Source organism: Mus caroli, chromosome 1 (assembly GCF_900094665.2).
Source record: "Mus caroli chromosome 1, CAROLI_EIJ_v1.1, whole genome shotgun sequence".
Lineage (NCBI taxonomy): Eukaryota > Metazoa > Chordata > Mammalia > Rodentia > Muridae > Mus > Mus caroli.
The window spans coordinates 170,708,010-170,778,718 of record NC_034570.1 but is presented as its reverse complement, the minus strand read 5'-3'; the positions used below and the strand labels follow the sequence as shown (position 1 = coordinate 170,778,718).

At 47.3% G+C, this 70,709-nt stretch overlaps 3 protein-coding genes across 3 annotated transcripts; all 3 read right to left on the bottom strand.

Moving 5' to 3' along the window:
• Positions 1-3,641: 3,641 nt before the first annotated feature.
• On the bottom strand, positions 3,642-7,392 carry Pycr2 (pyrroline-5-carboxylate reductase 2). Its single transcript, XM_021159470.2, has 7 exons — positions 7,135-7,392; positions 6,851-6,921; positions 5,683-5,862; positions 5,352-5,573; positions 5,045-5,137; positions 4,772-4,935; positions 3,642-4,259 (listed from the first exon to the last, which is right to left on the bottom strand). The coding sequence occupies exons 1-7, from the start codon at positions 7,199-7,201 to the stop codon at positions 4,094-4,096; spliced, it is 963 nt and encodes a 320-aa protein (XP_021015129.1). The 5' UTR covers positions 7,202-7,392; the 3' UTR covers positions 3,642-4,093.
• A 5,417-nt stretch (positions 7,393-12,809) lies between these two features.
• Positions 12,810-19,017, bottom strand: LOC110292254 (left-right determination factor 2). Its single transcript, XM_021159457.1, has 4 exons — positions 18,691-19,017; positions 17,745-17,991; positions 17,277-17,522; positions 12,810-14,465 (listed from the first exon to the last, which is right to left on the bottom strand). The coding sequence occupies exons 1-4, from the start codon at positions 18,938-18,940 to the stop codon at positions 14,102-14,104; spliced, it is 1,107 nt and encodes a 368-aa protein (XP_021015116.1). The 5' UTR covers positions 18,941-19,017; the 3' UTR covers positions 12,810-14,101.
• Positions 19,018-44,921: 25,904 nt separating this feature from the next.
• Positions 44,922-60,730, bottom strand: Sde2 (SDE2 telomere maintenance homolog). The gene is made up of 7 exons (XM_021162589.2): positions 60,528-60,730; positions 56,372-56,489; positions 54,070-54,181; positions 51,998-52,167; positions 50,516-50,630; positions 49,097-49,565; positions 44,922-46,358 (listed from the first exon to the last, which is right to left on the bottom strand). Exons 1-7 carry the CDS (start codon positions 60,699-60,701, stop codon positions 46,137-46,139), a joined length of 1,380 nt encoding a protein of 459 aa, XP_021018248.1. The 5' UTR covers positions 60,702-60,730; the 3' UTR covers positions 44,922-46,136.
• Positions 60,731-70,709: the final 9,979 nt, after the last annotated feature.

Genomic DNA, 70,709 nt, shown 5'->3' with positions numbered 1-70,709 from the left:
CATGGCGTCTCTTCACAGCGAGAGACCAATAACTAAGACTAAGTTCTAGGCCAGCATGAGCTACAGGACATCTCATCTCAAAAATCTTTAACGAAGAATGAAGTTGGGGCGTGGCTCTTCCCGCTTACGATGCAGGGAGCCCTGGGTTCCCAGCACCACACACAAGTCAGTAATTGCCCGGTCTTATGTGGGGCCTCTGCATACCTGAGTCACTGTGCAGCCTGTGGGGACCTGCGCAGGCAACCCTGTGGCTTGGAGCCACCCTCCCCTCTATACAAGTTCTCCTCTCCCCTATGAAGAAGCTCAGCCTGGCTCTGGAGAAGGAACAGCAGTACTGTTGCGTTACTCCAGACGTAGGGACTTCCTTAGTAAATGCCTGGGTCTGGAGCAATACCACCGATACCACCAGCCACCTCCTTTCATCTTATTGTTTTGGTGCTGGAGGCAGAAATGGGTTGAAGTTTCCCCCCTGCTAGCTAACCACTCACTCTGCCAATTCTCATCCTGTTTTAGTGACTATGGCACAGTTCCCATGGAGGGGAGAAGCTTACATACAAACCTAAGTATGTATAAAAGATCCAACCAAAGCAGCCCTCCAGTGGACACTCTGGGAGGTAGGATGAGCGCTCTCCCACTATTGAAGTATCTCTACTGCCCGCTGTCCAAAAACCCTCGGGATGCTCTAGCCCGGTGTACAGGCCAATCACTCCTATCTTCGAGGATGGAACGTTTATCCACGTGACCTTCCTGAAGCTGAAAGCCATCATGAAATTGGTTTTCCTCTCAAGGTAAATGTCCCTCAGACATTCTCTCCTACCAGGAGACTCTCAAGGCTGTAAGAATAAGCAGGGTAGGATGTCATTCATCGAAAGGGCCTGGGTAGCTTCTTGAGGCAAGATCATCACCCTGAAGACATTTGATAGCATTCACTGTACTGCCTCGGTGGTGTACGATGGTAATCCCAGCATCCTGTAATCCCTGCTGCCTGTAATCCCAGCACTTGGGAGACAAACAAAGGAAGATTCCAAGTTTGAGGGCAGCCTTGGCTTATGAGAGTTCAAAGCTATCTTGGGTCCGTATAGCAAGAAACAAAACCCTCAACAAACAAAACTCTCATAGATTAAAAGATGTCAAAACTCAATTAGCAGGTTCAAGGTCAGACTAAAGGCTGTGTATTACTCTACCATAAAGAACATACTGAGCATGCTCAAGGTGCTCTCAGGTCATGGGAGAGTCTGTCAGTGGAGAAGTGGATGGTAACCGTTCCATTGTCAACAGGCGCCCACAGGAGGGACTCCAGGCTAGCCTGGCTTCACAGGTGGGCTTCTAAGAGGTGGGATCCAGAGTGCCAGTCTACCCACCCGTTCCAAGGCATTTCCTGTTTTCTTTCTTTCTTTCTTTCTTTCTTTCTTTCTTTCTTTCTTTCTTTCTTTCTTTCTTTCTTTCTTTTAAAGAATTATTTATAGCCAGGCATAGTAGTGCATGCTTTTAATCCCGCACTTGGGAGGCAGAGGCAGGCGGATTTCTGAGTTCGAGGCCAGCCTGGTCTACAAAGTGAGTTCCAGGACCGCCAGGGCTATACAGAAACCCTGTTTTTAAAAAAAAAAAAAAAAAAAAAAAAAAAAAGAAAGAAAGAAAAGAAAGAATTATTTATGTGTATTAAGTGTACACTGCAGCTGTCTTCAGACACCAGAAGAGGGCATCGGATCCCATGACAGATGGTTGTGAGCCACCATGTGGTTGCTGGGAATTGAACTCTGGACCTCTAGAAGAGCAGTGAGTGTTCTTAACCACTGAGCCATCTCTCCAGAGCAAAGGATAGTACTTTCATGCCAAGAATGTTCCTGGACATAGCTCAGACCAAAGCAGGGCAGACAGCTGGCATATGCTTCAGCCCTGACCACCAGGGATTCAGACCTGCAGTCACGGCCCCTGCAGCGCCGCAGGGACTCCAAATGGACTTGGTGACTAGGACATACTTTCACAGGATTGCTTTTCAAATCTGCACAGTGACACCTAAAGTACGTGATGAGACTATAACCCCAGCCAGCATTAAAGATGCTGAAGCCAGATTGCTGTGAGTTCAAGACCAGCCTGCTCTATAGAGCAATCCTGTCTTAAATCAAGAGCTGCATCTTGACAGGTCTTGCTCCTGCCCTGCCCCCACCTAGGTTCCCCTCTTACTAGCTTGTATACTCTTCTCATTTACTTTTCTTTTAAATTCCATTTTTATATGCTGTGTGTGTCGGGGGAGGGAGATGGACCTCCATGTCACAAATGCATGTGGTGCGTCTGTTCTTCCACCCCCATCCCACGGCTGCCTTATTTGAGCTCCAGGGGCCAACACTCAAGACATCAAGCTTGCTGGTGCTGCTGACTCAGGGCCCAGGGCCTTAAGCACACTAGACACACTCTCCCACCCAGTCACTTTCCCAGCCCCCACCATACACACTTCGATATTCCACCTGCCTTCCTAGTGATAGCAGAGCACAGGAAAGGACACAGAGCCAGGCCCTTGGGTACCCATAACTCTCCAGTCTCTCTGGGGTGTTACTTAGCAAGAGTCACATACGGGATGGAAGGAGTGTGCTTATATTTCTGCACACCATAAAAGGAACAGTGGGGGGGGCGGGGGGGGCTGTCATATCTGTTTTCTCCCTTGATACTGGGGACAGAAGCCAGGAAGGGCTTCAGCATGCTAGGTAAATGTTCTATCACCGAGCTACGCCTCCAGCCCCAAAGTGTTCATTCAGTCTTTGAACTATCAAAACCATGCCCGCCAAAGGAGACGAAACCATGTGAGAAGACAAGTCGGCCTCGCCCGCCCCGGGGATCTACTGTTAGCAGTCACGTAGAACTGCTTGCTGTTTCAGAAAAGCAAAACAGAGGCACAAATAGGTAAACGTTTTCCTGGGGACCTCAGAAAAGCTCACAGTGTTTAGTGGGAACTGAAGGCTGCCCCAGGTTGGGGAGTCCTGTAGGACCGAGGAGCCTGGAACAGGCCACGGGCAGACTGTGCAGGGGTTGGTCTTGGCTTCTGACAAGATGTCTCCCCTAAGTCTTGGGAATTGGAATACTTGGTCCCCAGTTGGTGTGTGAGAAAGATTAGGAGGCATGGCCTTGCTGGCACCAGGGTGGGCTTTGAGGCTCAGGGTTAGCCCTGCTTCCTGTGACCTCTCCGCTGGTCCTGCTGCTGTGCCTCTGCTCTGCCAGCACAGACTCCAATGCTCAGAAACCGCAAGCCCAAGACAAACTGTTTCTTCTCCAAGTTGCCTTGGCCATGGTGTCTTATCACAGCAATAGAAGCTATGACAGAAGTAGAGAAAAAGCCAGTGATTGGGGGCAGAGGGGAGCAGACCTCTGATCCTAGCATTTGGGAGGCAGAGGCAGTCAGATCTCTTTGAGTTCAAGGTTCAAGGCCAGCCTGGTCTACAGAGTGAGTTCCACGACAGTCGGGGGTACACAGAGAAACCCCGTCAGAGAGACAGAGAGAGAGGAGGGAGGGAGGGAGGGACAGAGACAGAGACAGACCAAGACAGAGAGAAGGAGAAGGAGGAGGAGGAGGAGGAGAAGAAGAAAAGAAGAGGCAGAGGCAAGAGCATTGCCACAAGTTGAGGTCAGCCTGGGCTACACAGTGAGACTAGAACGCAAAAATAAATAAGATCTTTATTAAAGCAGCCCTGAACATCACCTTCTAACAGGTCACCTGTCCAGAAGAGTTAAGCAAGAGGTCACCTGATGACTCCCCACACTTCCACCCGCAACACCAAGCCACAGGCTCTTTTGTGTGTTTTTAATTCAGAGGATTTCCGTTTCCTCTCACCTCACCAGGAGGTCAATCTGAAGCAGCCTCGGATCTAACTAAAGTTCTCCACAGACTTCCGCTGAGGGGGATGCTAACTCTAAGGCCTCCACCTGTCTCAGAGAGGTATGCTGACTTCTGGCATCAGCCGCCTCTTCAGAGCACCTTCTGCCACGGGACAGGAGAAGGACTCGGTGGCACCAGGTGAACAGATGTAAGCACCTTCACCCCCAGACCTGAGCCTGCCCCTCCCTGTACTACAGGGGACAAGGACACCCTACAAAGTCCTCCTCACTCCTTCTTGCTTCCCTGGGCGGGGTTTCTTGTAAGGAGTTTCCCTGAGCTGGGTGGGGCCAGCGTGGACACCGTGGGTGACTCCAGCTTCACTCTGTCCAGAAGGGTCTTCTTAAGGGCAGCAGGAGACACCTTTTCTTGGTCAGCCATGGACTGCAGTTCTCTGTAAACAAAGCCCCACCAGGAAGATGGTAAACCTTGGAGCCAGAGTTTTGAGCCTTCCTTAGCTATACAGACCCAGACTCTCGACCCAATGCCACCAAGACTCAGAATCCCAAACCAGAGAAGCTCCAAGCTTCTTAAGAGTCAAATCACTAACAGGGGGTATCACAGTCATCCGGTGCGATCCAAGCTAGGTACAGTGTTCCAGCGATATCGGTGACCACACAAGGAAAGAAACTAGGGGAAGTTATAGAGTTTGAAGCCAGTCAGCAGTTGAATCCCATCTCTATCATTTAACTGTTTGATCTTGAGTGTACCCATCTCCATAATCAAAGCTCATCATAGCCATCAGAAGTGCGCTAAGAACTAAGTAGAGAAAGGTTAGCAAACCCTTGGTTAAAGGAAGCTTAAAACTGTGGCTATCAACAGAGCACAGACTCTGACCGCGCTCATGAAATCTTCAAGAGTAACACCAACGGAAGAACTCAGACAGGGGAGAGCGAGAACGCGCACCTTGTTCGGATACAGGAGGCCTCAACCGCATTGATGAGCAGAGAGCGGAAGCCCCCACTCTCCAGGAAGTGCAGGGCATGGATAGTGGCCCCCCCAGGAGAGCAGACGTTGTCCTTGAGCTGGCCTGGATGGTCCTCTGAGTCCAGCAGCATCTTAGCTGCTCCCTGAGATACAAAGCAGCATTAGACTCAACCTAGGCCCAGCTCGGTACCCCTCCCCCAAAGCACAACCCTAAAGCCAACCGCCAACCGCCAACCGCGCAAAGACACTAACCAGCAAAGCCTGAGCTCCCAGTCTGACCGCCAGGCGCCGCGGCACGCCCATCTTCACCCCACCATCTGCCAGGGCGTCCAGGGCCATGAATGCCTGTGGAGATACTCTCTGAACACAGGAACTAAGCATCCGCGAACCCACACACCACAGGCGGCTTTCTCAGGTGGCTGGAACCAATCCTTAAAGGTCAGCTCCTTCCACCAGCCAGCCATGTCCAAGAGATGTGCCGGCTGCCCTCTCTTCCGCTAGCCCCTCCTGCTGCTGCCCAGGATGCATGCAAGCCAGTGGGCAAGTGAGGACCACTCACATAGGCAGGCCCGCTGCCGCTGAGCCCGGTGATAGCATCAATGAGGTCTTCCTCCACCTCTGTGCAGAAGCCCACACTGCTCATCAGCTGCTCCAGAAGCTTGCCGTCTTCCACCAGAGCATGGGTGCCCGTGGCATACACGGTGGCCCCCTCTCGGACCACCACAGGCGTGTTGGTCATGCAGCGGATCACTTTGGGGGCCGGCTGGAAAGCCATCAGCTTCTAGAGGAGGAGAGCAAGCCAACTGAGTGTCCAGGACATAGCTCCCTCGGATCTGAGCCACTCCCAGGCCACCCCTCCTCTCACACAACGGGCACCGGGGCATCAGCACCTTCTCCACAGAACTGATGGTGACGCCGGCTGCACAGGAGACCACGATGTGCCTCTCCTGCACGTCGGCTCCGATCTCATCCAGGATGAAGGGGATGATGTGGGGCTTCACAGCCAGGAACAGGACGTCGCTGTGCCGCACAGTGTCCTTATTGCTTCGGGTCAGATTCACACCCATCTTCTGCAGTAAGGAGAAGGGGACCCTGTCAGTAATGCTAGGTAATATGGCTGAGCCCGTGTCACCCATGGAATAGCAGACCCTCTCTGTCAGCTGTAGCCAACACTCTGTTCTGTGCCTTCAGGGCTCCGTGACTATCCCCAAATGACAGCTTTCCTTTCCTGCCACCGGACAAATAGGTACAGATGTTCCATGGTAAGCTTCTCCACAGTGGCCAGGAAAGTGGCTGTCCCCTCAACCCCAGCAATCTCGTACCTCTCTGCCAGGTGAGAGAGAACTGATGGAAAGAGCTGAGCACCCAGAGTCTGTAAGCAGAGCTGCAAAGCCCACTCCCAACCTCACAGCTGTTTACCGGAGTAACAAGTCTCTACAGGGCCCCCTCTAGGGCTCTGAGGTGCATATCGGGGACCTACAGCGTTGGGGACATAAGCCTATACTAGACACAAACAGTATCCATAGCTGCTTCATCTGCTCACCTGTCCCACATTGGCCAGATGTTAGAGGACTTGGGACATTAAGCTTTATTGAGAGAAACTACGTAACTCACCAAGTCCCCTCAAAACGCTGTCATTTACAACATCGGAAAGCAGAATTTTCCAGACTTAGAAGCCAACACGGGCTATGCAGTGAAATTCAAAGCAGACTAACAAAAAGAACCTTTTTTTAAAAAAAGATTTATTTATTTATTTATTATATGTAAGTACATTGTAGCTGTCTTCAGACACACCAGAAAAGGGCATCAGATTTTGTTATGGATGGTTGTGATCCAAAAAGAACCTTTCTTATAATGCCTACTTTCACCCCAGTAGGATCCGACACTAACTTTGCCTGGGATCTCCCACCACACAAGGCTGCCTCAGAGAAGGTGCAGGGCTTACAATGCTGACTTCCCTAGAGGAGGGTCGGTGCCTGCCAGACTCAGGGCATCTCCGGACACGCTTTTCCTGGGCCTCTACCTCTTGCCCACTTCCCTCCATCCCTCCTAGCCTACCCTGAGCGCAGACACCGTGGGCAGGTCCATATCCGGGGAGCTGGCTATTATCTTGTGAGCCGACAGGACGCCTACAGAAAACAAAGTTTTTCAACTGTGGATTATGGCCCAATCATGCAGTCCATCAATGGAAGCCAACAACAGCTCTAGCAGTGCGGGCCTCCGACACTATGCTCCCAGCAAATGGATGCAAATCTACCATCCATTCACATTCACTCCTCGCCCGCCCACCCACTCACTCACTCGTTCACTCTGGTGAGAGGGAAGGCTGACCATGCGCTCACCCGCGGCCGTGAAGCCCCGCGCCAGAGCACAGGCCAGCTGGCCCGCGCCGATGAAACCCACGCTCATGGCCGCTGGATCCCGGCGAGCGCCGATCCGGGGACTCTGGGGATCCCGAGCTCAGTGTCCGCGCGTGGAAAAAGATGGACCCGAATTGCTCCGAACAGCTTTCAAACCGGGATGCACCAGATGAACTTGCTAGAGAGGCCCCAAGTATCCCTGAGCATCCACCGCCAAATACGCAGCCTCCGGTTGGCCACGTGTCCCAGGCAACCAATCCGAGGCTCGGATCTCCGGGCGGACCAATCGGCATCGCCGTCAGGCGCGGCGGGTGGAACCTGTTAGCTCTGCTGGTGCCTGCCTGCGTGGACCTGCCTGGGACGCTGGTTAATTCCTGGTTAGAAGAGTTGGTTTCTAACTCTGGTCCAGGAGTGAGATCTCCAAAACGCCTATTAGAGATGTACCCCTCGTGGACACCAGGCTACAGCTAGCCAGCTTCGGCATGCTCCATCCGAAGTAGAACTAGGTAGGAAAGACGAATTACTAGATCATGATTTGTTGATTTATTTAGTGATTTCCTTAAAGCACTGCTTGCACTGCCTGTTGGCCAAGCATGACTTCTCTTGCTACCCGGAACAGAACGACCTGGAGAAACAGCTGAGACAGTGAGAAATGACTGCTTGTTTGCCCACCCCACCTTGTGGTTTTAGAGTATATAAAGAGACCCAGCATCGAAGCTTTTCAGGAGCTGTCCCGAATCCAGTGGCATCTCCTCTCTTCCATTAGAATTGTATTGTTTATTCCCAGAAAGATTCTCGAAACATGTCCAGACGCACCAGAGAGCGCAGGAACAGCCACAAGTTGGGTTTGACTTTTGGAGAGTGTTTCACTATGTAGCTCAGGCTGTTCTTGAACTAGTGACCTTCCTGTCTCATCCTCTTGAGTGATGGGATTATAGGCGTGTAGTACATACATTTCTATAGTATACAAATCATAAGCAGTTTCCCAACGCCACCGAAACGTTATTTTACACAAGATTCTAACGTGTATTTATTCCATTAATGGATGAACCTATAGAGCCAAGTTCTGGGCATACTGTGGTGAACAAACAGTTAAGGTGGAACTTTTTTTTTTTTCCTGGCCAAAGTCTCTTGCTTTGTTGCCCAGGCTGGACTTAAGTTCCTGAACTCAATGGACCTTCCTACCAGTCTTCCTAGAATCGGAAACTACGTACATACTATCTGCTTTCTTGTATTCTGCTACAGTGAGGTAGATGAATAGCTACCATCCCACCCAGCCATTTGGGACACACCCTCCAGGAGGGCCCCACCCTGACCCTACTGTGCAGCCCTTCCCTTCAGACCTCCCAACCAATAGGAAAACCAGTTCAGCCTCCTCCCTCCCCTCTCCCCGTGTTCTCCGCCTCCAGCATCATTTTTATCAGTGCCTCAGGGCCTTCACCCCTGTCTTATCCTTAAATAACACGCCTGCCCTTTCCGAGAATTAGGGAGAACCAGACAATGGGACAGAGTACTGAGGTGTCCCAGGCTAGGCAGATGGCCAATCTCCAGCAGCCAGCCCTCCCCTAACTCCCTTTATTACACAGGAATCTATGTCTATTACCCAAAAATTAGGTTCAGTAGAAAGCTGTGTTTTTCTTCTCTTTCTTTCTTTCTTTCCTTCTTTTTCAGTATTTCAGATGGAACCCCGGCCTTTTACATATCAGGCATGGGCTCACCATCTTCAGTCTCACCACCTAAGGAGAACCAATATGACAGTTTTTGGAGAATAGCTCTCTATTTCCTTTGAAGACATCTTAGAATAGATTTAAATCTTGATGTCTTTGTTAGAACACTTCAGCGAGATAAGCCAGGACAGGTTATGCAGACCTTGCAATGGCTGGAGTCTAGAGGCAGAGGCAGGATGTTTGAGAGTTCCAAGCCAGTCTGGGATATATGACAGAAGAAACCCTGCCTCGATAAAATGAATTATGGGCTGGTGAGATGGCTCAGCGGGTAAGAGGACTGACTGCTCTTCCAAAGGTCCTGAGTTCAAATCTCAGCAACCACATGGTGGCTTCTAACCATCCGTAATGAGATCTGACACCCTCTTCTGGTGTGTCTAAAGACAGCTACAGTGTACTTATTTATAATAATAAATAAATCTGTGGGCCAGAGCAAGCAGGGACTGAGGGAGCAGGTTTGACCAGAGCAAGCGGGGTTGACCAGAGGAAGCAGAGGTCCTAAAGTCAATTCCCAGCAACTACAACCAGTTAAAGTGTACTCATATACATAAAAAGTACAGCTAAAGTGTACTCATATACATAAAATAAATAAATCTTTTAAAAAAAAAAAGAAAAAATGAATTAAAGTTCCAGTTTATTGTTGGAAGGCTGGGAATATAGCTCATTCAGTAGCGTGCATGAAGGACAGGGCTCCTTCCCCTCCCATGCATAACCCAGTGAGATGGTGCAATCCCAGCATTTGAAAGGCTGGTTATTAGGGGTACAAGTTCAAGGTCACCCTTGTCTATACAGCCTGCCTGGGGACCGAGTCTCAAACAAATAAACAAAAGATTAGGCAACACTATTTCCTATGTAGAACAGACTAAGATAACCAATTTTAAAGACAAAACTGATGAAATTTTTTCATCTTTGGATTTTTGTAACCATCTCATGCAAACCAATGATACGTAGTGTGGCTAAGTGTAGACTGGAGTAAGCTTGGCCACAGTGGTGGCACAAGCCTTTAGATCCAGTCCTCTGAAGGCAGAGGCAGACAGATCTCTAAGTTCAAGGTCAGCCTGGTCTACAAAGTGAGTTCCATGACAGCCAGGGCTACAAAAGAAATAGGACCCTATTTCAAACAAAACAAAACAAACAAACAAAAAAACTATACAAACAAATACAAAATTGAAAAATTTAAAGTTCCACTTCTAATGGGGTTTGGCTTACTGCCTATAATTATTTCCTTCTCTTAAGAAGGAAATAGAGTTTTGTGGGTTTTCCTGTAGAGGTGTAAAAGAAATATTTGTTCATACCAACTAAGGAAATTCAGACAGACCAAAGAAAGATTGACAAGTTTGGCTTTTCCACCAAAAAGGTCCTTGCCTCTGCACCAGCTCCTAGAGCAAGAGCAGAATTCATTTGCAAACAGGTTCAGAGCGCCACCTAGTGTTAAGGAACTAGAAATGGCTGTAGACTCCAGCAAAAAAAAAAAAAAAAGGCACCAACAAAACCAGACCAGAAAAGGGTATTTAATCTCTACTCTTAACAAGAAATCTGCTGTTCTCTCTGTCCAACCGTGGGAAGAATTCCTTTTTAAAAAGTGTTTTGGGCTGGTGAGATGGCTCAGTGGGTAAGAGCACCCGACTGCTCTTCCGAAGGTCCAGAGTTCAAATCCCAGCAACCACATGGTGGCTCACAAATCATCCGTAACGAGATCTGGCGCCCTCTTCTGGAGTGTCTGAAGACAGCTACAGTGTACTTACATATAATAAATAAATAAACCTTAAAAAAAAGTGTTTTTATTGATGTGCGTGGGTAATTTGTGTGCATGTATATCTGTGTATTGCATGCATGCCTAGTACCCACAGAGGCCAGAAGACAATGTTGGATCCTGTAGAAATTGAGTTACACGCAATTGTGAGTTACCATCTGTGTTAGGAATTGAACCTGGGTCCTCTGGAAGGGTAGCCAGTGCTTTGCCATCTCCCCATCCCCACGGATGGCTTTCTTAAAAAACAGCCTAGCAAGCCGGGCATGGTGGCACACGCCTTTAATCCCAGCACTCTGGAGGCAGAGGCAGGTGGATTTCTGAATTCGAGGCTAGCCTAGTCTACAGAGTGAGTTCCAGGACAGCCAGGGCTATACAGAGAAATCCTGTCTCAAAAAAAAAAAAAACAAAAAAAACAGCCTAGCACATAAATAAGTTACTCTACTAAAGATTCAAAGGACTAGTCTCTGTGCATTAGTTACAAAATTTTATTTTTTGTTGTTTATTTTTAAGACTTTCAATACAGAGTTTCTCTTTATAACAGCCCTAGCTGACCTGTAATTTGCTTCGTAGACCAGGCTGGTCTCGAACCTGCCTCTACTTCCTGGGTGTGGAGGTTAAAGGTGTGTACCACTGTGCCTGGCTTTAGTTACAAAGATTTAAGTGGTGATACTCATGATAGACACACACTATTGCCTAGCCTAGCTCCACAAATGCTCGCCCACCACGCAACCGTAGCCTCCTCTCCTTGGCAAGGGTCAAGATCCTTTCTAAAGATGGAGTGTATGCAATGCTCAAAATACTAGTTTCCAATGAGAGCTTGCATAGGGAATTTAAACTTAGTTACTGTGGTCCTCAAGCTTCCAAACTGGAGAGACTTTGATCATCCCTGTATCATCCGATCATGCTGTCATCATTACCCATATCCCCTTCGGTTGAGAGTCCTAGAAATGACGTAAGACACAGTGAAAAGCTTTCCTTTAACTTTGTTTCTTCAGATTATCTATGTTTCATTGTTGTTGTTTTTTGCTAAATATGAAAAAGGCACCGTGTTGAAGTATATTCTTGCTGAAGAATGGTTCTCTAGGGGGATGTTAAACGCACCCGGGTCGTGCTGACTCTGGAGTAGAACGCAATGCTCAAGGCTGCCTGTTCCCTGGGCCGTGGTGCTTCTGAGCTGAAGCCCATTGCTTCTATTTTTGGGGGTTTTTTTTGGGGGGGTTGGTTTTTTGAGACAGGGTTTCTCTATATAGCCCTGGCTGTCCTGGAACTCACTTTGTAGACCAGGCTGGCCTTGAACTCAGAAATCTGCCTGCCTCTGCCTCCCGAGTGCTGGGATTAAAGGCGTGCGGCACCACCGCCAGGTACAACCACTGCTCCTTTTTAAAGCCACCTGAGTAACTTATAGGTTTCTGCGTTGCCTTGAGACGCCTGTTTGTGGTCAGCTCTGGAAGCTAAATATTTGACTTCCTGACCAGCATCCCAGCCTATAGCTCTTCCTCTTCCCCACCTCTTAGTGCTTTTAGAACCAGGGCCTCAGGGTATTTGTGAAAGTCTATGGTGGGCTGATCATGATAGTGAATGCCTCTAATTCAGCACTTGGAAAGCAGAGGCAGGAGTGGTTCTGAGTTAGAGACCATCCTGGGCTACATACTGAGACCTTGTTTCGAGAGAGGAAGACAAGTCTGGAATGGGTCAGTACCTGGTGGGCTCTTTCCAGATATTCTCCTATCTAGGGCGTGTTGGAGTTCCGTTTGCTTTGTTCTGTTTTGTGTAAATTAATTTAAGTATCGCTTGTCGGGGTCCAGCCTTGACACAGGATCGTAGTTCTCAACTGGAAGCAGGGATATCTGGAAGGCGCGTAATAAACAGACATAGACAACTTTCCGAGTACAAATTGACAGGCAGTTTTTCAATGCTTAAAGTTGTTCTTCCTCTCTCTCTCTCTCTCTCTCTCTCTGTGTGTGTGTTCTATTTCTTGCTTGCTTATTTGCAGCTTGAGGCTGTACACACTCTGCTTTTCTCCTGTGCAATTTTCTTTTCACTCTCATGCTCATACACACCTCTGTGTGTTCCCCTTTCACTCACACACACTCTCCATACACTCTCTCCACTCCACACTCACCTCATGCACACTGCATGCACACCCCACTCTCTCTCCACTCGATAGACTCGCTCTCTCTCCTTTCTCTTGCCCCAGTCTTTTATTGATACTCCAAATGCAGATAGGAAAAAAAGACATTGTATAATTGTTGCCAAATCAAATTCAAAAGAATACCCACATCACACAATGAATCAAGAATTACAATTATTCCCCCAGAGTTTCAAGCTTTCCCTATTCCCAGGCCTCCGGCCAAAATAATATTTATTGCAAACTTATCATTATTTAAACTTTAACTTTTGACTTAGTATACTCCAGAGCTCAGAGCTCCGAAGTCAGCTACTTGCATTTTCCCATGAAGATCTGATAATAAATGACATGGGCAAAGCTGCCAGGCAGTGGCCAGAAAGACTCAGGTTCACCCTTAACTCGGCAGTTCTTCTAGCTTTCTGCTTCTGCACATTGCACACAGTGACTCTCCTAAGAGTCCCGGTGTTTTGACTTAGTTTTACTAATATAAGATTTTATGTATTCTATACTTGCTTATCCAGGAACCACTCTCAAATTTTGTGCAAAACTTATTTCATAACTTCAATAGCTTTTTCCTTTTCGGGATCCCAGTGTTGGCTCTATTTCATTTTCTAATAATTTCTTCAAACTTTCTTTGCAAGCCAAACATTAATCTGAACTAACATTGCGAAGTTATTGCATTGTTTCCAAGATGAGAGCACACAGAATACATCTACAGCATGCACCTGAGCCATCAGGACTGTGCTGTGCTGTGTCCCATGCCTCAACTTTTTAATTGCTTAAGAATCATTACATCAAGGAACATCTAGTTTCATAGAATTCACCAGGGCAGAAGGAGAAAGGAGTAGGAAAATCAAATAATATAGAATAACCATGAACACCAAGGCCAACTGAAAAGCAGTCACACACATGAAATCTATACAGCCATTGTCTAGGGCTAAGGTTAGGAGAAATGGGAACAACTGTTTTGTACAAGGAGCTGCTGCAGGCTTCTGAGATGTCTCCTTCCCAGACTGCTGTGTGCAATCCCTGTCATGGTACGCTGATGCCAGTAATCACTGTGTAAGAGTAAATGAGCTTTTGATTCCCCTGTTCTCACCGTAGGGTTTTGTTGCACATTAAGCTGAGATCTGGCCAGAAAACAGACTCAGCTGGGAACCTGTTCACTGCATAGCCATGTCCTTGGCTAAGTGGGGTCAGTGTGTCCTACTGGAGTGACATGATTTACCCATGTAAGTGCTTAAACTGGGTGATGGACAAGAAAACCAAGACTGCAGAGCAAAGGTCAGACATGAGCACTAAGTTAGGACAAGCTCACTGAGAATACAGCTCTGGACAGGGAGACTACAGATCTATCCCCCTGGGTATGAGCGCCCCATCCGAGGCGCAGCTACAGGTCTGCACCCTCATGTTGGGCAGGCTGACCACTTGAGGCCTGGTCCTGCCTCCCTCCTTCACGCTGACAATCATGGGCAGGGAGGTCATCTCTGAGGCAACACACTGCCGAGGCCCCAGAAATGGCCACCCGATGGTCAGGGACTCAGGTAGCTGCAGGCAGCTGCCCACACATTCATAAGTCAGGAACCCTGGCGGTTCTAGGATCCAGTTCTCAGCCCACTTCATCCCCTGCAGGTCCAGGTACATCTCCTGGCGACAGCATCGGGTGCCTTCAGTCACTGGTGCCTCGGGGTCACAATTGCCTTGAGCTCTGTAGGGGTGAGAGATCAAAGGTCACCTGACAGGGCAGGGGAGGGAGTCCTACCAACCATTTCCCAAGGTATTCAAAGAGAACACTGTGAAGATTAAAGAACAAATAAATGTCTAGAACATAAGGTGAGCTACTGCTTATTAAGAGTCTTGGTATGCCAGGACTAAGTATGGCCTATGTGTTATCTAGGGTGATATTTGTACTTCATCCTCAGAGGAATCCTGAAGGGAGTTGTAGTCTTAGCCTTGTTATACCTGAGGACTCTGAGACCCAAAGGTGCTCAGTGACATGACAGAGAACAAGTGAAAAGCAGAGCTAGATAGAACCAAACTTCACGACAAAGGCCTGATCTTAAGCAACTTGTCCTCAGTGACTAGTGTCCATGGGAGATGGCGTCCAGAAAGCCCAAGGATACCAAAATGGTACAGCCTGTACATATGAACTATGCACACCCTCCTAGAAGCTTTAAACCATACTTGGCTTCCTATAATACCCAGTGAAGTTGAGCATGGTAATGCCTGCCTTTAATCTCCCTAGCACTCGGGAAGCAATGACAGACTGATCTGTAAAGCTGAGGCCAGACTGACCTACACAGACTTCCCGGCCAACTACATAGTAGTGAGACTAAGAAGGTCTTTTAAAAGCGCATGCTGCTGGTGACCTGGTGACGCATGCCTGCAACCCCAGCACTAGGGAGGAGAAGATAGCAAGATCAGCGGTTCATGGTCATCCTGAGCTGTGTAGAGAATTCAAGAGCAGCCGGAGCTTTATGAGACCCTTGCCTCAAAATACAAAACAAGCGCTGGGCAGATTGGTCAATGGGGGAAGAGCACAAATATGAGAGCAGCCTAAGTTCAAATCCCCAGTGCCCATAGAAGGCTAGCAGGGTAGTGTGCCTCAGTAATCAATATGACCCTAAAGTAAAAGAGAAGGTAGGGACAGGAGAACCCCCGGAAGCTTGTAGCCAAACTTCATGCTGAGTAACAAGGAACCCCTCTCTCAAACAAGACCTAAGGTAGACACTGACATTCAAGGTCATCCTTTGACCACCACATGCCTGCTATAGAACAAGCACACCCACACCACAAACACACACACACCACATAGACACACATACACACCACACATACACACTGCACACACACATATACCACACATACATACACACACCACACACACACTTGCACACATACTACACATACCACACATATACACACACATCACACATACACCACATACACACATCACACATATACACTACACATACACCACACATACCACACATACATACACACACCACATATACACACCAGACATACACACTTGCACATATACTACACACACCAGACATATACACACACACCACACATATACACACACCACACATACACCCACCACACATACTCACACATGCACACATACTACACATACCACACATATACACACACATATACTACACTCATCACACATACACCACATACACACATCACAACATATACACTACACATACACCACACATACCACACATACATACACACACCACATATACACACCAGACATACACACATGCACACATACTACACACACCAGACATATACACACACACCACACATACACACATATACACACACCACACATACTACACATATACACACACCACACATACACCCACCACACATACTCACACATGCACACATACTACACAAACCACATACATATACCACACATACATCAAACATACCACACATACATACACACCCCACACACATACACCACATATACCACACATACACACCCCACACACATACACACTACACACACATATACCACAATACCACACATACATATACACACCACATATCACACACCACATGCACACCACACACACATATACACCACACACACATACACCACATATTCCACATGCACCACACATACCACACACCCCACCACACACATGCATACGCATACCACACATACACACATGCACACATATTTCACACAACACACATACCACATATATGCACACCCACCCACACACACCTATACACACACACTATAATGCTTATCAGGAGGAGCAAGATGGGGAGTAGAGAATGCTATGATAAAGATACACTGTATATATGAATAAAATTCCCCCCAAATAAAGAATTTTTAACAACAACAAAGAGTATATGCAGGGGAGGCAAGGTAGCTTAGCAGGTAAAGAGCTTGCCATGCAAGACTGATGACCTGGGCTGGATTGGATCCCTGGAACTCATATAAAGGTGACAGAGTAGAACACAGTGTACACACGACACACATGCGCAATAGTAGCAAATACAAATGTTTAAAGTATATGCCTAATAAGATGGGTTTTGTTGTTGTTTGTTCTGTTTTTTGTGGTTGTTTGGTTTGGTTTGGTTTGGTTTGGTTTGGTTTGGTTTGGTTTGGGTTTTTTGAAATAGGATGTCTCTGTGTGTAGCTTTAGCTATCCTCTATAGACCAGACTGGCCTCGAACTCGGGGATCTGCCTGCCTCTCCCTTCCAAGTGTGGGATTAAAAGCATGTGCCACCAATGCCTGGCTTGAAGCTAAAAATCTTCAAAGACTTACTCTTGAAAGGGAGAGTGGAAATAGAATGTTATAATTCAATATTATAATACCATTTCTAAACGCACCGCTGGAAAATATTATAGGTAGGAATGGCTCATCTCCCGGGGCAGCCTACACAGTCCACACCTAAGCTGGTACAAAATCTCGGCGCGGCTGGAGGCAGAGAGGGAGGAGGACCCGGTCTATTGCATCCCTAGCCACCCAACCTCCAGCCTACCCGTAGTCCTTGAGGTCCAGCGTGTGCAGCTCCAGCTGTGGCTCGCCCTGCTCCTTGCGGTCCGGCGTCCCCTGCGCCGCGAACCGGACCAACTTGTGTGCGCTCCAGGTCCCCGGCCCCAGATGCTCCCTCTGCACCGACACCTGGAGCAGCAGCGGCTGCCTCGGCCGGCTCAGCTGCTGCCAGAAGTTCACGGCCTCGGTCACGTCGAAAGCCTTCCAGCCGCTCTCGTAGATGGACACGAGCCTGAGACACAGCAGTGCGCGTCAGGCGAGGTGACTGGCAGGCTGTTAGGGAGGCCCTGGAGGAGGAGTCTGTCCCGTCTGGTACCCATCCCTATCATCTGCTGCTCCCCTCCCTCTGCATGGGCGAGTCCCTCACTTCCCAACTCCCCCAACACACGCGCGCACGTGCGCGCGCACACACACACACACATCAGCAACAACAGCATCCAGCAGCATCCCCTACCTAGAGTCGATGAGGGCAGTGCGGTTGGAGCCATCCTCACGGACTCTCAGCCATTCAATGGTGACCCGAGCCCGGGCACTGTGTGGGGACAGCCTCTCAAACCTCCGGAGAGCTGTTCTGGGCACAGGCTCCTGGAACAGCCGCAGCACAGCCTGCACCAGCTCGCTGTTAGGCGGCAGCCGCTGTTCCATCCCGAACACTAGCAGGTGAGTGGAGGTCTCTGACATCAGGAACCTGCCTGCCACCTCTGTGGACAAGGACAGAGTCAGCCGGGCCTCTCCAGGTACCACAAGACCTCTAGGATGGCAGAGCCACTGTACTTGGAGGAGACCAGGACAGAGCCGTTACAGTTCTGTGCCTTTTTAAAATCTCCAGCAAGAGCTTGTTCACTAAACCTCCCCAGCCAAGTACAAAGAACTTTGGGACCCAGAAGTAATGAAGCTGAAGAGAGTAGGGTCCTTAAAGAAGCCCGGTCGGTTGTGGGTCTGGCTTTCTTTAAGTCTGATCCCAGCCCTAACGGGGAGAGGCTCCATTTAGGCTCCTGCATCTCACTAGCAGGCTATACTGTTCTCAGAATACTGGACGTTTTGTTTGCTTTTAACCCAAAGTAGCTTCAACCAGTAATTTACGTCAGTTTTCATAGCACAAGACACAGTTGGCCACTGTCCCAGATGGTCCTAGTTACACGAGAAGTCACACTACTGTCTCCAGAAGAACTGGGTCCTTGCTACACCTACCCATACCCTATGATCCTGTTTTGCCCTGTTCTATTCTTCTCTGAGTCTGGGTCTTGTCAGACTCTCCAGCCTGACCTTCTCCTGGCCCTGAGAGTCCTCAGGACATGGTCACACCCCTCAACACACACACAAAGAAAGGGTCCACATCACCAGAGTGGGCATGGTCAGTCTGCCCTGTCTAGAGACCAGGGACAGCAGGAAGAGCTCACCTCGAAAGTTCTGGCTGAACCTCTTGCCTCGGGAGCGGTCAGCGTGACTTCCCTGCAGCAGGGCCACATACTGGGACCTCACGTGGGTAGGGATGGCCATCTCCTCCACATCCGCGCTGTCCAGGGTGGGGGCCTGGCTGAGCTGCAGCTGCTGCAGTAGACTGCTCAGGACCTGTTCCTCGGTCATCGCTGCCCCAGGGCCAGCCAGGGGTAGTACCCAGAGTGCCCAGCAAAGCCACAGGGACTTCATGGCGCTGTCCCAGGAGGAATCGTGGATATATGCGTCCCTAAAAGTGCCCTGAAAAGTTCTTGGGACCTAGATGGTCTGCGGAGGGCTGGCACTGGCCTTCTTTATAGTTGGCCCTGGGGTGGGGGGCAGGGAGGAAGGACAAGAAAGGTCACACCCCTGGGACCTCCTGGGAACTCAGCATGAGACAAGCCCCTGCGCCCTGAGGAGGGGCTGTCTAAGAAAGGACACAGAGAGCTGTCTGGAAGTCACACAGACTGAGATTTCTGTCTGTGGGGCCACTGCCTCTCAACAATACTGTTCGCTCTTGTTGGAATTATCTGATAATGTCACCGTCTGTTTTGTGGGACAGAGAATTCCTGGGGCGGGGAAACAGAAAGACTCTTTCACCAGTTGTTGAAGTACTATATTACCTGCAGAGCCATGGCTGGGCTGAAATGTTCAGAAACGAGTCTAGGTCAGGCGGACCCCAAACTTGTGATAATCCTCCTTCCTTCATCTTCTGCATGCTAGGACTACAGCTGTGTATCACTATGCCAGACCTGTTTAAGACTCTGGAAGACTTCTCCATGGGCCAGTGGAGGTCTAGATTTGTCCGTGGAGAAACAAAGAGGGGGCAGAGTCCTGTATTCCAGCTGGCTCTGGTCAAGCCCACAGATACCCCAGAGTCAAAGGAACCGTACATCCTTCAGTTCCCCCACGGGTCTGTCCAGGTTCATCACGGTCCTCATCTCACCCCACCCCTCCCATGCCAGAGGAAGACAGATGCTGCTAACTAGAGATTTTGCTAGCACAGTCTCAGGAAACATGAAGACTGCGCATGTCTCTCTGCTCTCAGAGTGCCACAGAATGTGCCTCTTCAGACAACAACTCCTTCTGGGAGGGCTCGCCCACTAGGCTCATACCACAAGCGCTCAGGCTTGTGTCTTGCTCATGCCACAGAATTAGGGACAGAAACCATCCAGACAGAGGCCAAATCTGCCTGGAAGCATGTCCAGTCCACAGCTGCAGGCACCTGACTGGCCCTACTTCTTCTAGCTCCCAGTTTACAACAGCTGGGTCTTGATACTTGGTAAATTTTATAAATTCTCAATGCCTTGTGTTTTTATTATCTAAAGGAGCAGTTGACAATGACAGAAAACCCTGTCTCAAAACAAATACATAACATATGCGCATGCATGATACATCCTCAGCAGACATCCATCTGTATGAGTGATCGATCATGTGTGTCAGACCCCATCCCAAGCTGGGAGTAGGGTTCCACACAGCCCTTATGAGGCAGGTTTTAGCTGCAAGTGCATCTTTTAAATACTGGTCAGCTCACTACAGGACAAAGTCACCTGTCACAGTATGCAGTTAGAGGAGACCTTACGACACAGATATATGCATCTGCCTCCTAAGGCCTCTCTGGCTCAGAGGTCTAAGTGTGTGCAGAAGGAAACCTTTCCTGTAGCCTATGGGAGGTGAACAGTGGCCACAGAGGAGCTTAAGGGCCAAAGGGCCTGGTGGAAAGGGATCACCTCTCTGCCTTCCCAGGAGGACATTGGCCCTTGGGTGTGTATGCGCTGTGTTCTACCTTTCTCAAACAACCCCGAGAGCAGAGAAAACCCTCTCAGGCTCATGGGTTCTGGGTAACAGCCCAAACACACACACACACACACAAGTGCATGCACGAGCACACATATGTGCACATTCTCACATACATATTCATATATGTAGAAGGTTTATAGTAGTAAGTGGGTGGGCTCAGAACTTAGAAGAGGAGCATGACTGCCAGGCATGGTGGCACACGCCTTTAATCCCAGCACTCGGGAGGCAGAGGCAGAAGGATTTCTGAGTTCGAGGCCAGCCTGGTCTACAGAGTGAGTTCCAGGACAGCCAGGGCTATATAGAAAAACCGGGTCTCAAAAAAAAAAAAAAAAAAAGGAGCAGAAATAACTCTGATAAGGCTAAGGTATAAGTCTCTAGTAAAGCATTTGCCTAGCATTTGCAAGTCCTTGGTTTTTATCTCTACCACTTCAAAGAAAAGGAAAAAAAAAATCTGTCCCTAATCATAATAAATCATGCATGCAAGATGTGTGTGTTGGCTTTGTTTTGTTTTGTTTTGTGACAAGGTCTCATTATGTAGCCCAGGCCAGCCTTGAACTCCAAGTCCTCCTACCTCAGCCTCCCTGGTGCAGAGATTCTAGGCATGTACTACCATGCCTGGCATCATTAACTCTTTATCCTAACAGTACCCTGGGGTAGACAGGGAGGCTTGCATTATTATTTCCACTTTATAGATGAAGACACCGAGGCAGGCGTAAAACTGTTACATGACCTGTCCAAGGGCAGACATTGACTGCCAAAGTTAGGGCTATTTGAATATATATGACAGAGAGTTTGGGGGTCACAGGATAGGCAGGCTGAAGTAAGAGGAAATATAGAAATCCAGGCAGCTGGCCCCAGAGAGGGAAGTCCCAGGGTCACAGCCCTGCTTCTCAGTCATTTTTCTCTTATCTCCCACCTCTGTTTCCAAGGAAACTAGGTAATGCCCCAGAAGGACTTCAAATGTCTCATTTGGGGCTGGGGGTAGCTCAGTGTCTGGGTGCTCCTAGCATATAAAAGGTCCTGAGTTCCATCCCCCAGCACAGAAAAACAGAAAAACAAAATCTAATCCCATCCTGGAGCTCACATCTCCTAATGAGGAGCCCCTGAAATATAAGATACCCACCCTGTATCCGGCTGTCTTCAAAAGGAACGCCGCCGCCTCCGCTGCCTTCCTTTGCAAGTGATTAACAGGGAAGGGACTTTATAGGATGCTAACATTTGGGGCTTTAGTCAAGCCAAACGGCACAGAGGTGTCACATTTACAGGCCACCAGAACATGAGGTCCTTCGTCCCTGGAAGCTCTTCTGGGCTGGTGTGCCTTAAATATGCAAGAGTTCACCACCCTTGCAACGGGTGAAAGGAAACCCTGTGGCTTATCATCGTAGCTGGCTTCGTGTCAAAATGTAACACCCAAGGCCCTGCTGTGTTCAGTCAGACCTTCTGTGCCAGAGCCAAAGGACAGGCATTTGTTGCAGTTGCTTTCTGACTTGCAGATGTACACAGGGGATCTCTACCGCCACCTCAAGGACACCTTGGGTCTGAGGCCTCTGGGGCACCCAGAGTGGTCAGCAATAGAATAGCTAAGCCTTGGAAGTTCAGAATTGGGCCCTGGGTAGAACAGGAACTGCATAGTCATTACTTGGCCTCGCTAAGGACCTGGAATAGGGAATCTCTGCTTTGCAGAGAGTGTTTTTCTCTGTGTGTCTACTGCATATGTGTGTTTCCTCACCCTCAATAAAAACACCTTGGTTTTTTTTTTAATATCTTTATATTTACTTATTTTATGTATGTGAGTACATTGTGGTTTTCCTTGGACGCACCAGAGGAGGGCACACACCAGAGGATGGCATCCATCCTATTACAGATGGTTGTGAGCCACCACATGGCTGCTGGGAATTGAACTCAGGACCTCTGGAACAAGAGCCAGTGATCTTAACCGCTGAGCCATCTCTCTAGCCTATAGAAACACCCCCCCCCCTTTTTTTTCAAGTTAAAAAGAAAAAACCTGGAATACCTGGGAGTCGCTTTAGTGACTCAGAATCCCTGGGACCTGAGGCTGAACTGGAGAACCCTTCCCCAGAGCACTCCTGGGGTGACCTCTAGGGGCGTGCATAGGTGATCCACACTGAGAAACTAAGCCCCCTTCCCAATTTAGGGAACGCCCCTCGAAATGCAGGAGCCTGGTGATGTTCAGTATCAGTGAAGGACTGGTCTAGACAAGCCATCCTCTTTCCCTGCCAGTGTGTAGAACCAGACATCTCAGAGCAGAAACTGACTCTCCAGACAGTGTAGATGGTACAGAGAAAACAGTCTCCGAGGGGCTGCAGCATTCCAGGGTCACACAGGACTGATACACAGACACTCACAGGTCATAGCTCTTCCCACACCTCAAACTCTGTCTGCTGCTGGCTTTACTGCCAGATGCCATCCATCAGCAGCAGGCAGCTTGGGAACCCAGACGACTCGGGGGTCCAATGGGGGCAGGGCAGTGTAAGAAGCAGACAGAAAAACAGAGGGTCAGTCTCCCAGAGTCAATCTTCCCAAGACTCCTGGATGTGGATTCCCAGGAGCCCTCGGAGTTCTGTTGGGGAAACACAGTGATTGGGCAATTAGCCACGGCCCAAAGAAGGATGCCGATGTGGATTAGGAAACTTTTACAGTGGGCAGATTGCCCAAGTAGGGGGAGGGTGGGGCTACTTTTGTGATGCAAAAGCTAGGCCTCTCCCTCATATTGTGGATCTGAGTGGGACGTAGTGTCTGAAGTGGAACTGGGTCGGGCCTGAAAGCCGGAAAGCACCTCCGGTCCTAGAAAGCTGTGTAAATCAGATCTCTCTCCCAAGGGCTTCTAAGGCGGGGACAGGGCAGACTTCTTTGCTGTTGCAGAGGTACCCCCTCCTCCACCACAGCCCCGCCCTTCGGAGCTTCTATGCTGGGAATGTTCTGAGTGGTCACAGAAGTGCTGTGGCAAAATACAAACACTTGAGGCCACCACCTGATGTGCTTTCCTTAGGGCGGGTGCACAAGCACCGAACTCCCACAGCCCTGTTTGCTCCATCCTCTGGGGCCCATAGTCCAGGGCGAGTCATTCCACACAGTGGGGCATCACGGAGCCGCCATGCAAAACACCCCCGTGCTTCAGGGTTGGCCCTGTGCCTTCCCTTTCCACAGCCTACTGTTCTGTCACTCTCTACCAGGCCAGTGTGCTCCAGGAGTTGATATTTGAGGCACCTGTGAGACGTGTGGCCTCCTGAACCCCGGCTGCCTGGATTTCACTAGAGACAGGGTCCAGCCATCAGAAGGTTAAGATTCTTCTGTTGGAGACATAGGGCAGAGGGGACAGGGGTGTGTCAGAGCAGTCAGTCCAGTGAGACAAAAGTCTAAGACAGATTAGAGGATTATTCCATTCATAGACAACCCAGCCCTTCCAGAGGATGGTACCTCCGCTTCTGACTACCTCTGATACAAAGAAAGAAAAGGATGCGGGAGGGGAAAGAGAGGGTACCACACCTAGGACAACAACCTCGACCTGAGATCTGTTTTGGGTTTTCTCCGTCCTGTCTGGAAATTTTAAGAGTAGGAACAGACAAGTAGCTCTTTTACTTTCTTTCTTTCTTTCTTTCTTTCTTTCTTTCTTTCTTTCTTTCTTTCTTTCTTTCTTTTTTTTTTTTAAGATTTATTTATTTATTATATGTAAGTACACTGTAGCTGTCTTCAGATACTCCAGAAGAGGGCATCAGATTTTTGTTACGGATGGTTGTGAGCCACCATGTGGTTGCTGGGATTTGAACTCAGGACCTTTGGAAGAGCAGTCAGTGCTCTTAACCGCTGAGCCATCTCACCAGCCCCAGCTCTTTTACTTTCTTACTACTCTGCACAGCACCATGTTATACGCAAGAGAAAAAAAATGTATAATACTCAATGCTCTGAAGTTAATGAGGGACCTATTGAGTTGGAATTATCTAGGGATTGGAATACAGTTCAACAGGAGAGTACTTGCCTACATATGCAAAGCTCTGAGTTCAATCCCTAGCAAAGACATACAGAGAGAGAGAGAGAGAGAGAGAGAGAGAGAGAGAGAGAGAGAGAGGGAGAAGAGAATAAAAATTAAGGGCTGGCAAGATGGTTCGGCATGCGAAGATGCTTGCCACCAAGCCAAACGGTCCAAGTTCAATCCCCAGAATGGTAGAGAGAACTGACTCCTGTAACTTGTCCCCTGACCTCTGCAGGAGTGTCATGACTTGTGTGTGCATGCACTCAACAAATAAATTAGGAAGAGAGAAACAGAGACAGATACAGAGAGGCTCAGAACCCCAGGAGCCACTGTTGAGCTGGGTCAGCAGAGTGCCTGCTGCTCTTCCATAGGACCCCAGTTTGGTTCCCAGGCTCCACATCAGGTAGTTCAGAACCTCCCATAAATCCAACTCCAGGGAATTCAACAGCCTCTCCTGGCCGTCCTGGGCACCTGCACACAAGTGGTAGACAGCCACGCAGGTACACTTGAATTAAAAATAAATTTAAAAGAATACAGAAATCACATCGGAAATTTTCCTGGGATGTAATTCAGCTTGCCTAGCTCCAGGTCCTGGGTTCAGATGTAGCGCTGCAGACAAAGAAGGAAGAAAGCATTAGCCCCAGAATTGCCTCCACCTTCTTCTAAATCCCTGTCCCCTCACCTACCTCCTCCTCCCGAATACCTCTCTGTATCTTTCCCCATCACCTATGGAACTTTCCACTTCTAAGACTGGGGGTACAGGGGCTATTTGGGACCATCTTTTCTTCCTTCCATTTCTACACAATGCACAAGGGTCTCCACCACGCCCTTGGTCATGCACCAGGGCGGCACCTCCCTCTCCCAGACAGAATTTCCTCTGCTCTGCAGCCCAGCTCAGATCCTGGTAGCCAACCGGAGTGCAGGCATTCTGGCCTGCTCACTTGCCCTCACCTTTCTATACCATTCTCCTCTCTAATTTATCTTACCGGTGTGGGTGTGGTGTGGTGATTGTATTTGTGTGTGGTGTGTATGTATGTGTATGTGTGTGTGTTTGTATGAATGTAGTGTGGTGAGTGTGTTTGTATGAGTGTAGTGTATGTGTGGGATGGCATGTGTGTGGTGCAGTGCATGCATGCATGCGTGTATTTGTACATGTGTGTGTGGTGTGGGGGGTGTATGGTAAGTGAGTGTGTAATGTGGTCGTTGTGTGGTGTGGTAAGTGTGTGTATGTGTGTGTGTAGTGTGGTGTGTGTGTGGTGTAGTGTGTGTGTGGTGTGGTGTGTGTTTGTGTGTGTGTGATGACTGTGTGGTGTAGTGCATTTGTGTATGTGTGTGTGTTTCTGTAGGTTCAAAGCCAGCCAGCCTGGCCTACGTAGTGAGTTTCAGGACAACCAGACCTATATATAGGGAGAGACCTTGTCTCAAACAAAACAAAATATAATTCTGATTTGACAAGTTCCAGTAATATCTCCTTGGGAGTGTGAGGGATGGAGCCCAGGACACATTGCATACTAGGGAAGGACACCGCCATGAGCCATGCCTCAGCTCACAGCAGAAATCTTCCTTCCTTCCTTCCTTCTTGAAAACTCTTTCCTAGTGGTGGCATCTCTCCTCATCCTTCCCTGTGACAGCTGGGCAGTGTTCTCTCCCTCAGGGCAGCAGAGACAGGCATGCCAATCTCTGGTATAGAGAAGCAGCCCTGTGTGGTCCTCCAGTCAAGTGGGAACAAATAGTGCCAAGGAAGTCATCTCACACAGCCCTCTTGGGAAGGAAGATGATACGAAAGAGTGAAGAGAAGAGACAGGAAGGGGAGAAAGTCCCTGAGCAGTAAGAAGTTGAGAAACTGGAAACGTGTGTCCAGGTTAAGTCAGTCTTTGTCAGAAGTCAACAGGCAACACCTCCCTTTCTCAGCATTAGGGATGGAGCCAGAGACCACACAGATGCTAAAGCAAGTGCTGAGATACAATGTTAAAGCTGAAAAAGAGGAAACAAACCAAGCAGGCTGGTGTATGTAAGCACAGACAGTAAGAAGAGCCCCACCTACACAGACATGGGGATCCTGGCCAGAGCAATGTTGTCTAACAGTACCAGGCCAGGTGGGTAGGCAGGTTGTCTATGTGATAACCCGCACTGAGCTCTGGTTTCACCTGGCAATAAATACTGGGCCATCCCCTTCCTCCCTTGGTGATCACTTTCCCAGTCCTCACATGAACTCTTGGCTCTCCTCCTCCTCTCCTTCCCTCCCCTCTCCCTTTCCTTCCCTCCCCTATCCCTCTCCTCCCCTCCCCTCCCTCTCCCTCTTCTCTCCCTCTCCCCTCCCTTCCCCTCCTCTTCTCTCCTCTTCTCTGGGTAGCCAGGCTGGACTTAAACTCATAGATCTTCCTGCTTCTACTTCCTGAGTGCTGAGATCAAAGGTAAGTACCACCAAGCCCAGCTGTTTTTAAGTCTCTTTGCCTGTCTATCTATTGGGGTGGGGGGAGGTCTTACTTTATAGTTCTAGTTGACCTGAAACTCCCTCTGTAGATCAGGCTGACCTCCAATTCACAGAGATCTGCCTGCCTCTGTCTCCCAAGTGCTGGGATTAAAGGCAGGCATCACCACTGCACAACCTGATTCTAAATGTTTAGGTAACTGTCTCTATCTATGGGGTAGAGTGCAAAGTTTTGATGTATATATACATCGTTGTGATGACTACTGCTTCGTGGGAAGAATATTCAAAGCCCCTTTTCTAAAAATAGGCATGTAGGGGCTCAAGCTTGTAACCTCAGCACCTGGGAGCCTAAGGTTGGAGAACTGACATGAGTTTGTGGTTAGCGTGGGCTACACAGGAAGACCTTGTCTTACGAAAAATATAATCCTCTCCTCAAGCTGTTTTGTAACACACAAATAGAACTCGTTGGATTCAGGGCCTCCAGGACACCGAGTGTGCACTCTACCACTGAGCCCTGCCTCCGGCCCCAGCAACACAGCATGTCATCTATAACCACACATGATGCAATAACACACCAGAACTTAGTCCTCCCACAGAGCTACGCCCTCACACCCCTTAGCTAACCTGGTCCCAGGATCTGTTCCTCTAACTCGCCAGGCTCGGGAGCCTCTGCTGCCCCTGCACACAGATAACCTTTTTAATGTCCATATATGAGTCACAGAGCATTGGGAAGTGGAAATCGTTTTCATTCCTCACTCTTCTCTTCCCCTCCCTTCCATTTTTAACAGATAGGGCTGTCCCCAGGACCCTGGCCTCCAGTCTTATACTTCCAGTTGCCACTCCAGCCTGCCTAGCAGAGGAGAACAGCACAGGCTTATTAGCTGTGGATCTGGACTATGAGTGTACAGGAGGAAGGCCTGAGGGAGGCTATCCAAGCTACAGAATTAGTGATAAGGCCCATTGCCCTCTATTCTAATTGTCCCAGCTGGTGATAACTCAGGGCAGGGAAATTTACATTCCTGACAACCAGAGGTTTTCTAGGCAAACAGAGACATAGTGATGAATACGGGGTCTGAGGGAAATCACTAGAATAAGCCGTCCTGGACAGTCTCTCTCCAGAAATGCCAGTTCATTACTGGTAGCTCAGCTGCCGCTAGCATGGGAAGGATACAAGCCTTCACATCACTCTGGGGAGAAGGCTGGCTGGCCATCTTACCCACTTCCTGCGTGCTCGTTAGGGAAGGTGACATCCCAGGCATCAAGGGCTTCGGCTTCCTCTGAGTCACCCTGCCAGCATTTGGTCTCCTCCTGGAGCAAGGGGAGGCCCTGGTGGGAGCCTTTTGGGGACGTGTGACACAAAATCAAACAGCATAGAAAAGCAATTACCTCCCACTTCACCTTCTCCACTCCTCAAAGATAACTTCTGATGGATTGCTTCAAAACCATAATTAGATTTTTTTTAGAACAATGATTTCCTAACGGTTCTCAGCTGTGAAAAAAACAACATTAACTACCTTCCCTCAGTCTGCACCCCAATGTCTTTCCTCTGGTTTATTTACTTGCTGATTGACGGCTGATTGATCGATGACTGATTCCAGGGCTTGAACCCAGCCAGGCCTTTACACATGCTAGGCAAGGAATCTATCACCGAGCTACTGATTAAATAGTACTATTTAAAGACAACCCCAACCTTCCTTATTCTAGTACATTCCTTCATCCTCGCTGCCTCCCTGAAAACTCCCCCAAGGGAACTAACCACTGCTATAATTTTTATATTATTCTTTCAGACATTTTGCCATAAATTAATTATAATATTATCATTTTAGGTTTTTTTTTTTTCTTTTTAAACAGGGAACAGGGTAGAAGTCACTATGTAGCCCAAGTTGGCCACAAACTCCCAGTAATCGTCTTACCATAGCCTTTTGGAATGCTGGTAATTAATTACAGGCATAAACGTGTGTGTGTGTGTGTGTGTGTGTGTGTGTGTGTGCATATGAGAGAGAGAGAGAGAGAGAGAGAGAGAGAGAGAGAGAGAGAGAGAGAGAGAGAGAGAGAGAGAGAGAGAAGAAAGCCCTGTGCCTGTGCAAAGGCATTTCTGGAGAATTGGCCCTGAAACTGATAGAAGGATGTTCAGATTTTATAGCTTTGCCAGATTCTTGTAGATTACCCTCATTAAAGACCCACTTAAATGCCAGTTGAGAAAAAGGGTTTCCCAACAGTCTCTCAATTGAGCACCTACACCTAGGTCCATCTAGTATGTAGGTGGAACAGAGAGGAACCAGATAGCTTGCCCTTGTCTTGCACTCCTCTGCTATCAGTGCGACTGGACTTTCCAATGTTTATTGGCAGGCACTCAGACTCCCCCAACACACACCCCTTTTCTCTCCATCTTGACAGGGTCTCACTATGTGGCTCAGACTGTCCTTAAACCTGCAGCCCTGCCCAGCATGTCTCAAGCCTGTAATCCCAGAATTCAGAAGGCTGAGCTAAGAGGATCCCATGAGTTTTGTTTTGTTTTTTGTTTTTTGTTTTTTGAGACAGGGTTTCTCTGTGTAGCCCTGGCTGTCCTGGAATTCACTTTGTAGACCAGACTGGCCTCGAACTCAGAAATCTGCCTGCCTCTGCCTCCCAAGTGCTGGGACTAAAGGCATGCGCTGCCACCGCCCAGTGATCCCATGAGTTTAAGGCTAGACAGCCTGGGCTACAGAGTGAGTTTTTGGATCAGACTCTGATGCTAAAGAATGAGTAAAACAACCTGCTGTCCTTCTGTCCCAGTGTGGAGAGACAGACCTGCACCACCCACCCAGCTCTGTCTATTCCAAGTATGTCTTTTAAAAACATTTTAAAAGATTTATTTTCTTAATTATGTATATGTTTGTGGGGGCTAGGGAAGGTATATCCACATAAGTGAAGGTACCTTCAGAGGTCATCAGATCCCCTGCAGCTATGGGTACTGGGACTCAAACCCAGGTCCTCTAGAGGAGTGCACATGTGCTCCTAGCTGCTGAGCTGTCCCTCTAGCCCTCAAGCTTGTCTCTTCCTGTTGCCCTGTCGCTTCTTGTGGCTTCTGGACACAGAGCACTTCCTTATTACAAATGTGTCAACTAGATTCTCCACATCTTTTCTTTTTTTAGATTTATTTATTTATTTTATGTATGTGAGTACACTGTAGCTGTCTTCAGACACACCAGAAGAAGACATCGGATCCCATTACAGATAGTTGTGAGCCACCATGTGGTTCCCTGGGAATTGAACTCAGGACCTCTGGAAGAGCAGTCAGTGCTCTTAACCACTGAGCCACCCACCCCACATCTTTTCTTTTAATAATTATTTCATTAACCCTCTACTTTTTGCAAATTATTGAATAATGCTTTCTTAATCCAATTGGGTGGTATATATCTATGTCTCAGCTCTCAGGAAGGCTGAGAGAGGACTAAGCATTTTGGATAAGAAGGTTAGTAGGCCTGCCTGGGTTGCATGGTGACCCTCTATCTCAAAACAAGACAAATGCCACAAACAATAAGAACATTTTCTTGCCGGGCGTGGTGGCGCACGCCTTTAATCCCAGCACTCGGGAGGCAGAGGCAGGTGGATTTCTGAGTTCGAGGCCAGCCTGGTCTACAAAGTGAGTTCCAGGACAGCCAAGGCTATACAGAGAAACCCTGTCTCGAAAAACCAAAAAAAAAAAAAAAAAAAAAAAAAAAAAAAAAAAAAAAAAAAAAAAAAAAAAAAAAAAGAACATTTTCTTTTCTTTCTTTTTTAATTTTGTTTTGGTTTGTTTCAAGGTTTCTCTGTATAGCCCTGGAACTTGCTGTGTAGAACAGGGTGACCTCAAACTGACAGAGATCCGCCTGCCTCTGCCTCTGGAGTGCTGGGGTTAAAGTTGTAGGCCACTACTACCTTGCTTAAAACGCTTTCTTTTAAAAAAACCCAAAACAATGTGATGTTTGAATTATTTAAGTTTTATGTGCAAATATGTATGTATTAAATGTGTATGTATGTTTTATAAGCACCGTGTATGTGACTGGTGCAGGTGCCAGATCCCCTGGAACTGGAATTATAGATGGCTAACTGCTGAGTTATGTCTTCTTTATGCCAATACCTACAAACCTTCATATCCAAAATTCCAGATTTGTTTTTTGTTTCTTGGTTGATTGGTTGGTTGGTCTTTTGAGACTGTCTATGTGGCTGATGCTGCCTTAAAACTCATTAGATAGCCCAGACTGGGCTCAATCTTGAGATCCAAGCCAGGTATGGTGCTGCGCTCCTAAAAACCCAGCACAGGCAGGAACAGACAAATTAGGGGTTCAGGGTCATCCTCACGTAGTAAATAGGAGGTCTGCCTGGGCAGTGTGAAACTGTGTCAACACTCAGCTATCCTCGACCTGGTCCCAGATTAAAAAAAAAAAATCACCTTAAGACCTCCTACCTGAGTTTCAGGGTCCAGCCTCGACACATGATCGTAGTTCTCAACTGGAAGCAGGGATATCTGGAAGGCCCATAATAAACAGACACAGACAACTTTTCAGGTACAAAGTGACAGGCAGTTTTAAAGCCTTAAAGTTGTGTTCTCTCTCTCTCTCTCTCTCTCTCTCTCTCTCTCTCTCTCTCTCTCTCTCACACACACACACACACACACAGGCACTCACTCTGTGTGTCCTTCTTTTTCCACTCACACACTCCACACACTCTCTCTCCTCACACTCTCCCTCTCCGCACTTTCTCTCTCTCACATACACATAACTCACCTTCTCTCATCTTTCACTCACACACACTCCCCACACCATCTGCACCCCACTCTCTCTCCACTCGATGACCCACTCTCTCACCTTTTCCTTGCCCCAGTCTTCTATTGATACTCCAAATGCAGATAGGAAAAAAAGACATTGTATAATCGTTGCCAAATCAAATTCAAAAGAATAACCACATCACACAAAGAATCAAGAATTACAATTGAAGCCGGGAGGTGGTGGTGCATGCCTTTAATCCCAGCACTCGGGAGGCAGAGGCAGGCGGATTTCTGAGTTTGAGGCCAGCCTGGTCTACAGAGTGAGTTCCAGGACAGCCAGGGCTACACAGAACCCTTTCTCGAAAAAAAAAAAAAATTACAATTGTTTTCCCAAAGTTTCAAGCTTCCCCTATTCCCAGGCCTCTGGCCAAAATAATATTTATTGCAAATTTACCATTATTTAAACTTTAACTTTTGACTTAGTATACTCCAGAGCTCAGAGCTCCGAAGTCAGCTACTTGCATTTTCCCGTGAAGCTCTGATAATAAATGATATGGGCAAAGCTGCCAGGCAGTGGCCAGAAAGACTCAGGTTCACCCTTAACTCGGCAGTTCTTCTAGCTTTCTGCTTCTGCACATTGCACACAGTGACTCTCCTAAGAGTCCCGGTGTTTTGGCTTAGTTTTACTAGTATAAGATAGTATGCATTCTGTACTTTCTTATCCATATATATCCAAAAGAGACCAGGAACTACTCTCAAGTGTTGTGCAAACCTCATTTCATAACTTCAATAGCTTTTTCCTTTCTAAATTAAAAGTACCCCATGTTTGTGTTCCCTTATTCCATTTCTCCTTTGTCCCAGGATTATGTTTCTCGTACTAATGCTTTTTTTGGCGGGGAGGGCGTTGAGACAGGGTTTCTCTGTGTAGCCCTGGCTGTCCTGGAACTCACTCTGTAGACCAGACTGGTCTAAACTCAGAGATCTGCCTGCCTCTGCCTCCCAAGTTCTGGGATTAAAGGTGTGTACCACCACTGCCCGGCCATGCTTTTTCATAATTCCAATAAATTCCTTCACTTTCTGGTAATAGATCCTGTATGACTCTAGCAGTAAGTGGCTCTGTTTCATTTTGAATATTTTCCTCAAACTTTCTTTGCAAGTCAAACATTAATCCAAAACTACCATTGTTTCCAAGATGAGAATGTACAACGGTGCACCTGGGCCATTAGGACTGTGCTGTGCTGTGTCCCTGTGCCTCAATTTTGAGTTGTTTAAGAATCATCACATCAAGGAACATCTAGTTTCACAGAATTCACCAGAGCAGAAGGAGAAGGGAGTAGGAAAGTCAGGTATAACAGAATAATTATGAACACCAAGGCCAACTGAGAAGCAGTCACACACATGAAATCTATACAGCCATTGTCAAGGGTTAAGGTTAAGAGAAATGAGAACACCAAAGGCTACTGAGATGTCTCCATCCCAGCCTACTGCAGGCAGTCCCTTATTTCAGATGGTGGGTCCCCTGGAGGGATGTGTGTCCTCCTTGTCAGGGTCCCAGACACCATCCTTTTTCACAAGGAGCTGCATGACTTCTGAGATTTCTCCATCCCAGCCTGCTGTGGGCACTCCCTGTCATGCTATGCTGTCCCCAGCACCTGAAGCTCCAACTGCAAGAATACCAGGAAAGTCAGACAAGGGGGAGAAAGGACAGTGCTTCAGAAGAGAGGCTGGCTGGATAGAGATGCCGCTGGAATTCTCACTTGCTCCCTGCTCTGTGGTGGCTGAGGACTGGATGAAAATGGTAAGGGCAGGGAGAAGGCCCCCAAGGGAGGTGACCCCTAAGTGACCTTGCTATGCCTTTCCTCCTCATTTGCTCAAGATGGTGGAGTTGGGAGAAGAAGCATCCGGAGGCCAGCCTCAGTCCAACACGAGCCCCCCCAGGCAGCCCTCCAGACATTTGTCCACAGCTTCCTTCTTGCCTCTCTGAGGTTGGAACCTGGGACAGTGCAAAGCTACCTTTGAGGAGAGGCTTTTCCAGGAAGGAAGAAATCCAGTCCAGAACCCCAACTGGGTCACCTTCCTTAGAATGACCAAAACCAGAGTGGGTAAGAGGGCCTGTTGTTCCTTTCCCAGTCCAAGGTGCTTCCTCGATAGCCTATGTCTCTCTAGACTTCTTGCCCTCACCTCCAGTGCATTCTGACAGCCCACACAACAGAGAACTTTGAGAAGAAAAACTGGGCTGGGTGTGGTGGCGCACACCTTTAATCCCAGCACTTGGGAGGCAGAGGCAGGCAGATTTCTGAGTTCGAGGCCAGCCTGGTCTACAAAGTTCCAGGACAGCCAGGGCTATACAGAGAAAAAAAAAAAAAAGAAAGAAAGAAAGAAAGAAAGAAAGAAAAACAGAGGGCAAACGCACAAACTCATCTTGCCCCAGGTCCCTCAGCCTTGACTGGTACATCTACCCTACTTGGATGTGAACCCAGACGCCCTGCCTCGACACCCTCCTGAAGCCTTAATCTCACAGTCAACAATCACACAATTCCAGTAAAAGGGTCGCTTTGGGTAGCGAAGCTTATCCACCATTCATTCAGTCAACATAAGCTCAGCAGCTGTGGGTCATCAGACACCTCGCTCAGAGCTGGGGAAATAAAGACTCCATAATAAGGAGGCTTGGAGCTGGGGAAACAAAAGACCATGGATCTACCCCTGAAGAGTTCAGTTCAGCAAACACTATTTGTCAACAGAACACGACCATAGATATGACAGCTGGGCTGGTCCACCTAATACTAATTTGGAGAAATGTGGATTCACATTGGCTTCCCCTGACTCTCCTTTCCTTAAGGCTGGAAGCTTCTGTGTTGACTGGACCAGACTCATAGGCCTAATACCTTGACCTGGCTTGTCTCTTAGCTGGAGGACTTGTGCCACCATCTGGGTTGCAAAGCAAGTGTCACCCTGGCAGTCCTACAGCACAGTAACCAGACTGCTGTACGTGCCAGGGGATGTGACCAGACTCACAGGAGCATGGAGGATTCTGTACTCAGAACACTTAAGTGTGCTGAGCCTAAAAGAAGTGAGTGATAGGTTAGAGCTCTTACTGTCTGGTTTCCAGCACCCAACAGCGGCACACACCTGGCTGTTAATTCCAGTTCCAGGGATTCTGACGCCCTCTTCTGGCCTCCAAAGGCGCTGCACACATACGGTGTAAGTATATCTCAGGCAAACCACTCATACAAGTAAATAAATCATAAAAAGGAAAAAGAGGTGCTTGAGAGATGGCTCAGCAGTTAAGAACACTGACTGCTCTTCCAGAGGTCCTGAGTTCAATTCCCAGGAACCACATGGTGGCTTAAAACCATCTGTAATGGGATCCGACGCCCTCTTTTGGTGTGTCTGAAGACAATCGACAGTATATTCATATACATAAAATAATCTTTTTACCAAAAAAAATGAAAAAGAAATAATTGAGACTTGTAGTGAGAATTTTAGTTTCTTTGAAAAGCAGAAATATTATGGAACTATGTTTCTGTTTTAACACCAGGTGTGGGCTGTGGGGCTGCTGTGCAGCAGGTGACTGTGATTTGCCACGTGCTCTAGCAGAGGGATGATTTTGCCAGCTGCAAATAGTTTCTGTGACTGTGTGACCTTTGGAATTCTGGGGACTTTTCAAAGAATATATAAATGCTAGATCCCCATAGGTGGGTTGTCTGTTGGTCGTTGTTGGCCATTTGGGTGGGTTGGTTGCTGTTTGATAGTAGTCATGGTCGAAGAAGAAACAAAATGAAAGAAAGTAGATCAGGGATCTCTTTCTCTCCTACCTAGTGTTGGGGGGTTGAAAGGAGAGAATAAAGGTAGAGAGGGTAGAAGACAGAAGGACCCACAAAATAGCCAAAAGTCCGGTTATAAGACCCAAGGCAGGGTTGCAAGCTTCTTCCCACAATAAGGATCACCCACTGGCCCTTATTTCTGAGGGTTCCAGTAGTTGTACACTATAGAGCATTCAGCCATACTGCCCAGCTGGCACCCAGACCACTTTATGAGTCAGGTGACCACAGGTCACTTATGCTGTCCACCCTACTCATACAAAGGAGAATTAATGGTCTTTGTCGGTGTTGGTATCACTCCACACTTATTTGTAGCGATGGAGATGAATCCTTGTGTCTCACCATGTGTCTTAGTTAGGGTTTTACTGCTGTGAACAGACACTATGACCAAGGCAAGTCTTATAAAAAAACAACATTTAATTGGGGCTGGCTTACAGGTTCAGAGGTTGAGTCCATTATCCTCAAGGTGGGAGCATGGCAGTATCCAGGCAGGCATGGTGTAGGAGGAGCTGAGAGTTCTATGTCTTCATCTAAAGGCGGTTAGTGGAAGACTGACTTCAGGCAACTAGGGTGAGGATCTTATACCCACACCCACAGTGACACACCCATTCCAACCAGGTCACACCTATTCCAACAAGGCCACACCTTCAGATGGTGCCATTCCCTGATCCAAGGATATACAAACCATCACACCATGCCACCCTGGCTAGCCCAGAAATTACTAGGTAGCTACCCTGGCTGTCTTTGAACTCATAGAGAACCACTCACCCGCATGTCCCAAGTGTGAGCATTATGGTCCTGCATTAGCACCCCATGCTCTGCACCAGGGTTTTGTTTTGGGCTGGTTTTGGAGTCTAGGCTTTTCCGTGTAGCCTTGGCCATCATGGAATTCAGTCTATAAACCAGGTGGCCTCAAACTCAGAGATCCACCTGAGTGCTGGGATTAAAGACGTGCACCACCGCCTGGCTCTGAGTCGCTGTTTTTTCAGTTTAAAAAGTTTCAGGGGGCAGGGCGGTGGTGGCGCACGATTTTAATTCCAGCACTCAGGAGGCAGAGGCAGGTGGATTTTGGAGTTCAAGGCCAGCCTGGTCTCCAGAGTGAGTTCCAGGACAGCCAGAGCTACACAGAGAAACCCTGTCTTAAAAAAAAAAAAAAAGAGTGAAAAAAAAAGTTTCAGGGCAGCAAGATGGCTCAGTGGGTAAAGGAGCTTGCTGCTAAGTCTGACACCCTCAGTTTGATCTCCAAGACCAACATGTTTCGATGCAAACAAACCTTTCAGAAACTATCCTTTGCAGACACTTGGGTCATGGTACACACACACACACACACAAACTATTTCCTTTTGAGCCTCAGTGAAGGGGCAGTCATAAGGTCCTGCTTAGTAACGTTGCTAAGCTTCCAGAAAGTAGAAGAGTCTAAGTGCTGGTGATGTGTCTGGGGATCCCTACATTATTACGACCTATGGAGGGGAGAGAAGGAAGAAGAAGGAAACATCCCCAACCCTGGCACCGACAATGAGCACTACTGTGCTGAGAGCCCTGATGCTGGGGGTAAAAATCAAGACCTTGCATTGTCTCGGGTTTGCTTTAACAGAACCCTGTTTGAGACAGGGCCCACCCACATAACAAAACTGAGGTTCAGAGGGCAGAGAACTCACAGATCAAAGCCTCTGGTTTGCTATTTGCCTCTTGAGTTGGAAGAATCTGAAAGCAAAGCGAACGGCTTTCTAATTTTCCAGGATGAAGATGAATTCTGCCCACCCCATCCCTCACTTCAGCTGCTCTTCCGGCTCCTCTCTCAGCACCTTCATGCAAGTTACTGTAGAATACCACCAATAAATGCACAAAACCATATATCCCATAAGTGTGTGTGGGGGGGTTTATTTACATACAAATAAGATGTGCTGTGCACCTGGCACCGAGGTGGGGGGCTCTGATGGCAGCTGCACAATTCTTCCCTTGTGGGTCTTGGAGGAAACACGGTGAGTGATGTCAGCATAGTAAGGTTTGTTGCACATCAGGGTCATGTCAAGCTCCGTGACCTGGTGGACCAGGGATTTCCGGAAGCCACTGGGCAGCATGAGTTTTCTTTCTTGCTTGGACGTGTATGTATACCTGAGTGCAGGTACCCATGGATGCGAGAGATGCTGGAACTCCTGACATGGGTGCTGAGGATGGAGCCTGGGTCATGTTGAAGAGCGATGCACAGTCTCAGCTGCTGGGCTATTATATTCTCTCTCCACTGTGCTTAGTCGTCTTGTCCTATAGCCAGTGTTAGGCACTAGGACCTGGCCCTTGAACCTTCTGGCTTTCTACCAGTTACACTTAATTTTGACAGGAGTCTGACTGGTACTAGATCAAGTTCTTTGTCCTCTCTGTGACAATCTCCAGCTTCACCAGAGGTCTGAGGGCAGTGATGAGCAGAGCTGCTTCTATAGCAGGACAAGGGCTGTCCCCACCCCAATGATGAATGACAGAGTCCCATACAGAAGCCAAGGCCACCCATTTGGAGATCAGCCACACCAAGGCCTTGGAGCAATGGAGACTCTCCCAAGATTTTTCTTCTTTCTTTCTTTCTTTCTTTCTTTTTTTTTTTTTTTTTTTTTTTTTTTTTTTTTTTTTTTTTTTTTTTTTTTTTTTTTTTTTTTTTTTTTTTTTTTTTTTTTTTTTTTTTTTTTTGGTTTTTCGAGACAGGGTTTCTCTGTAAAGCCCTGGCTGTCCTGGAACTCACTTTGTAGACCAGGCTAGCCTCAAACTCAGAAATCCGCCTGCCTCTGCCTCCCAAGTGCTGGGATTAAAGGCGTGCGCCACCACACCCGGCTCCAAGATTTTTCTTGATAGCACAAAAATAAAACACCAGTGGCACCTATTCTATACATTTTCAAATCCTCCCAGCTAAAACAAAACAGAAACCAGCAAATGGTCAGGATAGCATTCGTCAGCGAGGAGGAACAGTGTTGTGTGGAAGGCTGACCGTGCCTGTAAGTGACTTATTCATGACCTTTAGAAAGAAGACCGGTAGAATCAGAAAAGCCAAGACAGAGAGGTCTGGGTATAGCTCATAGGTGGAACACTCACCTAGCTATGGATCGAAGCTCAGTTTCCAGCACCACAAAGTTAAATCAGTCCTGTCACGTTCAGGCCGGCTTCCCACACCAGCACTGCCCCCAGCAGGTAGGGTTGGGAGCCACAGGCTTCTGGGAACCCCGTGCCCTACCTGTGGTGGACCCACTGCACTGTCTCAGGCTCCCACCGTTTCTGGGCTTCCCCCTGCCCCGCTTCCCTTGTAACTTGGTACACAGCCCCCTCTAGTGGCCACAAGAAGTCTTTCTACCCTACAATTTTCTTGTTGTTTAGTGTTGTTTTTTTCAAGACAGGGTCTTTGTGCAGCCCTGCCTGTTGTGATGGTTTGTATATGCTTGGCCAAGGGAGTGGCTCTACTAGGAGGTGTGGCCTTGTTAAGTAGGTGTGTCACTATGGGCGTGGGCTTTAATACCCTTGTCCAAGCTGCTTGGAAGCCTTCTGTTTGCCTTCAGATGAAGATGTAGAACTCTCAGCTCCCCCTGCATCAAGCCTACCCTGGCATGGTGCATTGCTGTGATAGGCCTGACCATGCTTTTGTGTGGAAGACTGTGGATATTTGGGACTTTGGATTTGGAAAGCAGTGGAATGTTTTAAATGTGGCTTAGTGGGCCATCCTAGCAGAAATATGGAAGACTTTGTTGCTAAGGATGATTTGAACTGTGGAAGCCTGGCTCTGGAGGTTTCAGAGAAGAATTTTAATATGCGTCCAAGAGACAGTTTTTGTGATATTTTGGTGACTAACGTGGCTGCCTTTCGCCCTTGTCTGAAGATTCTAAGCCTAAGGTAAAAAGATTTATATTAATTGCACTGACAAAGGAAGTCTGAGAAACGCCCAGCATAGACTTTGTTCTCTAGTTAAGTCTCATGAAGAGCATTTTGAGCAAGTGTAGAAGCTTAGAAAGGAAAAATATAATGGGGCACCAGGAAGTGAAATGAAACTGAATCCTGTATTCACAGATATTAAATTGAATTAAAGGAGTGGTGACCTAGGGGCAAGATCCCACCCATCTAAATTTAGGTCCAGGTTTGGTAGAAAAAAACCCTTTAATCCCAGGAGGCAAAGGCAAGCAGTTCTCTGAGTTCAAGGCCGGCCTAGGACAGAGCAGGTTCTAGGTGAAGAAAAGCTTAAGTCTCCAATGGTGGCACATGCCTTTAATCACAGCGTTCAGGAAACAGAGCAATGAAGATCTCTGAGTTCAAAGTCAGTCTACAGAGCAAGTTCCAGGGCAGCCAAGCTTATGCAGTGAAGGAGTTGGAAAACAGAAAGTGATAATGTAATAGATCAAGGGGGCCATGTTCCAGCCCCAGCAAGCAGCAAAATTTGCCAGCTTCAGCCATGTGGCTCTGGCTTTAGAGTCAAGAATAGAAGGGACTACTGGCACAATTGATGCTGGAAGCTAAGAAATTAGCGGTGATTAAGAAGAGAACAGCAGGGGGCTGGAGAGATGGCTCAGCAGTTAAGAGCACTGACTCTTCTTCCAAAGGTCCCGAGTTCAAATACCAGCAACCACATGGTGGCTTACAACCATCCTTAATGACATCTGGCGCCCTCTCCTGGTGTGTCTGAGACACAGTGTACTTACATATAAAATAAATAATAAATAAAAAAGAAAGAAAGAAAAGACCTTGGTAGACATTTAAAAAAAAAAAAAGGTAGAAAAAAAAAAGAGAACAGCAGCCGGGCACTCAGGAGGAGAACACTCAGGAACAAGATGTTCGAGATGCCAGAGCTGTAGGCTATCTGCTGAGGAAAGCTGCTAACAGGGAGTGGAACCAGCCCAGGGGAAAGAAGTTTGTTGCAGTCAACAAAGATCAAAAGGGAGTTGGAGATTTGAAGACCACTTTGCTTCAGACATGGAGATGCAGAGTTTGAAGTTTGCCCAGCTGGTTTCCGGTCTTGCTTTGGGGATTACAGTTAAGTGATTGGATCAATCTCAGAGGAGTCCTTGAACTTTGGACTTTTAACATTGTTGAGTCTTCTATAGACTATGGGGGCTTTGGAAGTTGGGCTAAATGTATTTTTTATTATGCTATGGGTAGGTATGGCCCTCAAAGACTCATGTGTTTGAACAAGCCTATGGGGGGAAGGGAGTGGAATGTGATGGTTTGTATATGCTTGGTCCAGGGAGTGGCACTATTGGGTGTGGCCTTGTTGGAGTAGGTGTGTCACCATGGGCATGGGCTTTGAGGCTCTCATCCTAGCTGCCTGGAAGTCAGTCTTAGACTAGCAGCCTTCAGATGAAGATGTAGAACTCTCAGCTCCTCCTGCACCATGCCTGACTGGATGCTGCCCTGTTCCCACCTGGATGATAATGGACTCAACCTCTGAACCTGTAAGCCAGTCCCAATTAAATGTTGTCCTTATAAGCCTTACCTTGGTTGTGGTCTGTTCACAGCAGTAAAATCTTAACTAAGACACCTGCTCTATAATTCCCTTTGTAGATCAGGGTGACCTGGGACTCAAGAGAGCCACCTGTCTCTGCTGGGACTAAAGGTGTGCACAACACCCAGCTTTAATTAGTGTATTTGAGACAGGATCTTACTGTGTAGTCTAGTCTGGCCTCAAATTCCCCATCTCTCCCCTCCCCTTTCCTCCCAACCCCTCATGCTGGGCTCACAAGGGTATGCAACTATACCTAGAAGCAGTAGATGGTATTTCCCAGGGCTGGTGGTGAACTCTCCCTTCCTGCAGACTTGCCCTGTAGGCTTTCCTTCAGTTAGGTTGCATTTGGTAAGATGGTTCTAGTCATTTTGCTCAACACCCTTCAAAGGCACATGCCTATCTGTGGGAGGTTTCAACCATCCTGAGGACGGCGAACATGTTTGGGACTCTGTTGTTTTATAGGCTACACCATTAGAGTATCGCAATACATGAATTAAGTCTGCAAGTGCGGTACAACACTTTATGTGCCAGACACTAATGAAATAAATAGAACTCTGCATCTGTGTATCCACACAAGGAGAGGCCCATTTTTCTTCTTCCATAAAACAGAGAGATACACACAGGGATTTGGCACTTCAAGTCAAAGAGAGGGAATGAGGCATCTCTGTGGACCAGGTGTTCAGAAAATGTCTGTCCCAGGTGGGAACCAGTCAGAGCTAGCTGGGACAGTTGAGCAGCTCTGGTTTGTTTCAACAACAGCCCAGAACTTACTGTGCCTGAGACATAGATAAACGAGGTCAGACGGAGAGGGTTCCAGGCTGCAAGAGGCTTGAGCCTGCAGCAGGCTATGTGGGAATTGTGGCAGAGAGCGCTCCGAGGAAAGCCATTACCTGGGTGCATGTGTTCACTCCCGAGTTTTACTCATGAGTTGATAAAGCCTGGGAGCACAGGTCCACAGAGCAAAGGCCACCACAGAGCCTGCTGCAGCTTCCTTTCATTGAGACCCACAGCTGGAAACAGTATGGGCGCTGTCCTAAAGATGAACTGAACTTCAAGGGCAAAGATGGGACACGCCTTCCCGGAGGAGCCAACAAAGCGGGCCAGGCAAGCCACGTGGAAAGATCAGTGGTTTCCAGCAGGCCCAGTGCACTAGCCAGAACTGCACTCCCAGCGAGCGTCTGTCCACACCCCGCACTACTTCATATCTTTTTCATTTTGAGAAGTGTTATCCCCTGCTCCCTGGAACTCTGGCAATGAAACCCAAGGCTGCATCCCTAGACACTATCACTGAGTGACAGTCGCAGCTTTTATTATTATAAAAGGCTTACTGGGTGTTTGTGACACAGGGTTTCTTTGTACAGCCAGGTTGATTACAAACTCTATCTCCCTACCCTGGCCTCCAAGTGCTAGGGCCACAGTGTGTACCAATATGCCAAACTGTCTTAGTTTGGCATCAAGATGTCTTAGACGTAAATAGCCTGGAAATCATGTCACCTCTCTGCTAGACACTGACGCTCCCTTCAATAAAGGGAAACTGACACCATAGGCACTTTTCCTAGTACAGTCACCCAGCTCTGCTCTGGCAAGGCCAAGGCCACATCTCACAGGCCACAGACAGCTTTTGCACTTTTCTGCCCCAGTCGACTTGGCCTTCCTTAAGTCTGTGGAAGAGATGCCTACACCCTGCGTGCAACACCTGACCGCACCAGGACGCACCATTTAACCACCAGGGCTCCCTTTGGGGACACCCTAAGAGACCCAGTTCCCCTCAAGCTGGCTTGGGTTCTGTACCTAAAAGGAACTTGCTATTGGTGTTTTAAATTGAGTAAATGAGAAAAGGTGAGATGCCCACAGCAGATCCCATCAGCATCCTGGGAGAATGGCAGCCATCCAGTACAAGAACCGCAAACAAACCAAGCCTTCCGTGCTGCAAGGTCAATCACAACAATGATCTTACATCACCAGTAATAGGTCCACTTGCCTGTGAGGAGCTGACCAAGGGCTGCTCACACTCCCAAGACAGGGCACAGCTCTGCTAACCTGGCCATTAGGTTCAGCCACTTGCTGTGACAACAGAAATTCTTCAGGTATGGCTGTCCAACTGACCTGCCAGAAGCTCAAAGAAGCTTTCATCTCACAAATCGAATTTTATAAAATCTAAAGGACTGCACCCGACATTTGGAGGGGGTTCTGGGGAGCTGTCTTCAGATAGTGTCTTGTCATTTTGCTAAGGCTGGCCTCCAAACGTAAGGGATCAAGCAATTCTTGACTCTTCAGTATCTGGCATTACAAAGTGCAAGCCAGGGCTGGAGAAATGGCTCAGAGTACTGGCTGCTTGCTCTTCCAGAGGTCCTGAGTCCAATTCCCAGCAACCACAAGGTGGCCCACAACCATATGTAATGGGATTCAATGCCCTCTTCTGCTGTGTCTGAAGACAGCTACAGTGTACTCATATAAATGAAATAAATCTTAAAAAAAAAAAAGTGTGATCAGGCAGTGGTGGCGCACGCCTCTAATCCCAGCACTTAGGAGGCAGACAGGCAGATTTCTGACCCTGTCTCAAAACAAAACAAAACAGTGCAAGCCACTGTACCTGGCCCTTTCAAACGTCCTCAAATGTCCTTTTAAGGTTCAGATAGATACCTACATGAGGATACATTGCTGTTTATCACTGAAAGAAGTCAGGGCAGGAACCTGACGGGAGGGGCTGACAGAGAGGGCGAGGACTGCTGCTCACTGGCTTTGCTTCCCTTGCCTTATTCAGCCTGACTTCTTAAAGAACCCAGGACCACTAGCCCTGAGATGGCACCACCCACAGTGTGCTAGGCCTACCCCTGATCACTAATTGAGCCGATGCCTGACCTCAGAGGCATTTCCTTAACTGAGGCTCCTTCCTCTTTGATGACTGTAGCTTGTGTTAAGGTGACACAAAACCAGCCAGTACAATAAGAAAGGAGGGTTCAGCCACACATGCTATAGAAAAGTGATCCTCCCCAAACAACAGAAATTCGTCTCTTTCCTGTTGGGAAGCACAACTGTCTAGCCTGTTCCTCCTCCGGATCCTGAGGCTTCCAGACCCCTCTACCAGGCGACTTTGCCTCGGAGACTCTTCGCAGCGTGGTTACATCATAGAAACTGGACAGTCATGGGAGTCAAGGGACAATGGAGCAGATTTGGTAACTTAGGGGAGCCACAGTTACACGGTGGGCTAGCATATCTGTGTAATTCCCAGAGAGAGCAGAGACAATGTCAAGACAGGGCAGGGATATCTGGGGGGAGGGGGAGGATGACAAAAAAATAAAAACCCAAAACTCCAAAACAATTGCTTAAAATTTTTTCCAAATTTATTAATGGAATAAATGTACAAAGCCATGAAGTTCAGCAAACTCCAGGGCAGAAGAGCAGACAGGAGGAGCAAGGAGAGAGGAACAGAAAACACGCACTGTGGAAACAAGGACAAAGCTGGAGGGCTGTGCTTTAGATAATACAGGTGAGCAAGAAACTCACCAGAGATGAAGGGAATTTCATGATGTAATGTTCAATAAGTACAAGAACTTTGCAGTGGCTTTAAAATATAAAGTAAGAACAGAAGAGTTAGAGAAGTAGAAACTGGACCCGAGCAGGACACAGTGTCCATGTGTGAACTGTCAGATGGGGGAAAAATCCAAAACCCATCAGAGCCATAGTTTTTAAAAAAATATTTATTTACTTATTTATTTTATGTATAGTATATGAGTACACTGTAGCTGAACTGATGATTGTGAGCCATTATGTGGTTGCTGGGAATTTTTGAATTCAGGACCTGTTCGCTCCCATCGACCCTGCTCGTTCTGGTCCCCAGCCTAAAGTTTTCTTTATTATATCTAAGTACACTGTAGCTGTCTTCAGACACACCAGAAGAGGGCGTCAGAGCTCACTACGGATGGTTGTGAGCCACCATGTGGCTGCTGGGAATTGAACTCAGGACCTTCAGGACCTTCGGAAGAGCAGTCAGTGCTCGTAGAACTGAGCAGTCTCTCCAGCCCAGAGCCAGGCATATAAAGTCACTGAATTAATATATAACTGATAACTTAGCAAACGCTGATGAAGTTTTTTTTAATCTCAAAAAAGGCAATTGCCACAATCCTAATTGAGATTTGAGTTTGCTCTTAGTTCCTCATGAAAATAAACCAGCGAAGGCAGGTCATCTGACCGATCCGACCAACCCCTCACATGATAGGTGTCCAGCACCCACCCTGCTGCCGACTGAGGGTACGTTCTTTCCAACACACACGACACAGATCATGTCAGACCCCATCCTGGGTCAGTCACAAAAAGGATGCCAGGTACCTTCTGTCCTGAATAGTCAGATAGTCACTATCAATAAAACATTTACAGAAAATACAGACATTTGCTAATTGGGCAATACACTAAGAATAATAATAATAAAAAAAATAAAATCTATAATCAGTGATCAAAGAATTAAGGAGCTAAAGAAAAATGATAAACACAAGGTATGTAGGAGAAATACAATTCAAACGCCAATGAGATCAACAACTGAGAAAAATCCACAAAGACAAAAAAACTGATTCTTTGAAAACCAAACAAAACAGGTCCCTAGCTAGAATAAAAATCCCCAGTGAGAGGCCTGGAAGCAGCTAGGCTCCATCCCTGGTCTCACACACACACACACACACACACACACACACACACACACATTCATATTCTCATTCTCTCTCTCCTAGAAAGAGAAACAAGTTTTTAAAATGAATGTTATGAATATCTGTGTCTACAAACCTGACTGCTTTGGGTTACACAAATAAATTTTTTGAAAATATCTTACTCAAGTGACACAGTATATAAAGCCAAAGAAATGTATAAACCTCTGACAAAGCAGGCACAGCAGCTCATGCGAGACAGGAGGATCACTGCAAGTTTGAGACCAAAGTGAACCACACAGTTCTTGGTCAGTCTGGGCTACAGAGGAAGTCTCTTACAAAAACATCAAAAACAGAAAAATAACATACAAAAGTTTTCTCCTCCAATGAAAACCTCAAGCCCAGGTACCACTGAAGAGAGACTAGTTTGAAAAGAGACTAGTTAGATCCAAATTATTAAAAAATTGGCTTTTAGTATCAAAAGGAACACGGGCCACAAGTCTGTCACAGCGGAGGAAGTGTGCCAAGGAAATTCACTTCTTCTTCCCCTTGGAAGGCTTGGCAAATAAAGCTGGGTCAATGAGCTCCTTTGCGAGGCCTCTGACAGAGAAGAGCCTGGCTGCGCGCTCTTGCAGGGTCCCCCCACACTTCAGTCCAAGGGCCATCAGTTCACACTTGAGCCTCTCCAAACCCAGCGACTCCAACTCGGCTGCAGAGCTGAATGCTGACAGATCCACCGCTTCCAGACCAAGAGCCTGATGGGAAAAAGAAACATTAAAGCCAGCCTGTGAAGACTGAAGACCCACCACATTCTATTTTAAGGCAGTGCCATTCGCTGTACTTTCTCCCTGCTACTGACTAGACACACTCATGACAGCGACATGCATACAGTTCCAAACTCAGTCCCACAACAGGGTCTCATATACCCAAAGCTAAATTTGAATTTGCTTATGTAGCTGAAGCTGGCCTTGAACTCCTCCCCCTCCTGTCTCTGCCTCTCAAGGGCTAGGATACAGGGACACACCACCATACCTGGCATCTGGTTTTGGCTTTTTAAGACTGGGTCTTGCTATGTATGTATCCCTGGCCTAAAACATTTAGCAGCACTCCTGCCTCTGCCTCCCTCCCTCCCAAGTGCTGGGGTGTTAGAGGTGAGGCCCAGCACTCCCAGCTCAGAACATGTTGTTAGTGTTACTCTTTCTTTTCAGATTTCACCAGCTGTAATACAGAGCAAGCCTACTCTTACAATTGTATCATAAGTAAGAGCAGGCACCCAAAGGCTAATACTGGTGAGTAGCCACGCTTCCTCTTACGCTGAGCTCCACGAGCTTTGAGCTTTCAGCACTGGCTACGCAAGGAGACCAATGTGCTTGCTTCCACTTACATGGTGATTAAGGAAGATGCGTGCGATGGGCTCGCAGCTGTTCTACCTGAAACACCTTTACAGACTTGCAGACAAAACTAAACACTTCTAAGGCCCTGCAAGGATTTTTCTTCCTTCTTAAAGTTTTATTTAATTTTATGTGTATGGGTATTTTGCCTGCAGGTGTGTCTTGAGAACTGCGTGTGTGCTTGGTACCCTCATAGCTGGGGGGCGAGGGAGGGCAATCAGATCCTTTGGAACTAGAGTTAAAGACAGCTGTGTGTGCATGCACGTGCTGAGACTCAAACCCAGGTCCTCTGGCAGAGAGGCCAGTGCTCTCTTAACTGAGCCATCTCCCCCGCTCCCTGAAACGTAATGTCCTTCCTGTGTGTGACAAGTGTAGGCATGTGTGTGAGGACAACTCTGGCTCTGGATTCTCCTTTCACCTTCACAAGCGCGCTAGGGATAGTCCTTGCCATGTAGGGGCTGGCAGCTCTTAAGCTAAAGGTTCCAAATAAAAGGACAAAAAGGACAGAATGTGAGACTTAGATTTAATGATAAAAGAAATGGGCTTTTCTCTTCTATAGGAAAGACCTTTATATCCAGGTGACAATTATTTTGTCTCACATAAGAAAGAAAACTCTAGGGGGCAGGGTGTGTGTGTGTGTGTGTGGTGTGTGTGTATACATATCTTTGATCCCAGCAATCTGGATGCAGAGGGTCAGCCTGGTCTACATAGTGAGTTCCAGGACAGCAGAGGCTACACAGAAAGACCCTGTCTCAAAAAAAGAAAAAGAAAGAGAAAAGGAAAGGGAAAGAAAACCACGAGTCTCAATTTAGTAGCAGGAAACACAGCTCACTTCATCAACTTGAAAGTACCAATCTAGACTTGTTATTGCATGTATAAAGAAATAAACCGTGGGCTAGAAAGAAGGCTCAATGTTCAAGAACATCCAGTGCCCTATCATGCGGCCTGGAGTTTGGATATTAGCCGCAGGTGGTTCACAAATACCTGTAATGCCAAGGGATCAGACACCCTCTTCTGGACTATCTGGGCAACCATACACACATGAATATACACACAAAGACAGACCGTCAGACAGACAGACACACACAAATGAATACAAGTCAGGCATGGTAGTGTTTGAGTTTCATCTCAGCACCTGGGAAGATGTCTCTGAGTCTGAGGCCAGCCTGGTCTACATAGTGAGTTCCAACACAGCCAGGGCCACACAGTGAGACCCTGTCTTGAACAGGGCTTCATTCTCTATGAAACCAGCCGTCTCTGCCACTTGGCCCTCTGCTCTCTTGGCCTCTGGGTCCTCAGCTATGGGTGCACTTGCCCCACACCCTGCCCTCCCTCCTTCCCTCCCTCCCTCCCCATCTCCAACCCCCCACAGCCCAATTCCATCTGAACCCTTTTCAGATGCCTCTGGCTGTACTCTCTCTCCTATCTACATTAAAAACCTCCTCAACCATAAAACAAACAAAAAACACTTAAAAAAAGAAGAAGAGTAAAAGAAAAAGAAAAATTCCAAACGAGGCCAAATGAGAAGCTCTATCTTAGAACTGAAAAACATGGCACCAAGGACACCACCTAGTGGCAGAACAGTGTAGTTTCAGAGCTTAGAGGGGACAAGCTTCTCTCATCTGTGGGATTAAATGTTTTTCACTATGCAGCTGTTGGGGAAGAGGCACATCTGCATCTTAACCATTTACTGTGCAGATCAGACACTATTCCAACCACAAGCAAACAACCCAAAACCCTGCAGTAGATTACTTTGTAGTCATAGATTTAGAAGGCTGAGAAGACTTACACTGAGTTCAAGGCAGCCTGGATTGGGTCCCAAGCCAGGCACAGAAGTGAGACCCTATCTTAAACAAAACAACAACAAAACCAACCAGACTAAATGGATGGAGAGACGGACAGCTCTTTACCACTGAGCCATCTCTCCAGTCTGTTTAATCGGTTTTGTTTGTCTGTCTGTCCGAGATATGGTTTCTTTGTGTAGCCCTGGCTGCCCTGGAAACTCGCTCTGCAGACCAGGCTGGCTTAGTGCTGGGACTAAAAGTGTGCACCACACTCCCACCCCCAGCCCCTGCTAGAGTGAAAACAAGACCCCAACATACTGTGTCTCCTGAGTTGTTTTTAGCAGCAGGGACACTTTTCCTGTCTTCTCCAGACAAAGCCACGGCAGCTCTGTCCCCACCAGACATTCCTGTCTTTTGGTCCTTTTCTGTGGGCTCAGGACTCTCTGTTTCCTTCCTTGCTGGCGTCTCCTCTGTGTCTGTCTTCCTCTCGTTGTACTCCTTGTCAGAGGTCTCTCCTGGCTCAGTTCCTGCGTTCTCCAAAATGCCCTGCCCAGGCTCGGTCATGAGGTGCTGAAGTTTTTCAGGTGACTCGGAGTGTGTACCAGAGGCCGAGCTCTGAGAACTGCCAGGTCGGTCGGCTGCCACCTCTACAGCATCACTGCCATTTTCCCGAGCACGGCAGCTCTGCTCCAAAGTCCCAGGAGCATCCTCACTGTCATCCTCTGAGCTGTCCTCTGAGCTTCCAGTACTGAACCCCTCGGCAGCCTCCAGCCCATCCATGCCCAACCTGTGGGAAGAAGCAGAAGAGCGTGACTCCATTCCCAGCCTATACCTCTCCCTGCATGGAGAATACTATGTCTAAGGAACACAGGTTAGCTTAAGATGGCAAGTAGGCAAGTTTCAGAAAAGTACGTTCTGAGGCATAAACAGGGAAACAACTCAAGAGGGCTGCATTCAACCACTGTAAAGCCAGACGGGAGCACCATGCTCTCGCCAGCACCCTCAGACCTAAGCACTTTCATATGGCTTTTTACTGTGTCTACCTATCAACAGTTGGAATTAATACAGAAAGGGAAAGTTTCACAGGTAATTTTAGGAGAATAGCGTGTGCACATACCCACACACACACACACACACACAGACCACTTACACACCCAAATTTATCGTTCACATTCTGCCAAATGGCTTCAGTGTGTACAGGGCACCAATCAACACAATCTGAAGCTCTGAGTGCTCTGAGAGCTCCCAGCAATGCTACTTAAAAACGTGCTTGTTTGAGCCCTGAGTGTGGAGCCCATGTTGGTGATCTGCAATCCAAGCAGAGAAGGCTGACACAGGAGAGCCCCAAAGGCTGAAGGGCAGCCTGGCAGGCAGAGCAGTACCCTATTTCACATAAATATTAGAAAGAAAGAAACAAACAAACAAAAGAAAATCGGGGGCTGGAGAGATGGCTCAGCAGTTAAGAGCACCAACTGCTCTTCCAGAGGTCCTGAGTTCAATTCCCAGCAACCACATGATAGCTCACAACCATCTGTAATGAGATCTGATGCCCTCTTCTGGTGTGTCTGAAGACAGCAACAGTGTACTCATATACATAGAATACATAAATCTTAAAAATTAAAAAAGAAGAAGAAAATCAGAAGGGGGGAGGGGAGGACTGGCACTTGTCCAACAGACAAGGTGGAAACGGCACACAAGTCCTCCAAGATCAATGTGGAAGAAACAGGAAGGACTTACCAAAAGCATTTCCTTTTCTTTGCACTAGTTTCCTGGTCCGTTTTTGACTTGTTAGGCCGTTTCCGAGTCTCAGTGATTTCTGCTGATACCATCTTGCTGGATGCAGCCTGCATACCTAAGTGAAAATTTAGCCAGTTGCTATCAGGATACAATCTATAATCTGAAGCTCTGTATTTAGTAACAAGTTTTCACACAGACTTAGTTATGGTTGTTCCTCACCTGATGAATGTAAATTGTCATACCAGATTTTTAAATGATTATGAGGTTAATCTCAAATGCAAAAAAAACATTATGGAACCACACTTGCTTGTGGCCAGGCCTCATTCAGCCCAAGCTAGCCTCAACACACTGTGTAGCTGGAGATGACCCTGATCCTTGATCCTGTGTGCTCTGCTCTAGTGGGAGGGTCACATGCGTCACTATTACTCCTAGCTAGGACACTGTCTGGATTTTTGTCTTTTTGTTTCATTTTTTCAAGATAGGGTGTGTGTTTATGTATAGCCCTGGCTGTCCTGGAACTCTCTCTATAGAGCGGGCGTGGGGGGTAGGGGGTGGAGGGTGGGAGGTCACAGAAATCCACCTGCCTCTGCCTCACAAGTGCTGGGATTAAAAGTTGTGATGGTTTGTATATCCTTGGACCAGGGAGTGGCACATCTTCTGTGTGACCTTGTTGGAATAGGTGTGACCTGGTTGGAATGGGTGTGTCACTGTGGGTGTGGGTATAAGATCCTCACCCTAGTTGCCTGGAAGTCAGTCTTCCACTAGCAGCCTTTGGATGAAGACATAGAACTCTCAGCTCCTCCTGCGCCATGCCTGCCTGGATACAGCCATGCTCTCACCTTCATGATAATGGACTGAACCTCTGAACCTGTAAGCCAGCCCCAATTAAATGTTGTTTTTTATAAGACTTGCCTTGGTCATGGTGTCTGTTCACAGCAGTAAAACCCTAACTAAGGCAAAAGTGTACCACCACACCCAGTTTAGAACAGTATTTTTAAAAACACAACATGCAATTTGTAACTTGAAGCTGAAGGTTCATAGCTAACAGTTATTTACATATATGCCTTTCTTGTCCTAGACTTTTTGATGAAAAGTCCCTTTAAATTAACTGTACTCGAGACAGGCCCAGGACACTACCTTGGATGCTTTAAATATGCTGACATATGTACACAACTCCTGAAGACTTCCCCTAGCCCTGCACTGCACAGGGAGAAAAAAAAAAGATGAACTGGAGAGATGGCTCAGCCATTAGAGGCCAGGCTAAGGAGCCTAAGGGACTTCCAGAGAAGCACACTAAAGTTGCATCCGTTCTGTGCTGGGTGTGGGGAGGGTCAGCTCGGGATAACAGGCTGTGCTGAGTTTTGAGCAGAGGCTCCAATGTGTTCTGTTCCTCACCCTCCTCCAACATGCTCAAGGTCCATTATGAGCAACGGACCCTGGCTCCAGGGGCCGCAGAGCACGCGGAGGATTCCTCGCTCTTACCTTTGAGGACTGAGTCCTCCAGACGCTCAGCCATTTCATGGCACTGCCTCTGGTAGTCGGGGCTGGTGAAGCAGTGCGCAGGCTCGGCAAGCTTTCGCTGCAGCCTCTCCAGGCGCCTTTGCTCCTTTTCAGCCTCTCGCTCGGCTTGCTGTTTTACCCACTCAGCCATCCTGGGGAAGGGAAAGGACGTAACTGGATGGTGCACCGTGCACAGGCTTACACATCACATGTCACACAGCACTTAGATCAACGGCAGACCATGCGTATGAAGGTAGTCCCACACTGCGAAGGACTTGAAAAACTCTTATTACTTAATAACACTGTAGTCATAGTAATATTTATTCACCTGTTTGTGTTATTTAAAAAAAAACAAAAAACAAAAAACCCAACACCTCCAGCTACAAGTAGTGTAAAACCCTAAGACAAAAGTGTACCACCACACCCAGTTTAGAACAGTATTTTTAAAACACAACATGCAATTTGTAACTTGAAGCTGAAGGTTCATAGCTAACAGTTATTTACATATATGCCTTTCTTGTCCTAGACTTTTTGATGAAAAGTCCCTTTAAATTAACTGGACTCGAGACAGGCCCAGGACACTACCTTGGATGCTTTAAATATGCTTACACAAGTAGTGTAAAAGGCCAGTCAAGCCTGGGACACACTGCTTGCTAATAACTACATCGGACCTACCTAGCTAGTTATGAGGGGAGGGTGATCACAGGGATGAAAGCCAGGACCTTAGGCAAGTGCTCTACCACCAAACCACACTGCTGCTCTAGTACTGCTCCACTTACACCTCTGCCTTGAGTCAAGTTTACTTATGCTAGGCATGGTGTCGACCAACTTTAAACCCAGCACTGGGAGGCAGAGGCAAGCAGATCTCTGTGAGTTCAAGGCCACCCTGTGAGCTAAAGGATAGCCAGAGCTACAGAGAGAGACCCTATCTCAAAAAACCACAAGCACAAGAGACAAACAATCCCATCAAGTTTACCGGGAAACTGTATGTCATGTCTCACAAGCCACACTCATGCATCAGTCCACCAATCTCTTCATCTGCACTCTAACGCTCCCTCTGTGGCTTGATCAGGAATTCTGTTAACAAGGTATTTCCCAGAACTCACCCCCAAGCAGTTTGACTATGTAAAAAAATGTTCCCTAGACAATTAATGGACTCCTAATCATATTATACTTCTCCAGAAAGGGATGTCATGTTGAATGTCACAATACTGTAAAAGACTGTGGTGGTTTGAATAGTTTTGGCCCCATAGAGTCATGTGCTTAAATGCTTGGCCATGGGGAATGACACTATTAGGAGATGTGGCCTTGTTGGAGGAAATACATCATTGTGTAAGTGGGTGTACTGGCTGGTTGTGTGTGTTCACTTGACACAGGCTGGAGTTATCATAGAGAAAGGAGCCTCCCTTGAGGAAATGCCTCCATGAGATCCAGCTGTAAGGCACTTTCTCAATTAGTGATCAAGGGTGGGAGGGCCTTTTGTGGGTGGTGCCATCCCTGTGCTGGTAGTCCTGGGTTCTATAAGAAAGCAGGTTGAGCAAGCCAGGGGAAGCAAGCCAGTAGGTAACATCCCTCCATGGCCTCTGCATCAGCTCCTGCTTCCTGACCTGCTTGAGTTCCAGTCCTGACTTCCTTAGTGATGAACAGCAGTGTGGAAGTGTAAGCTGAATCAACCCTTTCCTCCCCAACTTGCTTCTCGGTCATGGTGTTTGTGCAGGAATAGAAACCCTGACTAAGACAGTGGGCTTTGAGATCTCCTATGCTCAGGCTCCACCAGTGTGAAATCAAGAGTCTCCTCCAGGCTTCTTGCAGAAGACAGTTCTTTCTGGCCGCCTTTAGATCAAGATGTTGAATTCTTGGTGCCTTCTCCAGTGCCATGGCTACCTGCACACTGCCATGCTTCCTGCCATGATAATAATGAACTGTACCTCTGAAACTGTAAGTCAGCCCCAATTAAATGTTTGCCACTATAAGAGTTGCTGTGGTCATGGCTTCTCTTCACAATAATAAAACCCCAACCAAGACAAAGATTTAACTAAAAGGAGATAGCTTACGCTTTCTCATGATTGACATCTCGTAATCTCCTCCCACTGAGATCCCGGCAGGCTTCTCTATTGGTTGTCTTCTCTATCTGTGCACCAAGTGCTCGAAGCATAGACCCAAAACCTGAAACCAAAATACACGGATAAGAGGGTTAGGGATCCAAGGCAGGTTAATAAAAATAGCCTTTAAGACTAAAAATGCACTCCTTTCTTTCTTTTTCTTTTTGAAAAGAAAATGGGCATCTAAGATTTTACCCAGGACACTAAGGTATCCATCCATTTGAATGCTGTACTGTACAGTAGGATCCGTGAAAAGCTTTAGCCAAAGCCAGACCAAGGTTCCTAGGTGAAGAACTAAGCGAAGGGACTTCAGCGGCAGCTCAATCAGTCAATTACCTGCTGTAGAGCCACACATTAGCTGCGTCTGGAGCCTCAGCTCCACCTACAAGCTGGACAGGACACACGCTTACAACCCCAGCCACAGGACTAGAGGATCCCCGGAGTTCACTGGGCAAACTGATGAGCTGCAGGGTCAGTGAGAAATCTGTCTCCACAGATAAAGTGAAGAGTGACCGCGGAAGACAACCCACTCAACCCACGGCCTCCGCATAACCCACACATATGCACACGCATAACCCACACACATGCACAGGAATACACGCCACATGTACAGAGTTACAAGACTCATGTGATGGTGCAGACAGTGGCTCACGATAGGAAAGCCTGTGCCTTCCCCTCAGCACAAACTTGCTGTAAGAAGCGCACCACATTAGCCACCAGTAGCATCTATATCAACTCTGTTTACAACCAACTAGAGAGAAACAGAGGCAAGTGGGTGTGTGGGTCTGAGGCCAGCCTGGTCTATGCAGGTACGGTGGTTCATACACTATGTGAAGGTTGAAGGAGGAAAACTGAGACCAGCCTGGGCTATACTGAGTTCAAGATCAGGCTAGTTACAGTCACCCTGTAGCAATGTCACAATAAATTAACAAAGAAACAAACCCAAACTTCAAAGTTATGAAGTGAGCCTGGCATGAGGGCACCCACCTATAAGCCCAGCATTTGGGAAACTGAGGCAGCACACTTGCCACAAGTTCGAGGCCAGTTTGAACTACTTCTCAAGACCTTGTCTTAAAGACAAATGATGTTTACGGTGAGGGCAGCCTTAAACTGCTGGTATCTGCGGACATGCTGCTTTCTTAGCAACACATTTCAACAGCAGGATGACTACGCTGAGACTCTTGAGAAAACTTAAGAATATGCTTGTGTGCGGGGCATGGTGGTGCACGCCTTTAATCCCAGCACTTGGGAGGCAGAGGCAGGTGGATTTCTGAGGTGAGCCTGGTCTACAGAGTGAGTTCCAGGACAGCCAGGACTACTCAGAGAAACCCTGTCTCGAAAAACCAAAAATAAAAATAAAGAATACGCTTGTGCATCCAAAGAAACCCCCAGCTCTTAGTGCAGTCTGCAGGCTTCTGCTTTCTTGGCTTCTTCCTCCTCCTCCGCTTCTTCTTCAGATTTAATTATTTGCTGGGTGTGGTGGCTCTCACCTTTGATCCCAGCACTTAGGAGGCAGAAGCAGGCTGATCTCTGAGTTTGAGGCTAGCCAATCTACAAAGTGAGTTCTAGGACAGCCAGGGTTCTATTACACAAAGAAACCTTGTCTGAAAAAAAAAAAAAACCAACCAAACCAAAAGGTTTAATTTATTTTATATGTATGGGTATTTTGCCTGTATGCCCAGATATGTGTACCACATGCATGGCTGGTGCCATGGTTCCCCAGGAACTAGATTTACAGACAATTGTAAGCTGCCATGTGGGTGCTGGGAATTGAACCCTGGTTCTCTAGAGACTCTGCTCAGTCAGAGTCTCTAACAGCCAGTGTTCCTAACCACTGAGCCATCATCTCTCCAGCCCTCTTTGCTTTCTTCTTAACTAATCAGTACAGCCAGGACCTTAATCTACCTGACCTGGGAAAACCTGTTTCCTAAGATGACTTTGGGTCACCCTTAGAAGAGTACAACAGGAGACAAATCTTGAAAAAAGCAGGCAAAGATTGTTTGAAAGTTTGTCCTTCAACAAACTGGAAGGAATAATGGTTACTTTTATCATCTAACCTCCTTAAAGTGAAGCCTAGCTGGAGAAGCTGGGATTTTTAAGAGTTATTTTTTACTGAAAGAGAATATGCCCCCCCCCCCAAAATTACCCAAAACTTAGTATAAATGATTTCACAAGGCAACCCAAGGCTGGTATGCCAGAGACCAGCAAGTCTCCATTTCACAGGCTGCTATACAAGGCCATCAGCACCACCTACCTCCTTTCCCCCCACGAAGCCTGGGCTCCAAACTGTACACGGCTCCATGCTGCACCTCATCACCGGCATCAACGAGGACTCCATTGCACTTCACAAAGAAGCATTCCACAGGAACTTCCTGGAGACAAGAGCAAGGTTTTAATGCCCTTATGACAGTAGACGAGGCCTAACTTACTCTTATTAATCACCTTAAGCAGCTAATAGGTTAGAAGACTATTTGTTGAGCTGAAAACAAAAATGATCAAACCTGTGTTATTTCCTGCAAAGACATATGCACCCTCCTCTCTTGCAGGTCACATGACTCACGGTAGTGCATGCACAGGGCTCAGATCTAGCAAGGGGGAAGTCTCACTCATTTCTCCTGACCTTTATACGCTGGAGGTCAATTTAATATCAAAACTGATCCAAAGCTTAAAATGCCATATCACCCTGACATGTGTAAGTAGGGAGAGAGGAGAAGGAAGAGTCAGGAGTACATTTTAGGTGTCTTTGTTTTGTTTTTGTAATAGAGTTCTTATCTCAATATGTTGCCTAGATTGTCTACTCAAACTTGCAAGACACCAGGATGTGCACTGCCACACTCAGTGAGAATTTTAGGTTTCACTCTAAATAAAACTACTGGCCTGGAAAGGTGACCATGCCTTTAATCCCAGAACATAGATGGCAGAGGCATACAGATCTCTGTGAGTTCCAGGATAACCTGGTTACAGTCACAGTAGCCTTGGCCTTCCTATATCAATTAGCAATTAAGAAAACGATTCCCAGATAATCCCACAGGTCAATTTGGTAGAGACAATCCTCCAACAGAAACTCTCTTGGCTGTGTCATCAAGAGAGCCTAACTATACAAAGAAGGTAATTACAAATTAATTGTAGAATAATGACAGTTCACCCACAGCAAGAGAAGGGCAGGCTGCACACAGGGCTGAATGACAGAAGTGCTAATGTGAAGAGAAGCAGTCTCTTTCCTTCTCAGTGATGGGAAGGTACAGGAGACACCACTGCAAACAAGAGATAGGGCTTCCCCAGCTGGGGACTGGGGCCATCTACACAAAATTAGGATAAAGGGTCGTTTAGTCCATGTAACTGTCTACCTTAAGTTGTAAAGATTCACCTCATATTGTTTATAAACTAAAAATCACTTTAAGATCTTTATATTTAATACATATTGTATATGAATTTTTTTGTTCTGTTTTGTTTTGAGACAGGGTTCCTCTTCATAGCTTTGGCTGTCCTGGAGTTCTCACGGTAGACCAGGCTATCCTCAAACTCACATGCCTCTGCCTCCCTGACGGTGGTATTAAAGAGTTCTCACGGTAGACCAGGCTATCCTCAAACTCACATGCCTCTGCCTCCCTGACGGTGGTATTAAAGTGACTGACTCCAAATTTTTAAACAACTTTGAAAGACATTAATGTGAAAGCAGAAACTTTATTTCCAAACAAAATTGCTCAGAGAGGGGCAGAGACTGAATCAAAGCTGTACTTTATTTCCTTTTTACAAAAGGATTTCCCTTTAAAATCCCTTTTCATTGTGTATAAGTGTATTACATGTTTGTATATAAATATGGGCATGTCGGTGCAGGTGCCTTCAGAGGCCAGAGTCATCCACGTCCCTGCAGCTGGGGTTGCAGTTGTTTGTGATCTGCCTGACACTGGTGCTAAAAGCCAAATCTGAGTCCTCTGGACGAGCAACAAGTGCTCATAACCATTAAGCCATCACCCAACCCCTTGCTTTTCTAATTAAGATTCCTGTCTATTGGGCTGGAGAGATGGCTCCGTGGTTAAGAGCACTGACTGCTCTTCCAGAGGTCCTGAGTTCAATTCCCAGCAACCCCATGGTGGCTCACAACCACTTATAATGAGTTCTGATGCCCTCTTCTGCTGAGTCTGAAAAGAGCAACAGTGTATTCACATAGAATAAATCTTTTTTTTGTTTTTTGTTTTTTTTTTTTTGTTTTTCGAGACAGGGTTTCTCTGTATAGCCCTGGCTGTCCTGGAGCTCACTTTGTAGACCAGGCTGGCCTCGAACTCAGAAATCCACCTGCCTCTGCCTCCCGAGTGCTGGGATTAAAGGCGTGCGCCACCATGCCCGGCCAGAATAAATCTTTTTAAAAAAATCCTGTTTATTAAGTTTCTAGTAGAAAAAATAATTTGGAAGAATTTCCTATTTTATCAAATGTGTAGATTATAAATGTTCCAATACACTGTATTCCCCCACACCTTTGCAAGATCAGCCTAAGCACCAGAGACAAACATGCAGTCCACTAAGGTCAAATGTACTGACCCTCTGCCATGAGGAGCTGCAAACAAACCATGGCAAATGTCTCCAGTTCCTAACAAGAAACCAAGCATCGCTACAAGAAAAGAGGTTGAGAGAAACTTAAATGATCAATGTCAGGCTTGAACTGTTGAACACACCAGGCTCCTCTTCCCTTGGAACTACAAATTTTGGATGCAGAATTTTCTATTCAGGAACCCCTAGTTAGAAGTTGTACACAGACCTGGGCCTTCGTGACAAAGGGCAGCAGGAAGTCACTGCCTTACTGACACCTTCAGCAGCCGAATTCTTCTCATCTCCAGTTTTTAAAACCAACTTTCCCCCCAGCAAATAAGAAAGGAGTAGATTGTCAAGGTCCTTACAGCATTTTACTATTGTAGTATGTCCTTGGGAGTTTCCTATTAACGCGTAGTCACCTTTACTGATATCTGTTAAGGCTAATGATCAACAGGGCAGAGTTCCTCCTCTCTCAGTGAGAGATAAAACTTTTTCATGGATCATTATGGGACTATCTCCCATAGTCCATGTACATTGCCTCTGTTAAATCTAAGGACGAGGTGATAGGAGGCTGTTTTGTTTTCAAACAGGGTTTCACATAGTCCAGGCTGCCCCAAAGCCACTACAGAGACGTGGCTAAGAACCCCCAAACCTCTCAAGTGCTGAGATTAGAGGCATACACCATCAGGCCCAGCCTTATTTCTGGGTCCTTTCACAAAAGTGTATTTCCAACACTCCTCATTGTTAAGATTCTATTGTTTAAGGATAAATTTTAAGTTTAAAAATAAAACATGAAAATTATTCTTCAAATACATTGAAAGTCACCTGTTTTTGAAAATATCTGAATTCGAATGGTTAAAAAAAGGTTCTGTTTTTCTTACCAGACCGCAGAATTGAGAAGAAAACAAAGGCTAGATGTGGCGGGGCACACCAATAATCCCAGCCATCTAGTATGTTCAGAACATCCTGGGCTACAAGGAAAGACTTTCAGCCGGGCGTGGTGGTACACGCCTTTAATCCCAGCACTGGGGGAGGCAGAGGCAGGTGGATTTCTGAGGCCAGCCTGGTCTACAAAGTGAGCTCCAGGACAGCCAGAGCTATAAAGAGAAAGAAACCCTGTCTCGATAAACAAAACAAAACAAACAAGGAAAAGACTTTCTTGTCCTTGTTTTTTAAAGGACAAACAAAGCAATTAGAAAACCACATATTCTCCTTGGAACTGGTCCAAGTCTCTTTAGGAACAGATTTGACACTTTAACATTTGTTATGTTTCTACATAACAAGCAGAGAAAACAGACTACAACGAAGGTGCAGTCATACAGAAAAACCGTTCTAAACCAAATGCCCAGATTAAAATTAGACTCAGGGAATCCAGTAAACTCTTTAGATGATTGAAGAGGTTTGCGATTTCCTAGTCAGTATAAGCTTGCTTCTTTGGGAATTAAAGCTTAGAACTTTAGAAGCACTTAACCAGGGTTTCATATCCACATGGCAGAGTCTAAAGAAGAGGCCCAAGAATATCTGTGAGTGATTGGCTCTGTCAGGATGACTCCATATCCTTCTCTAACCGTTCTTTGGCCTGGGTGGGTATCCTGAGGGTCGGTAAGAAAGCATATTCCTATCTATAATGTGAATGTAAGAAGAAGAGAACCTTAAAGGTATCATTTGAGGGGATAAAAGAAACAGAACGAGAGTTTGTAGTCGAGGTTGGACTAAGCGCAGTAAATGGACGTAGTTTTCTCTTACGACGTGGGGGACAAAACAACGACAGCTATTGACTAGCAGAGGAATGTCCCCACATTAGTCAGAAGCACCCAATAACGAACCCAGCCTGGCTTGGTGATCTCTCTCCCCCATTTCCCGGGAACCGCCATCCTCACCTGTTCCTGGCAGTGTCGGTAGATCACATCGCGCACGGAGCACCCAACCGAGACACTCGGCAGCGCCTTCCACACGGTGCCGGGGCCGCGAACCCACGCCACCACCGCAGCCTCCGCCATTTCGTCTGGTGACGGAACCTCTGGACTGCGACAGGCACTAGGCGACACAGCCATCCGGTCGCATCTCGATGACGGAAGGCCTCGTCTTCCAGCGCCCCGCCTCCCGAGTTTCCACCACTCACCCCCGCCTTTCCGGAAGGCGGTCACGTGGCCCGGCGTCACGCGAGCTGGCGTGGGGGAGGGGACAGGAAAGGCCTGCGCGAGGCCGATAAGACCGCAGAGCGCTGGAGCTAGGCGTTGCTAGGGGCGGTTGCTAGGGCGGGGCTCAAGGGACTGGCTATAAAGGGCGAGCTCTGGGCGCGGCTGCTGCGACTTGGCTACAGCGCTGTGGCTGGGGGTGATAAGCTGCCTGTGGCTCCGCCCAGCGCCGCAGGCCTGCGCGCCACTCCGGTTTGTGCAGCTATTTTTGGGACTGGGAGGACTGTGGCCCAGGCAGCCACTGCTTCCCGGTGCTGCGGGGAGAAAAACGAGCTCGACGACGGCTTCCTCTACCCGCGAGGCCTCCCAGTCCTAGAGAACGGCCCCCAGTGGTCCCCAAACCGCAGCCCCTGGCCTGCGTAGTTCCCTAGAGGTTTATGTTCATTTCCTGAACCCCCCCTTCGTCCTTCCATCACGTTCGGCTCGTTCCTATTTTTGCATGTTTGCGCTCTGCGCTGTCCCCGCTTCAGCTGTGTTTTCAAAATATTTCACAGCAAATGGGCCCTTGTGAACGGCAGGGGCGGGAATGACGTTTATAGCCATGCTGCTTCCAAAAACCCCCGCTGTAACGTTCTTTCTGTGCCCTGGGAACACTCGCGCAGATTTTACAGAGAATAACTTCAAGGTTCGGGTGCTGAGGGAGGCCCTTAATATTTAATATGCTGAGATGATGGTGTTTCTGAAATACTGAACAATTTAAAAGCTGCTAGCATGAAACTGGGAGGATTATCGGGAGGATAACTCAGTCTCCTGAACACAGATGCCCTGGCCTGCAGAGCCATGTTCTCGGCTGTTAAGATGCAGGCCGATGGAACTAATCGCTGAGGAGAAAGCGCAAAATCTTGAAATCCTTTAACTGTGAAAATGAACAAAAATAGGATTTCCAGTCATGTGGAGTTATAGATCTGTTGGTGCACACAGGCGGGAGAGCGGGCCTCCATGAAGATTCCAGGAGATGAAGAATAATTACACAAAGCATGTTGTGCATAGAAGCAGTATTTTATAAATGAGTGTTGTAGTAGTGTCCCAGAGGCCTACAGGCGTCTCATCCGATACGTAAGCAGGACAAACTGGGAAGCATGTGACCTTCCATCTTTTCTAACTGCTAACTTATTTTTTTCACCTTTTGGGAATCAGAAATGACCATTTCAAGAGCCTGGCAGCTTCTTCTGCAAGCAACCAGATCATGGTCAGTTTAGGGTTATGTAACATTTCTTTGTCAGAATAATGCTTTGTAAGCTGGAAGGTCCCAGAAGGATTCCCTTCTAACAAGAAAAGTCCACGTCATTTATTACAACTATCTGCTACTACTCTCCAAAAACCTAATGTCTGAATGAATTCACTCTTTACCCCTCCGTTATATTTAAATCTCTATTATGAAGAAGACCCAAGCAACCAGCAAGCATTTGTCATTTAAAATACAAAATAACCATTATTAGCTTTTCAAGGACACAGACCTCTTGAGCAATCTATAATCTGTTAAACCTTCACAATGAGCTCCTTACACCGTGAAATACACAAAATAGATGTTACATAAATATTAGTTGGCTGTTTGATGGATTACAGTCTAACTTAATTATTCCTGGTGTGCATCTAAAGAAACATATTTTCCACTAACTTAGGACATTCTACTCGGAGGATACAGAAATCAATTTGAATTGGTGCCTATAAATTCATTTAAATAGTGAGAGAGAAAATGAGACTTCAGAGTTGAAAGGCGTGGCCAAGAACATGATATATACTAACTGAGGAAAGAGCTAGAAACAACTGGTTAGCTTGGCTGCTGGAGCTATGTTGTCATACCCAGTGGCCAGTGCTGTGGGGTGAGGCTTGTGAGTGATTGTGTAAAAAGAGAGCCACCTTCCCCCATCTCATGGTTTCAGATGAAGAAATGACAGGAAGGCACTTGTATGGTTGTGACAAGTTAATGGGGGGGCAGGTGGGGAGCAGTTCCTCAATTGCCAAATCCATGCAGCTGTGCCCTGTGCTCCTAGGACCACACTTGGCGCTCGTTCAGATAAGCCACATTGGCTTTGTTCCTGCCTGTGTTCCCAAAAGAATGACTCCAGCTGTACATCTGCTTTTTAAGGACCGGTTCAGCTGCCAGGAGAGAGACACGATGGGATCCTGAGGCAATGTGGAGTGATTGTTCACTGCCAGGAAATGACAGCACGAGACAGTGTTTGTGTGGCAACCCATGACAGGGGCTTGACGGAGCCAAATGGCACGTTGTTCTGCCGGAGCCGGAAGCAGAGCAAGGTCCTGGCACTTCCCACAAACAACAGTGAGGCTCCTAAAGCAGTGACTTCTCCAGGTTGTGTCCATGTGTGACACGCCAGGTACTCTTCTGTGTTTCCAGCCATGTTCAGGCTCAGCGGGAAGGAAATACTGTTAATATCATTTTCGTGACAAAAGGACAATGGGACAAGCTGACTCCTCTAGTGCCACAAATGCAAAACTGCCATCAACTCCCAAATTGGCAAGTGTTGTCTTATAGGATGGCTCCAGCCCTAGAAACAATGAGGTCAGCTAGTGGGAAGAAGAAGAAAAAAAAAAAAAAAAAAAAAAAAACGGCAGCTGGAGAAGAGCCTAGAAGTCCACACTGGCGGCGGATGTGTGGAAGGCGGAGCCTGGAGCAAGCCCCAAGATGTTTGGCTGTCAGGGAAAGCAAAATTCCACTCTCCTTCTCTTATTGGATGGAAAATCACAGGAACCAGCAAGGGTGAGATGGAAACAGAGGTAGAAAGGGCTGTGTTTAAACACTCAAGCTGGGAAAGAGAGGGCAGAAAAGGAGCCCAGGGGAGAGCCGAACAGCGATCCAAAGCTGAATACAGAACCCCAAGCCTCCCTCTTTGTACTGCCAGCAAGCACCTCCTTCAGGGTGGATTCCGAAGAGTTTACATTATAACAAAACTCTAGCTTACAAAAACATTCTTTATCATTGTTCTCACCAACACCATCAAGTGGTTTGTTTCCTGGAGAAATCTGAAGGCAGGCTAAGAGATAGGTAAAGATGCTTGCGACCAAGGTCCATCCCCCAGACTCACATGGTGGAGAGAGAAACCTGACCTCTGCTACAAGCTGTCCTCTGACCTCCACATACATGCTGTGCCGGAGCACATACACAAACATACACAAATTAATGTAAATGTTTTGTAATGAAAAGATATTTGAGGGCTGAGGAGATGGCTCAGTGGTTAACGGCTTACCACACAAGCATAAAGCCTGAAGTTTGGGTCCCCAGAACCTACATAAATGCTAAGTGGGTATGACAGCCCACCTGTAATTCCAGCACTCAAAAATCAAAGACAAAGCAAAGACCAGAGACTCCCCAGAGCAAGCTAAATGAGCATGATCAGTGAGCGCCGGTTTCAAGAGAGAGACCACGGCAATAAAGAAGGAAAAATGGAGAGGGATACAGGAAGATTCCTGAAGTCACTTTTGGATTCCCACATACCCACACACACACACACACAAACATGAGGGGGGAAAAACCAAAGTAATTTGAGCCGAGGGGCTGGTAATATATCTTAGTTGGTACAGTGTTTGCCTAACATTCACAAAGCCTAGGTTTAGTCTCAAGCACCCCATAAATTTAGCATGGTAGTACAGCCCCTGCAATCCAGAGGTGAGGGTAGGAAGATCAGACTCCAAGGTGACCCTGGGCTACACAGAGAACTTGGCACAGCTTGGATACACGAGACTTGGACTCAATCTTTTCTTTCTTTTTTTCTTTTCTTTTTCTTTTTTTTTTTAAGATTTATTTTATGTATATGAGTACACTGTAGCTGTCTTCAGACACACCAGAAGAGGGCGTCAGATCCCATTAGAGGTGATTGTGAGCCACCATGTAGTTGCTGGGAATTGAACTCAGGACTTTTGGAAGCACAGTTAGTGCTCTTAACCGCTGAGCCATCTCAGCAGCACGCCCCACCCCCCACTTTGTTTTTCTTTCTTTTTTTTTTAAAGAAAGAAATGTGAGTCAGGCATGGTGGATGGTGGTCTGTGCCTGAATTCACAGAACTGAGTGGTAGGAACCAGAGGACTAGTATTCAGCTGAAGAAAATATCTGACACTCTGTCACTTTCTCGAGTGCGCGCGCGCGCACACACACACACCTGTTCACATGCATGGCCTTGAAGAGAATTATGAAACCCTGGCTGCTTCTTTCATTTTGCTCCCTGACCATGGAATACTGACTAAAGACCCTACAAACAACAGATCAGCCTGATCAATGGGGGCCCCAAAACCATGGACCAGAATGAGCCTGTTCTCGTTATCAGTTGATTGCCTTAACTTCCCTGTCACTATGGTCTGCAACTGATGCCAACACACACACCATCCATAACTCTGTCCTAGTGATGGAGACCAATGCTGGTGAGCAGGTCTTGCCCTGTCTCAGGGTTTCTATTGCTGTGAAGAGACACCATGACCATGGCAACTCTTAACAAGGAAACATTTAATCGACGCTGGTTTACAGGTTCAGAGGTTTAGTCTATTATCATCGTGGTGGGAAGCGTGGTGGCAGAAGGTGGACATGGTGCTGAAGAAGGAGCTGAGAGTTCTGTACTGTGATCTGTAGGCAGCAGGAAGAAGAGTAAGTCACTGGGCCTGGCTTGAGCTACTGAAACCTCAAAGCCCACTCCCAGTGACAAATTTCCACCAACAAGGTCACTCATACTCAGATAAGGCCACATATTCTAATCCTTTCAAACAAGGCCACTTGCCCTGAGCCTATGAGGACCATTTTTACTAGAACAACCACACGCCCCTTTCTACCACCTGAGCATGAAGGTTTGGCTCCACCTCACCTATCCTCTCATGCTCAGTCAATAATCACAGAGGAACCTACTGGGTAACAGTGGACATCTGCAGTGTCACAGCACGCCATTCAATCAGTGCACAGATCCATCCCACCCGGCCCCTCCAGGGCATCGTGGCCTCAGGCCTGAATGAACTCCCACCACTGTCCCTGAACCTGTGACTCAAGGGGAAACTTCAAGCTCTTCCGCTGTGCCTCCATCTTCACTAGGCTCCTTCATCAGACCCTGTACTTCAACTATAATACATACAGGGCTTCTCTCTCATCCTTGAATCAGTCACCCCTTCATGTCTTTTCATTCCTAACATTCCTCCCACACACTGTCTTTCCCCACCCTTCCTTGTCCACCTGTTAGACTCTTAGGACAGCTCTGTGGGCTCCAGAAATACTCCTTGTCCTCTGTAACACACTGTAGCTTTTTTTTTTTGGGGGGGGTGGTTTTTTGGCTTTTTTCAAGACAGGGTTTCTCTGTGTAGCCCTGGCTGTCCTGGAACTCACTTTGTAGGCCAGGCTGGCCTCGAACTCAGAAATCTGCTTGCCTCTACCTCCCAAGCGCTGGGATTAAAGGCGTGCATCACCAATGCCCGCACTCACTGTAGCCTTTTTAAAGATAGGGTCTCATTATGTAACCCTGATTGGCCTGGAATTCTCTATGTAGACCAGGCTGGCCTCAAACTGGGAATAAAGGGTGCGCTCCACCACACCTGGCATCCTTAGAGGCTCTATGTTTTGTCTTTGGTATCTCATGTAAGGACTTAATAATCCATTTGCTACTCTAGTTTGAGGTAAAGATTCCACTTTGGAGGGATAGGAGTGGGTTTGCTGTTGTCTTTTGAGACAGGGTTTCTGTGTAGCCCCAGTCATTCTGGAACTTGTACTGTAGACCAGGCTGACCTTGAACTCACAGAGATCCACTTGCCTCTCCATCTGCTCTGCATCCTGAGTGGTGGGATTAAAGGCATGCAACACCATCACCTGGCTTAATAGTCTACTTTTTTTTCTAAGATTTATTTATTGTTATATGTAAGTACACTGTATCTGTCTTCAGATAGACTCTATCTGAAAACACACCAGAAGAGGGCATCAGATATGATTGTGGATGTTTGTGAACCACCATGTGGTTGCTGGGATTTGAACTCAGGACCTTTGGAAGAGCAGCCAGTGCTCTTAACTACTGAGCCATGTCTCCAGCCCTGACATTCTAGTCTTGTACTTTTCACACAGACAATGATGTTCTCTACTGCACTCTCTTTTTCTTCACTGGCTCTGATGCTACCACTGATGTAAATGCCAGCAAGGTCCTTCCATGGCACTCTGCCCCCTGATCAGCTTGCAGCTCAGAGGACACTTCAGTGTTTTAATCTCCCTCTTTCTTAGTAGATTCTGCTAACAGTGTCCTTCCTTGGTCTTCTTTTACAAGCATTCTCCTCCCTTGATCTTAGTAATAAACAGGTCAAAACTATCATGAAGCTGAAGTGTGTGGCTCCGTGGCAGAGTGACCCCACCCCTCACCCCCATGAAGGTCAAGTCCTACCTTCTATCTCCATCACTGAAAGGAAGGATGGAGGTTAGAGGAGATGGGAAAAGAGGAAGGGAGGAAAGGGGTTAGGACCCAAATATTTACTGGGAATAAATGGAAGCATTGTGTTATATCCTCAGTGGATATGAATCAAAATTAGAACATAGGAGGGGCTGGTGAGATAGCTCAGTGGATAAAAGCTCCTAACACCACACCTGGGACCCTTAGAAGAGAACCAAATGCCAGACAGAAGTTGTCCCCCAACGCCCACACACCATTCTCTCATTTCTCTCTCTCTCTCTCTCTCTCTCTCTCTCTCTCTCACACACACACACACGTACAACACATGCTGCACATAACAATATGTAAACTCAGAAGCATAATAAGTGAATTGACAGACCTTTCTTCAAGAACTCACACTTGAGTTAGTTTCTTTCTTCTTTTCTTTCCTTCGCTCTTTCTTTCTCTCTTTCTCTTTCTTTCTTTTTTTCTTTTTTTCTGAGACAGGGTCTTAATATGTAGTTCTGGCTGTCCTGGAACTCACTCTGTAGACCAGGCTGGCCTCAACTCACAAAGATCTGCCTGCCTCTGCCTCCCAAGTGCTGGGATTAAAGGCATGCAAGCACTACACTGGCTCACAGTTGAATTATTAGGAGGCAGAAAAGCAGATAATAAAATGTCATTCTCCCGTCCGACTCGAGCTGCTATAAGGAAACACCCGACATTGTATAACATAAAAAGATGCTTTATCTTGGCTCACAGCTCTAATCCAAGGCCGTGAGAGCCTGCAGCTAGAGACAGCCTTCTTGCTGCCAGAATTCCACAACAGCGCTGGGCGATAGATGACCAGAGACCAAGAGAGCCAAGTGTTCCAGCTACACTGGCCTTTGGAGCTGACCCACTCCTAAGGTGGCTCATTAATCCATAAGCCTTCAGACAGGTTAATCCGTTCATTTATGCAGGGCCCTAATCACCCTTGAAAGGTCCACCTCCTAGTGTCTCATATTGCAGATCATAGTGTAACACGGGCTTCATGGGGACAGGCCACATCCAAACCTTCATGCTCTGTCTTTCTCTGGCAGGGCCTATGGCCCTTTCTGCACATCCTGACACACTGTTGTTCCACCAAGGTTAAGAGAATGTATGTCTGCTTTCCAGATTCTGGCCCTTGGCTCCTCTATGCAGGCTGATTTACCCTGTAATTCTAAGCTGCCAGGCCCCCCTGACTGGGTCAGGTGGGATTGCGAACACTGAAGATGGCTTCCCGGTCAGGTGGCCAGGCATGCATATCTCTCAAATCAGCTGACCCACGCAGCTTCACATGGTTGGGAAAGCTCCTTGCCTTGTAACCCTCAGAGCTGAGAGGCCACTAGCTGGCAAAAACACCAGTCACCAAAGAGGGATTGTGGCTCTAGCAAGAGATGACATACGCGTAGAAAACTGCAAGGTTATCCACTAGCTCTTGGGGAAGAGAAAAAAATATTATAGGATTTCTCAGTTTCAAATGCAAAATCTTGGGTGCAAAGACAAGACAAAAGGCAAAAAGCAGCTTCTTAAAAAAATAAAATAAAGAAAGAAAGAAAAAGAAAGAAGAAGAAGAAGAAGAAGAAGAAGAAGAAGAAGAAGAAGAAGAAGAAGAAGAAGAAGAAGAAGAAGAAGAAGAAAAAGGTTATGCTCACCACAGTAGTCCAGGCTGATGCTAAACTCCCAGCAAGTCTCCTGCTCACCCACTTGGCTTATTGGGACTACAGGTGTATGCCACCATGCCCAGCCAAGAGTAGTAATTTTCACTAATATTAAGATACACTCATAACAGACAAAAGCACCCTCCTAATTTCCCCCACCCGTTAATTCATTTCCCCCTTGGGCTAATGGTTATCAAGTTTTAGCACCACACGGGGGTTAGAAAAGATGCTAGTGGGGCCCCCACACCTCTGATTCTGTTATGCGACCAGTGTGCATTTCTGACATGTCCCCTGGTGATGCTGTTGCTTGCCAGTGCTCACGGTCTCGGAGATGTTCGAGACCAGAAGAATTGGGAGAAACCCTTGAAGCCTCAGAGCTGAGAGGCCACTAGCTGGCAAGAACACCAGAACATCTTGGTGCTTTATGATGAAAAAACAATAGAAACCCAGGGGCTAGAGAAATGGTTTAGTCAGCAACCATGAGGATCTGAGTTCAGGTCCCTAGACCCACCTTAAAAAACAAACAAGGTCTCCTGCATCTGCAAGCCAAGCACAAGGGAGACTGAGACAGACAGACCCCAGGGCTCACTGGCCAGCTGATCTAGCCAAGAAGTGAGTACAGGGTCCAGTGAGAGACACTGCTCCGAAAGATAAGGTAGCCAGGAGGTATGGCATCTGCCTCCAATCCTGCCACAGGAGGCAGAGACAGGTGATCTTTGAGAGCTTTTTGTTTTTCTTTTTTAAGATTTATTTATTTTATGTATATAAGTACACTGCTACTATCAGACACACCAGAATAGGGCATTGGATCCCATTACAGATGGTTGTGAGCCACTGTGTGGCTGCTGGGAATTGAACTCAGGACCTCTGGAAGAGCAGCCAGTGCTCTTAACCGCTGAGCCATCTCTCCGGTCCGATTACTGAGTTTGAGGCCAGCCTATTCTATAGAACATGTTCCAGAACAGCCCAGGCTACGTAGAGAAACTTTGGGGGGGGGGGAGGTTCGAGACAGGGTTTCTCTGTATAAGCCCTGGCTGTCCTGAAACTCACTTTGTAGACCAGGCTGGCCTTGAACTCAGAAATCCGCCTGCTTCTGCCTCCCAAGTGCTGGGATTAAAGGCATGCGCCACCATGCCCGGAGAAACTTTGTCTCAAAAAAAACAAAAACCAAACCAAACCAAACAAACAAAAAAAGTGGAAAGCAATTGAGAAAAACTCTCTAAAAACTCTCTGGCCTCATGCCGGCATGCACACTCTATTGCGCGCGCGCGCGCACACACACGCAGGCAGCTAGAAGTAGAAAGTTAGTGCTCTTTTCCACCCTAGCTGTTTGTTTTCCTGAAGTGTGAGTCAGCACTCAAAGATTTCCCACACTGATGTCCCGTGCAGGGTCCAATGCCAGCGATGAGCCTCTGACTACAAAGCATTTGCTAAGTTGAGAGTAGATTCCATTTCAAAACCTGCCCCTCTGCCATCCCTTCTCCCCGCTGCTCTTTATGGCCCTGGCCACCATCTTCTGCAGCATCCCAGGTACACCTGGACCACCCCTAAACCCCCAAACCATCCAAAGCCCAGCCAATCACTGGCATCATTCAGACAGACTCAGGAGTCAAACTGAAGGCTGCTGGTGAGAATCCAGGCCAAGAGCAGCACCCTGCAGAGAAGACTCAAGGGTCAGGCCTCCATGGTTTGTGTGAGCAAGGAGAGACCAACGCACAGGTTTTCCAGTGGTTTTGGGGAGGCGACGACACATGATACTGTGTTGGGATGCTCACAAGGTTTCCTCTCAGAACCATAAGATGACACAAAGATCAGTCCTGCTGGCCCTTAGTCAGCAA

Excerpts from the sequence above, each read along its gene's own strand:
- LOC110292254 (XM_021159457.1), bottom strand. The coding sequence starts at position 18,940 with ATGAAGTCCCTGTGGCTTTGCTGGGCACTCTGGGTACTACCCCTGGCT. Across the intron at positions 17,523-17,744 it reads ACTGCCCTCATCGACTCTAG|GCTCGTGTCCATCTACGAGA; the intron begins GTAGGGGATGCT and ends GCTGTGTCTCAG. Across the intron at positions 14,466-17,276 it reads CTGGACCTCAAGGACTACGG|AGCTCAAGGCAATTGTGACC; the intron begins GTAGGCTGGAGG and ends TCACCCCTACAG.
- Sde2 (XM_021162589.2), bottom strand. The coding sequence starts at position 60,701 with ATGGCTGTGTCGCCTAGTGCCTGTCGCAGTCCAGAGGTTCCGTCACCA. Across the intron at positions 54,182-56,371 it reads GCTTCGTGGGGGGAAAGGAG|GTTTTGGGTCTATGCTTCGA; the intron begins GTAGGTGGTGCT and ends TTTTGGTTTCAG. Across the intron at positions 50,631-51,997 it reads GGAGGACTCAGTCCTCAAAG|GTATGCAGGCTGCATCCAGC; the intron begins GTAAGAGCGAGG and ends ATTTTCACTTAG.
- Pycr2 (XM_021159470.2), bottom strand. The coding sequence starts at position 7,201 with ATGAGCGTGGGTTTCATCGGCGCGGGCCAGCTGGCCTGTGCTCTGGCG. Across the intron at positions 5,863-6,850 it reads CCACGGTGTCTGCGCTCAGG|AAGATGGGTGTGAATCTGAC; the intron begins GTAGGCTAGGAG and ends TCCTTACTGCAG. Across the intron at positions 5,138-5,351 it reads GCGGCAGCGGGCCTGCCTAT|GCATTCATGGCCCTGGACGC; the intron begins GTGAGTGGTCCT and ends GTATCTCCACAG.